The sequence below is a fragment of the Choloepus didactylus genome, chromosome 6, assembly GCF_015220235.1.
Source record: "Choloepus didactylus isolate mChoDid1 chromosome 6, mChoDid1.pri, whole genome shotgun sequence".
NCBI lineage: Eukaryota > Metazoa > Chordata > Mammalia > Pilosa > Megalonychidae > Choloepus > Choloepus didactylus.
Genome location: NC_051312.1, coordinates 82872191 through 82944279, shown reverse-complemented (window position 1 = coordinate 82944279; position 72089 = coordinate 82872191). Strand labels below are relative to the sequence as shown.

The 72089-nt window shown below is 37.3% G+C and overlaps 1 protein-coding gene and 3 pseudogenes across 1 annotated transcript; 1 reads left to right on the top strand and 3 right to left on the bottom strand.

Moving 5' to 3' along the window:
• The first annotated feature begins 15549 nt into the window (after positions 1–15549).
• Positions 15550–16455, top strand: LOC119535683 (putative olfactory receptor 52P1). Its single transcript, XM_037837991.1, has one exon. It carries the CDS (start codon positions 15550–15552, stop codon positions 16453–16455), a length of 906 nt encoding a protein of 301 aa, XP_037693919.1.
• A 1897-nt stretch (positions 16456–18352) lies between these two features.
• Positions 18353–28638, bottom strand: LOC119537156 (annotated as a pseudogene).
• Positions 28639–44655: 16017 nt separating this feature from the next.
• LOC119537155 lies at positions 44656–47320 on the bottom strand (annotated as a pseudogene).
• An 18333-nt stretch (positions 47321–65653) lies between these two features.
• Positions 65654–66563, bottom strand: LOC119537154 (annotated as a pseudogene).
• Positions 66564–72089: the final 5526 nt, after the last annotated feature.

The following is a 72089-nucleotide window of genomic DNA, read 5'->3' as shown; positions in this document are numbered from 1 at the left end:
AAATCATACTATAAAGACATAGTAATAAATGTATAAAATATGACTAGAAGAACAGATAATTAGAACAGGACAACCAACCAGAGAATGCAGAGATTCTGATTTGCATATGGCAGCTTATATAATTAGGATCATATCACAAACCAATAGAAAAAAGTAGACACTCTTTAGATGTTCTGTGAAAAGAGATTTATTTATAAAGAAAAATGAAACCAGACCCTACTAACAATACATTTGGAAGATGATGTGAGAGGATGAATTTGTGACATAGGTATGAGAAATGAATTTAAAAAATCCAAAATCATAAACAATAGGTAAATTTTGGATGACTTTACATTAAAATGGAGGATTTTTTCCAACTAAGGATATCATAGACAAAGTTAATAGATGGGTAACTAAATAGGAGAAGATATTAGCAATGTTTACCACGGACAAATTTTAGGTTAGAATATCCAAGAAACACTTGCAAATGATTAAGGGAAAAACTCAGGCTACACAATAAAATAAACTAACAAGTTAAATCAACTACTTTACATGAGAGAAAATTACAACTGTCTCTCCAGCATATGAAAGAATATCCAAATACATTAGTCATGGAAGAAATGCAGTATCTGAAACATGAATAACTGAAAGGATAATTTAATTGCTATATTAGACCAGAAAATATTAGAAGCTAAACATTTCCAGAGATAAAATATGATTACTTGTGAACTGTGGTGACAGAATAGATGGATGTTGCTATTCCAGATGGCATCTAGCTACTCACTGACTTGGAAGAAACTGCAATTTCACAGAAGCCCGTGGGTGCATATGAGCACATGTGAATATGGGGAGAAGCAGCATGAGGTGACTGGACATATGGGAATTGTATCACATTAAGAAGGTATAAGGGCAAAGGAGTGATAGCATGGAGATCTTGACATAGCCTTCACTTTCAGATATTGGTGGACTTGTTCTTTTCATGAGCCCTAAATTAGAATCTCATGATAAAGAGATGGCTATGAAGCTACATAGACACAAGAAAATTGGGTAACATACAGATATTAGAATTAAAATTCTAATTCATACTGGAATTAGAGTTTGCAATGTCCTTCTCTTAATTTTAAGATTGTCTACACTAAACTTTGCACTTCTTGAAGTTCTTACAGTAATCTCTTAGTGGCTATACATTTGATTCACACCTCAGTAACACTTTGGATTGTTAACTAGGACTGTATGTAACTAGCAATTGTATTTTCAAAAACAGATAAACCATACCCACATACAAGCTCTGGGGAGTTTACAGTGTTAATATGTCTGCCCTAGTGTTAATATGTTTGTGCATAGTCCTTGTTTGTTCATGGCCCAGTCTTGTTTTCCTTCCTTCTAGATGTCTTCATTATGTATAATCAGGATACCTCTAAAATTCCAAAATCTGAAGAGACTCTAGAGCATTGGAGTATCCCATTACATGACCTGATTTGGCTTTTAACAGGATCATTCTGGCTGCTGTGTTGCAAATAGACTGAAGGAGGCCAAGGGTAGAAACAGAGACTATGAGGAGGCTATTATAACTTAGGTAAGAGATATTGGTGGCTTGGACCATGGAAGTGGAAGTAGTGAGAAGTGGTTAGATGCTGGATATATTTTGAATGTACAGCCAAAGAGATTTGGGGTGAAAGGGAAAGAGGAAAGTTGAGCAACTTCAAGCTTTTTGACCTACACAACTGGGATAATAGAGTCACGATGCACTGAGCTAGGGGGCCTGTAAGAACAGGTATCAGCAGGGAGTGAGGGTCTGGGGATGGAGTACAAAATAGCAGGAGTTTAGTGTTGAACTTTTAAGTTGAAGTACTTAGGATATCCAGGTTGAGCTATTGTGTAGGACATACAAATCTGGAGAGCATACAAGTCTGGAACTCAGAGGAGAGATAAGGACTAGAAATGTACATTTGGAAAAGTCAGTGTATGGATGGTTTTTAAAGTTCAGAGTACTTAGCCTGAATTTCATGGCTCTCTGTTCCAGTTTGCTAATGCTGCTATTATACAAAACACCAGAAATGGGTTGGCTTTTATAAAGGTCATTTATTTGGTTGCAAATTTACAGTCCTAAGGCCATAAAAGTGTCCAAACTAAGGCATCAACAAGAGGATAATTTCACTGAAGAATGGACGATGGTGTCTGGAACTCCTCTGTTAGCTTGGAAGGAACATGGCTGGTGTCTGCTGATCCTTTAATCCTGGGTTGCATTGCTTTCAGCTTGTGATTCCAGTGGCTGTCTCTCTAAGTGTCTGGGAGTCCTCTCAGCTTCTCTGGGGGTAAACTCTGGGCTTCATCTCTTAGCTTAGCATCTCCAATCATCCTTCTGTCCATATCTCCAAGTGTCTCTTAGCACCTCTGTCAGTTCCAGCTCCTGTTCCTCTTAAAGGAATCAAGTGATCTAATCAAGACTCACCCAGAATGGGCAGGGCTACACCTCCATGGAAATATCTAATCAAAACATTTCACCTACAGTTAGGTGAGTCACACTCCATGGAAACAACCTAATCCAAATATTCCACAAGATTGGATTAATACATGGGTTTTGGGAGGACATAATACATGTCCAGCACTCTCTCCATGGCATGGTTTCTACTTTAATTTTTAACTTTACTTTTTGCCAGTCAGTTGCTCAAGTTTGTCTGTGTGCTATCTCCTGAACAAGACCTGTGCTGTATCATCTCCTAGTCAGTGGTCATGTGGTTTTCTCTACATAGAATGCCATCTTTCTCCTCACATTGATCTTTGACTTTTAAAAGCCTGGGATCCTATTTATAAAACTAAAGGTATACTGACTAAATGTAATGTTTGAAAATAAAAAGGTACAGATCAGTAAGATAGCATTTTACAAATTTTTCATTTGCTTTAAATTGAGAGTAGTGGCATACTGTATTACTTTTAAGTAAAGTATAGCAAATATTTTAAACAAAGTATAGTTAATGTTTTATTTGAAAACTTGTAGAGCTCAACTGTTTGTTGTGTAACCAATTTCTTTCAAAATGGAGAGTGTTCCGGTTTGCTAATGCTGCTGTTACGCAAAATACTAGAAATTGATTGGCTTTTAGAAATGGGACATATTAAATTACAAATCTACACTTCTGAGGCCATAAAAGTGTCCAAACTAAGGCATCAATAAGATGATACCTCAATTGAAGAATGGCTGATGGTGTCCTGGTGTCTGGAACACCTCTGTCAGCTGGGAAGGCACGTGGCTGGTGTCTGCTGTTCCTTTGCTCCCAGGTTGCATTTCAAAATGGCTTTCTCCAACATGTCTCTGAGTCTCTCTTAGCTTCTTAAGCTCCTGTGTATCTAAGTGTCAGGGACTTCTCTTAGGTTCTCCAGAGCAAACCCTGGGCTAGCATCTCCAAACATCTCCAGTGTCTCCAAATGTTACCATCAGTGTCAGCTCTTAGCTTCTCTCCAAAATATCCCTCTCAGCTGCTCTGAGATCCTTGTTTGTGAGTTCTTTTATAGGACTCCATGGATTAAATTAAGACCCACGCTGTATGTGTGGGGTCCATATCTCCAAGGAAATAATTTAATAAAAATACATTTTGCCCACAGTTGATTGAATCATGTCTCCATGGAAACACTCAATCAAAAGATTCCAACCTAATCAACACTAATACATCTGCCCCCACTAGACTGCATTAAAGAATACGGCTTGGGGAGGGGGGGTGCATAATGTATCCAAACCAGCACAGAGGGTATGAAACAGAATTAGCCCCGGTTCTGTGGTTGAGTAGCAAGTATACCTGTCAGTGACCAAATGTTTTACAGAGCTACATACCACCTGATGAACTGCAGTTCACAGGAGTTACAGAGGAAGATATTGCAGATTATTATCTTGCTTGGATTAACCTTCTCTTTGGGTAAGACTTGGAAGCCAAATCCATGTAATATCAAGGCTCTGGGAGAACAGTTTAACTGACTCAGGAGGACTTCACTGAAGATTCATTGGCAAGATTTGCTTTTCAGTTTAAGGGAGAGATACTTTTCATTCTTTGACTTCATTTGGAAACAGCTGTGGAAACAGTTTTTTCTGTTTTTTTTTTTTTTTTTCCCTCCCTCTAGATTTTGGTTTCCCTGAGATGTTGGCTGAAAAACCCTGACTTACATCTTTGTTTGGCAAATCATACTTTTTCTGAAAGGTTAAGATTATATGTTATATCAGCAATTGTGATCTTATTCAAGATGTTTGTTTTCTATCATTTAATTCTCCTTTTAAATAAATCTTTTCATTTTTAAAATGCGTAATACAAAAATCTGTATGATCTTAGACTGTTGCAGTTGGAGGTGGCCTTGAGGATAACTGAGATGAGTGAATTTCAAATTAGTTTCAAACCAACACAGTAAGAAGCATATATCACATCACTACCCAATAAACACATGTACCTCACAAATACATAGGTATATATAATAGAAACAGAAATTTTATTACATGATACTTAACTTACTACATTTGAGGCTTTCTGTATGAGATCTTCTGTTCTGTTTTTTTCCATTTCTTCTTTCTTTGTCTTTTCTCTCCTCCTCTTTTATTATCATCATCTTCATCTATGGTCTTCTCTTTCTTCTCTCTTTACACTCTCTAGCTTTCTTTTCTTTTCCATACTCCCTTATCCTCCTCATTTGCTCTCATTACTCTCTCATCTCTCTCTCACTCTTTTCTCTCTCTGCCTTTTTAACTTCATCTTCTCTACTCTCTCTACCTTTACATTTTTCTTCCCTCCCTCTCTTCCTGCTGTTTTTTTTTCTTTTTATCCCATCTCTCTCTTTTTCCTTCTTCTCTATACTATTACATTTTTTAAAATACTAGTGCTGTTCCACTAATTTGTCCCACCACAAATTTGAAAAGCTCTGACCAGATCAAGCTCCTCATTTTGCACTTAAGGAAACTGAGGCTGATAGAGACGAAAGAACTTGGTGAAGATCACATATTAAGTCCTAAAAACATCTAGTCATTGACAGATTTGGATTTAGGAGGTAGGCCCTGAAAGATTTTCAAAGAAACCAAAATAATCCAGGATATTGTTTTTAAACAACAAAATGAGAACATCCTATTAAATTTCTGAACCTAATCTCCTTGTTTTGAAGAGTACAAATTGTAACTAGTTGAAATTATGAGTAATAATGACCGGGTAGGGAGGATCTAAGATGGCAGCATAGAGAGGAGTGAAAGCTATGTAGTCCCCCTGGAACAACTGAAAAAACCAGAAACAACTAGTAAATAATCCAGAATAACTGCAGGGGGACAAACATGACCGTCCACTCATCATACACCAACCTGAATTGGGAGGAATGCCTGAGATCACAGCATAAAATCTGTAACTAAAAACTGTGGATCCAAATCAGGATACACCTCCCCCATAGCCCGAGCTACACAGCCTCATGATGCCAGAGAGAAGCTTTCTCCTAGCAAGTGAATATAGCTCAGCTGAGCTCCAACTGGGGTCTTAATTAGCGAGTGTGAACTGCTCACCACAAGGTACAAATCCCCAACAATTAGACAGAGGCTTTGGGTGATGACTGACCTTGGAGAGCCAGAGGGTCACCTCAGACTAGCTCTGTTCCTTTTTTGACTCAGTGGAGAAAGCCTCAGCCATTTTCAGTTCCCAGTTCTGTGACCCAGACAAGGGTATAGCACAGGCAGAGAGAGACCATTGAAATGCTAATGACCTCCCCCAGGGCATCTATCTTCTCTAAGAGGAAAGGGGTGGGGCCCAGCTTTACTACCTGCCTTTCATTCAGAACTTACACCAGTCAAGAATTATAGGCTAATAGGCACCACCTGCTGGGCAGAAAGGCACAGTGACTGGAGGCATCAGAGGGTGTGCCAGTGTTCTAAGACACACCCTCAGGGAAACCGGATACTGAATATTTCTTCCTTCTTGGAACTTAGCCCATTCTGGTCTGGGGAGGCCTGATTGGGGTAACCAAGGAAACCATGCCTAGACAACAGAAAACTACAACCTACACCAAGAAAAATTAGGTTATGGCCCAGGCAGGGGAACAAACTTGCACTTCAACTGTGATGTAGGAATTGAAACAACAAATAATAAGTGAATTCAAAAAGTTTAGGGAAGATATGGCAAAAGAGATGAACCATATAATGAAAACACAGGGTGACCATAAGGTAGAAATTGAAAGTTCTTTGGAAATGAACTTTCAACACAAGAGATGTAAGATACACTGGAAACATACAACAGTGGATCTCAAGAGGCAGAAGAAAACACTCAGGAACTGGAGAACAAGGCACCTGAAAGCCTAAACACAAAAGAACAGATAGAGAAAAGAATGAAAAAATATGAGCAACATCTCTGGGAACTTAAAGAAAAAATGAAAAGCAAATATTTATGTGTCATTGGTGTCCCAGAAGGGGAAGAGAAGACAAAAGGGGCAGAAGCAATAATAGAAGAAATATTCAATGAAAATTTCCCATCTCTTATGAAATACATAAAATTACAGATCCAAGAAGCTGCAGCACACCCCAAACAGAATAGATCTGAATAGGCCTACGCAAGACACTTAATAATCAGATTATCAAACATCAAAGATAAAGAGAGAGTCCTGAAAGCAGCAAGAGAGAAACAATCTATCACATACAAAGGAAGCCTGGAAAGACTATGTGAGGATTTCTCAGTAGAAACCATGGGGACAAGAAGGAAGTGGGGTGATATATTTAAGATACTGAAAGGGAAAAACCACCAACCAAGAATCCTATATCCAGCAAAACTATCCTTCAGATATGAGGGAAAACTTAAAATATTCTCTGACAGACAATGACAGAGTTTGTGAACAAGAAACCTGCTCTGCAGGAAACACTAAAGGAAGCACTGCAGACAGTAAGGAAAAGACAGGAGTGAGAGGTTTGGAAAACAATTTTGGGAGATAGTAGCACAGCAATGTAAGTACACTGAACAAAGATGACTGTGAGTATGGTTGAAAGAGGAAGGCTGGGATCATGTGGGACACCAGAACAAAAGATAAACGATAAAGACTGGGACCATGTAACTCAGGGAAACCTAGGATGTTCAATGATTGTAATGAAGGGTACAAATGTGTTTTTACATGAGTTATAACAAATGAATGTCAACATTGCAAGGTGTTAAAAATAGAGTGGAATGGGGAAAATATAATCAATGCAAAGTAGAGGCTAGAATTAACAGAAACATTGTATTATGCTTCCTTTAATGTAACAAAAGCAATATAGCAAAGCTAAATGCATATGGGCGGTGGGAAATAGGGGAAGGGTACGGGACTCCAGGCATGGTGATGTTGTCTCTTTATTCTACTTTAGGTTAATGCTATCTTTCCTTTTGTCACCTTCTAGCTATCAAGTTTTTGTTCGTTTGTTTGTTTGTTTTCCTCTCTGTTGCCTTTTTCTTTTGCCTCTCTGCCTTCTTTGACTCTTCCTCTGTCTTTGTGGAAGAAATGTCCTTAGATAGAGAGTGGCAATGGTGCTCAATACATAAATACCTGACTATATGGGGAAGCAACAATTGTTTACTTAGGACAGATTGTATAGTGTTTGAATAAAACCATCTTAAAAGACATGGGTTAATGAAGAAAGCTTGAGGACACTATATTGAGTGAAATAAGACAGACACAAAAAGGCAAATATTGCAGGTTCTCACTGATACGAACTAATTATAATATGTAAACTCATAGACATTAAATATAAGTTATCAGGATATAGAATGAGACTAAAGAATGGGGAGCAGTTGCTTATTATGAGCAGAATGTTCAACTAGGGTGAACTTAAGTATTTGGACATGGACAGGGGTGATGGTAGCATGTAATGAGAATAACTAACTGTGCTGAAAGGTGTGTGAAAGTGGTGGAAAGAGTAAGCTCAGAGTCACGCATGTCACCAGAAGGAAAGTTGGAGGTTAAAAGATGGGAATGTATAAAACAGTGAATCTTGTGGTGGACAATGTCCATGATTTTAACTACACAAATATTAGAAATCTCTCTCAAGAACTAGAACAAATGTATGTCACTATAACTAGAGGTTAATAATAGAGGGGAATATAGGGAAAAAATATATACCTATTATGAACTATATACTACAGTTAGTAGTATTTTAACATTCTTTCATCAACAGTAACAAATGTACTATACCAAAACTATGAATCAATAATGGAGTGGGTGGGGCATGGTTAGGAGTATGGGAGAATGTGAGTTTCCTTTTTTTTTTTTTTGTCTTTTTTCTTTTCTGGAATAGTGAAAATGTTCTGAAAATTGAAAATAAAAATTGTGTTGTTGGATGCACAGCTGGATGGTGGTGCCGTGGGCAATTGATTGTACACTTTGGATCTTTGGATAGTTGTATGATATCTGAACAATCTCAATTAAAACAAAACAAAACAAAACAAAACAAAACCTATGTACCCCATATATTACCTCCATACCTCAACAGAACAAGCCACAAGATGAGAAAATGAGATACCAGTAATGGATTGATTCCAGCTTCTTTCCCTTTCATCCTGTGGGGGGGGTGGTGGCAAAGTTTGTTGTGTAGATGTACCGTATCAAATAAAATGATTTGCTCAAAATGTAAATTTACTAGGGGCTATACATGTGTCTCATATGGAATAATAAATCACTCACTGTCAACAAGAAGTATCTGTACAGCAAAGTAAAAAAAAAAAAAAAAAAAAAAAAAAATGGCCAGTTAAAAATTTGGAAATTCCCACAGCTTTCCATTTAAATAAATTTTCTGTCCATGGAAAGTTATGCTTTTTTCCAAGCAGGGAGCAGTTCTTACAATTATGCATAACAACTAAAGGACTTGAAGACTCTATTGTATATAATTGCACAGTATTCTTGCATTACATTTAGGACATGGAGGAAACAGGAGAAGCCATTAATTTATTTTCATAGTGCTAGGAAAGGGCCTGAGGGTGAAGAGTATATGCAGTCAAAGTTTGATAAAATATCCCTAAGTTTAGCCCCTTGCCAAGGGTTAGTATGTTTGATCAATGAATACCAGAGAAACACGCTAAGGGCAAGGGCAAGTGAAAGCAATGAAAAGTTTGAAATTCATTGTTTTCAGTAAGTATTTCTGAGCGCCAAGTGCCATGGTATGCCAAGAGACAGAGAGAAATAAGAATGAGAAAAATTAACATCATCAGTGTTATGTGGAAGAGAGCAGACTTGTCTATCAGTATCAGCAGGAAATAAACAGCTTTCATGTTGGGGGGAAATTGGTGATGTCAATAAAGGAGCCCAACATTTTATTTTCCCTTCATCTTCTTTTTGTTTCTTTGTGCCTTTTTTCTGAACTGACTTTGGATATCTTTTTTTTTTTTGTAATTTAGTTTCCATTGATTTTCTTCTTTAGTTTCTAGGAAGGTGCATCAAATTTTTAATAATGGATTTTTTGTGTGATAATGAAATAAATTTTATAATATTTGGATTTAGGGGAATAACTTCTAGATCCTACTAGCTACTGAAATTGTTTTTTTGTGTAAGACTTTTATAATATATGCGTTATAAATAACAGATCTATTGTCAAATTACAATGAGTGCCATCCTCACAAGACCTGGGAATAAAGAGAAAAGAAAAGGAAGGTGTACCAAAGGTGTGCTGCACTGACTCATACTGGCTCACAAGACCAATTGTGTGCATCTTTTCCAACTCCATTGACCAGTGACTTCATGGTAGTAGGTTGAAATTAACCTTGATGTAAATACTCCATGGAAATTAACAAATGCTCTAAATCACTGCTTTTATTTTATTTTATTTATTTATTTATGTATTGATTTATTTGAAAGCTGGTTTACATTATATTACTGGGTGTGATAAAAGCTAAAAATATTAAAAAGCAAAACAAACCTTTGAATGATTGATTCTTAAGATAAAGGTATTGGATGCTGGTTAATCAGTATCATTGGTTTTGGATTAAGAGTTAAAACTTTCTTGTAGTTTTGATGAGAATTTGGAGTTAACTGAAGAATTAAAAAGGCAGCACATCTCCTAAGATTCTGTTAATAATTTAGAAATATTTAAAGTAATTCACAGCCACTAATAATTAGCCTCCTGGGTTCACTGTGCTACTTTTGTAGACTTCAGGAAAGAAAGAAAATTTAGAAGTCTGAAAAGAATCTAGATAACAAAATGAAACACCTTACAATTAATATTTATCCTTACTCTGAATTTCATTCCAATAGTTATATTTTCTGTGTTCTTTGATAAGTTTGTGAAATATTTTACATTAATATAACTTTTTTTACCTTTATGTTAAAAGTAACTACATTAGCTTCTATCCCTGTTAAATAATTTACTACACTTAGCATAACGTCATTTACTTGTATTTAAGAGATGTCATTATGGTAGACACTGAGATGTCTATCAACAAATGAATGAACTAAAACAGTATTGTATAGAATATTATTAGCCAAAATCAATCAATCAATAAAAGAGAATGCAATACAGATATATGATACAATATGGATGATAAGCAAAGGATTCCAATGATTAAAGACATATTATAGTTTTCTGTTTATTTGTATTGTATAGAAAAAAAATTTATGGAGATAATAAATGTATTAGTAGTTATTTAGGACTGCAGGGGAGGTAGAGAGTGATCCCTGAGGGGAACAGAGTTTCCTTGGAGGGAGATGAAAATGTTCTAAACTTAGATTATGGTGATGGTTGCACAACTCTGTAAATAAAGCAAAACCACTGATTTGTACACTTCTGGTAGGTGCCATTCATGTTATGTGAACTGTACTTCAACAAAGCTATTTAAAAATTGGATGTGTAAAATGAGATTTTGTCAGATATATAAATGCTGTTATCATTCTTCTATAGGAGAACTGCAAATAAGCACTAAATGAAGATCTTCAGGCTGAAGAAAAATTATCAAATGCAAATTGAACTCTACTTAAAGGAAATGTAAAATAATATATTTCTATTTCTTCAACTTAATTAAAATATATTGAATTTTAAATGAAATAATATAAATTTAATACAGGATTTATAAAATATTGGAATGGAAATGCCTGTCATTAATAATGCAAATTCAGGTAGGTAGTATATGAAAACATACCATTCTGGTGTTCTTACATAATACTGGAAGGGTTATATTAATAATTCCTACAATTATAATGCTCATTCAGGTAAACTGAGAGTTGGAATATACTTTTTTTTTTTTACTAATTTTAGAAAATGTTCTAAACATAAAATGAAAAGATACAATTCAAATGCAATGGAGGAGATAAAGATAGTTCATTAATAAATGATGGAAAATGCAACAAAGATAAATATAACACTAATAACAAGATTGTAGACTCAACTTTTAATCAACTTTTAATCAAATTTAAGGATTTCTATAGAAGTAAAGAAACCATAGACATAAGTAAAAGATGGATGATTGATTGTAGAAAATATTTACAGTATCTATGACTGGCAAGGTTGAGGTAAGAATATCCAAGAAACATCTCCAAATCAGCAAGAAAATGCAGACTCACCAATAGAAAGCTGACAACCTATTTAAAGAAAAAAAATACAAAGGCTCTCCAGCATATCAATAGATGTTTAAAATCTTTAGTAATGAGGGAAGTACAAAAAACAAAACAAAACAGTAAATAAATAAAACAATGGTATGCCACTTAAACCCCATATTAGATCAGAAAAAGAAAATAAACCTAAAAACTGGCAGGGATTTAAAGACATAAAGAAATATGATAATTTTTGCCCAGTTGGAGGAAAAATGGACAGAGTCAGCCATAATGGAGAGCAGTCAGGTAATCACTGACTCTGAAGAACTAAATTCACATGAGTGGGTGGGTGTCTATCAGCACATATTAACAGAGGGAGAAGCATAAATGATTTGCTGTATGGGAATCGCATCATGGTAAGAACATACAAAGGAAAAGTGATAACTGAATGGAGATCATGAAACATCTTAAGCCAACTTTACACTTTCAGAAGAACTTATTCTTTTTCTGAAACCTAAGTGAGAATACAATTCCAGAATAGTCATTCTGGAATTCCGATTTGCAATGTCTTTCTCTTAATTTTCATATAGTTTTCCACAGGAAATGTATTAGCTCATCTCAGTTTTTTCACAGCAGTCTCCATTGAGCTACACATTTACTTGACATATTAGGAATCTCATTTGACTGGGAACCATGGGGCAGTCTCTAGAGAATGTGTTCACCAAAGGAGAATCAGATAGCACTGTCCACATACAGGCCCTGGGGAGTTTACAGTGTAAAAATGCCTTTCTCATTGGTCAGAGCTACTGCTTTTTTTGCTTAGTTCTCATCAAGTCCTGTTCTCTCGTCAATATTATGCCACTTATGTGTATAATTATCGGGCTCTTGGACCTTCCAAATCTCAGGAGCCTCCCAAGCATTGGAGTAATTCATTATAATGCAAACTTAACTACCAATTTTACCACAGAATCCCCACTGTTTTAATGGCAACACTGGCAAATATTTTAACCATTCCCTCATATATAGATTGGCTTGGATGCCACAGTGGCAAACAATCATTTGAGGATATGCAGAGAGCACCATTTATATTTCATCATCTACAATGTATCATGGAATGTATAATATTCAAGACACGGCAGGTGGAAGTAAAGTGGGAAAAGAATATGTGTAAATATATAACTGACATTAATCATTCATGAGACCTTTCATAAGAAATATAATAGGTATTTTGGATCCAATGCTCAATCTTTATGGAAGGATTAGAGAGGTTTCTGTTACAACATGGTTATATAACTCATGCTAGAAATGATTTTGAAAGAGTATATTCTAAGAAGACAGTTGAAGTAAATGAAAGAATGAAAGATAGACAATTACTGTGACTAAACTGACCATCTTTGGAATATCACATGGTTGGGTAGCAAGAACAAAATCTGTAAAATTCTTAACAGATTGTATAGTATGTACAGAGGCATCCAATTTTCACTCAGAATTTATAGCATTTCAGTACCTGCCTTATATTGCTCACATGCTGATTAAAGACTGATATGAAAATAGACAATATATAAGGTAAGAGCTCTAATAGAAATATAGATTTAAAGGCTGCTTGAATGATGTATTAGGATTTAAAAGGCTGAGGTGGCAAGGGTAAAAATTTTGAAATTTATTAAATGGCTAGTGGTGGCAGTTGCCAGCAAATAAGATACAATTAGGTAGAAGAACATTTTTGGGAGAACATATTTTGTTATGTTTGAGAAATCTTGGTTTGTTATTTTATATTTGTGTGTGTGTATGTACACACACACACATATATATATACACATACATACATACATATATATATCGCATTCATTAAAAAATCAGTGTAGAAAACACCATGGTATTCCAACAGAATCATCTCATCTGAAATGGCAGATTCCAGGGAGGTTGCTACACTGACTGACCCAGATTCAGGTAAACTATCAAAGCCCACATTGGCAGAAAGAATATGGTGTTTATATGGTTCAGAAACATAAGGAATGATGGTGCAAACAGGAACTTTGAGAGGTCTGGGGGTGTTCTGGCTGCCCTGGTTAGACAGTCTGCTAAAGTTAATGTAAAGAATTATCTCATTGGGGAAAAAAAACAAAGCAAAACAGATTTCTCCATTTCGCTCAAAACAACCCAGGAGAAGAGACAGCAGACTTTCTGGGAGAATGGGGTGGCAGCACAAGCAGACCGTGCTTTTGGGATTGTTCCCTGCAATTTCCCCTGCATTCTAAACAGTAGTGCCCTGACAAGAAGTATCCCTTGTTTAAGAGGAAGTCACTTTACTTCTTTGTTGGTATGAATTAGAAATGTTTCAACCATATAAATAAATATATTGAAAATTAAAAGGACAATTTTTAAATCTAGTAACATTTCCTAGCTAGAGTTTATGTATGTATTTCTAGGCATGTTATTTTGCTTCTTACACTTCCAGCACTTTGCCTGTCATTAGCTCTGTCCTTTCCAATTGACCCTCTTGAATGTTTGATTCTCCCAGAGGCAGGTACAATAATGTAACTGGGCTAACCAAGTCTCCAATGAAAAAGGATTATTCAAGGATTTTTGTAAAAAGCAAAAGTTTAATAAACACACTTGAAATTCTTTCATACTTTGAACATTCAACATTTGAAGATTTGCTCCTAAGTTCCTATCTCTGGGTTATGGGCCACATGTTTTACACAGCAATTTCTAAAACCCCAAAGTTTAAGCTGTGAGTTATTCTGAAATGTTTTATAATAATTCCTTGACACGTCTCAATTCCTTACAAGGAAACACCTTTATGTAAGGTGTGTAAGGTGTGAGCATTACATAGGCTCACATAGGCTGAGAGTAACTTATGTTTAATAGGAGAATGTACATACCATAACCAGCAGGTGTTTTCCCCACAGAGATATTTTGGAAATCCAGACAAGGCATTCTCATTAGGAACATTTATCATTTTTTTTTTCTTTTAGCTTTTACATTAGTAGACTTCAGAAGCATGAATCTAGATGCTGGGAGCTATTAGATACTTAAAAGCACATTATCAACACTGGGGTACATATTCTAGAATTATGGTAGTAGGTAGATATTGGATCCTAGAAGGAAGGATAGAGGGCTTTTATCAAAATTAGACATGAGGTAAGAGCAAAAGTTATAGGAAGGTATTCATTATGCTGGGAACAAGAGGGCTGGACAGGAAGAGTTGCTTTGCTCCTCTCTGTTTAGGCAGGATGGACACCACAGCCAGAGACAGGGATGTACAGTGGGTACTCAAGACTGCAGAAAATAGACCAGACTTACAACATCTCATTAAATAATGTGCTTATTTGCAGCAATTTTAAATCATATCACTGCATGAAATAATAAATTCTTCAAATTTTTTAGCAGTTATTATCATTGTTTCCTATATGGTTGTATAATTCTACCTATCTTCAGATTTCCTAAGGAGTTAGTCTAAAATATGAGTATATTTTCCCTTGATTGATGATGAGGCATTTATTGTCTTAAATGTTCACGTTTTATCTTGTATTTTGGCTATTAGATCTTTTTCTGAATTCCTGTTTATTTATTTATGCCATTTATGGATAAGCATATTATTCAAATAATTGCATTTTGAATTATCTTTGCCTTATTGTGTGAGTGTGTGTATTTATGTGTGTGTCTCTGTATTTGATCTCAATTTTCTTGAGAACAGAGACCTCTTTTTTTTCTGATTGTTTATATCATAGAAAGCAACACTGGCTTAACCACAAAATTAGACTACTTTATTGCTAATTTCTCCTTCAGAAGGAAATAAAAGTGACAGAGTATAACAGAATAAAAATTAAGAAAGGAGAAAATCTGAAATGTATTACTCTTCTTATTTCCAGATGAAGATGCTGGGGCTCAGAATGTGAAGTGGCTTATCCAACAAATCATGGACATCTAGGTGAAGAGCCAGCTCTTAAAACAGACGATTATAGAGTGTGTCCTGAACCAACACATGCTGGATCATGAAATAATCATTCTTTCATCCTGCTTTCTGCCCATAGATTTGCCTGGCAACTTTACATCTGATCACACAACCTCTCCAGTTATAACATGGCAGACAACGTGACCCATCACTACATCTCATCTTTCTTCCTGGTTGGTGTTCCTGGTTTGCAAGATTTTCACTGCTGGATTGGCATTCCTGTCTGTCTCCTCTTTGCCTTCACCCTGCTGGGGAACAATGTAATCATTATTACTGTCAAACTAGAGCCAAGCCTCCACCAGCCTATGTACTTCTTCCTTTGCATGCTAGCAATGAATGACGTGGCTCTTGTGTCTTCTACAGCTCCCCAAATGCTTGGGATCTTCTGGTTGGATGCTCACAGGTTTGGCTTTAATATCTGCCTAGCACAAATGTATTTCATCCACACATTTTGCATTATTGAGTCAGCCCTTCTAGTTGCCATGGCCTTTGATCGCTATGTGGCTATTTGTATCCCACTGCGTTATACAACCATTCTAACAACACCCGCTGTCATCAAAATGGGTCTTGCTGGTATGGCTCGAGCTATCTTTATGGTTTTACCTGGCCCTCTTCTTATTAAGAGACTACCGTATTATACCAAATATGTCATCCATCATGCCTATTGTGAGCACATGGCTTTGGTGAAGCTGGCCAGTGCAAACACCTTTATTAACAGAGCATATGGCATCTCTGTGGCCCTCTCTGTGATGGTTTTGGACCTAGGGCTTATAGCCACATCCTATATCAAAATTCTCCAGGCAGTCTTCCGGCTCCCTTCTCAGAATGCTCGCTCTAAAGCACTGGGCACCTGTGCTGCCCATGTCTGCACTATACTTGTTTCCTACACACCTGCACTATTTAGTTTCCTAACTCACTGCATTGGCAGGAAGGTACCCCCAAGTGTCCACATAATCTTTGCAAGTTTGTACCTTCTGGTGCCCCCCAGCAGTCAATCCCCTGGTGTATGGTGTCAAGACCAAACAGATCCGTGACCGGGTTGTAGGGCTTTTCTTCCCAAATAGGATGATTTCTCAAAAGTAAAACTTGTAAATATCAGCCTGTATTGCTTGAATCCAGCTCATGAAGCTATGGTACCTTAATGAATAGGTGTAACCTTTTCCCCAAAATGTTATTTTTCAATTTAGCCATGCCTTGTTGCATGGATAGGTGATATTCTGCATTCAACTTTTTTCTCCATCTCCTTTAAAATTTTTGTATTTCCAGTTTTTCTTTTTAGAGATAAAAGAATGCCTCACCATTGGAAACTTTCAATAAATATTTATTGGCGAATATGGGATAAAAATACATGAATTTTAGCTTTGGTTTTTACATTTCAACACCTTGGTAGCTGTTACTCTGTCCTTGTAACAAGAAAAACAGCTCAAAAACTGGGGGGTGGGGCTCCTCTTGGACCCACCAGAGAATTGAGATGGTATGACAAGTTGCCACCCCAAAATCTGTGGAGACAGATGAATACAGCTGAAATCATCTTACCTGAATCAGGTAGTCAAAAACTTCCCTGGCCCTGCAAGATTTGTTAAAAGAAATTCTTCAAGGAGAAAGAAAATGATGCAGATAAGAATGTTGGTCGATAGAAAGAAAAAGAGAGCATCAGAAAAAGAATAAATAAAGGAAAAATAGATTTTCTTTTGATTTATTTAATAAATAACTGTTTAAAGTAATCAAGGTAACAATGTATTGGGTGATTTTCACATATGGTTAAAAGAAATGAATGGTAACAACGCTATAAGGGATGCGAAGAAGGGGTCACTCTGTGTGTTGGTTTGAATCTGTCATGCACCCCAGAAAAGACCATGTTCTTTTAATCTATTCTTGTGGGAGCAGACCTATTGTGGGTGAGACCTTTTGGTTAGGCTATTTCAATTGAGATGTGAGCCAGCCCATTCAAGGTGGGTCTTAATCCTTTACTGAAATCCTTTGTGAAGAGGATAAAAGACAGTAAAAGCCCAGAGAGCGGAGAGAGAAATGCCCAGGAGAAATAAGCAAGGACCTACAGGAACTGAAAGAGAAAGCTACTGAAACCAGAACCCAGGAGAGAGGGAGCAGCAGACATCGCCATGTGCCTTCTCATGGGACTGAAGAACCTCAGGTGCTAGCAGCCTGTCCTCAGAGAAGGTATCTCCCTCTTGATGCCTTAATTTGGACATTCTCATGGCCTTAGAATTGAAAATTTGTAACCTAATAAATTCCCATTGAAAAAGCCCACCCATTTCTGGTATATTGCATTCTGGCAGCTTTAGCAAACTGAAACATTCTGTTATAATGTTCACTATCTGAGAAGTTGTACAGTGTTATTTGAAAGTGGGTACAGATTAGTTTTAAATGTATATTGAAAATTATATGGCAACCACAGAAAATTATACAATTAAGCATAATTGACTTGTTAATAGATGTGATTAAATGGAATCATATCAAATGCTCATTTAAAACCAGGGAAGGCAGAAAAAGATGGGGAGGAAAAAAAAGGAAAAAAGAACAAATGTGACAAATAGAAAACAGCTACAGGTATAGTAGATATTAATCTAACTATATCTATAATCACTGAAAATGTGATTGGTTTAAATAAACCAATTAAAAAGACTTTCAGAGTGTGTAAAACAAACAAAAAAGACAGGATATGCATACATATTATCTACAAGAAAATTGCTTTTAACATAAAGACACAGGTTAAAAGGAAAGGAATAGAGAAATATGTACAATACTAACAATAATCAAAAGGAAGCTGGAGTTGCTATATTACAGAGCAAGAATATTTATTGGGAATAAAGAAAGTGATTACACAATAATAAAGTGGTCAGTTCCCCAAAAGACAAAATGGCCCTTAAATATATGCACCTAACAAGAGAGCCATGGAATTTGAGGGAAATGCTAATAGAACTACAAGAAGAAAAAAGACAAATCCACTGTTATAACTGGGGACATCTGCACACCTCTATCAGTAATTGACAGATCAATCAGGCAAAAATATCGGTAAGGATATACTTGACCTGAGAGCAACATCAATCAATTTAATCTAATTGATATTTATAAAACACAATCCAACAAAAACACAATGATACTTTTCTCAATGTCACATTAAATATTCACCAAGATGGATCACATTCTTCCCCATAAAACACACCTTAACACATTCTAAATGAACATACAAAGTATGTTCATAGAGTAAACTGGAATTAAACTAGAATAAAGACATTACACAAAAGGAAACTGTAGGCAGATGTATCTCAGAACACTAGATGTCAAATCTACAACAAAATATCAACAAATCATATCCAGTGATGATAAAACAATTATACATTACAGTCAAGTGGTACTGATAGAGGGAAACTTCCACAACTTGATAAAGACCATATACCAAAAACAAACAAACTACACTTTATATCATACTTAATGGTGAGAAATTGATGCTTTCCTCCTAAGATTGGAAAATGCAGGAATGCTCCCTCTCACCACTCTTATTCAACATCATATTGTATGTCCCACCTAGAGGAGTAACACAAGAAAAGGATATAAAAGATATACCAATTTGGAGGGAAGAAATAAAACTGGCATTATTCACAGATAGAGAATTTTCAGTTGCTGAAAATATTCTGTATGAAATTGTAATAGTAGATACATGACATTATGCATTTATAAAAACTCATAGAACTTTATTTCATAAAGGGTGAACCCTAGTGTATGCAAAATTTAAAAAATCTTTTAGATTAGAAGATTCCAGGAAGAAATGAATACTGTGCCAAAGAATGTAATAATTTGTAATAACTGTATTATAACTGGATGAAACAACCACAGTGAAGGGAATGGTAGGGAAAGGTGCTGAACTATGTTCTTTGAAAATGAGTGGAGTGCAAGATTAAAGACAAAAGGAACTGCAGAAATCACTGTATTTTTTTTAATTGGGCATAGCAGGATGACCACAAACAAGAAAAGATATTAAAAGAAAAAATTGACTGCTCTTTCCTAAACCAGCAATGACCTATTAGAAAAGGTAATCATGAAAAACACCATTCACAATAGTAACAAAAACTTTAAAACACATAGGAATTAACCCAGTAATTCCTTTCTGGAGAAAACCATAGAACTTTTCAAAAAATGGGAAGAAAATGTGTCCTGGAGAATGAAATTGTACTTTAATTGATAAGGTTGTTTCCCAGCAATACATATACTGCTACATAAGTATACTATAATTTAACAATTAAGAAAATGGGTAATGTATGTCTGAAGCTGTGTTTATCATTTTTGTACTGGAGATTTACATATGAGCAATGAGAAGAGGCAATAAATGCCCATGTAGTAATGGATTAGAGTTAGAGGCATTAGTAGGAACTCAAGATTAGCCTAATTTAAACAGTTAAATAAATATTTATACATTCTTTACATACACAGATTAGTATGTACACATAAGTTTTCTTGTTCTCTCAGCTACAAGAACCTAAAATAAACAGTATCTAGTAGCAATAATCACACTTAAGGCCCAGATCTTGGTTTCTAACATTATTCACCCAAGCAAGTCTTCCTTGACAAATGGCTAATTCTATGACTGGGGCAGAAAGATACAAGAAAAACCTGAAACACCTTAATTCCATGAAGTAAGACATGTTCACACACAAGCATACACAGAAATAATGAGGTAAGTCAAAGAGAGATGGGAGTAACTGAAAGTGCTCCTAATGGCTAAACTGGAAAACTCTGAATGATGAAATAAAGTACTATTGGATTATAACTCACAGTATAAGGTAAATATACACATGTCCATACTGATATAAATGAATTGTTGAGTAAATTATTAAATATGGGATAGTATACAAATCTCCCATGTAGAGTAAGTAAAAATAATTTATTTACATACTCTACCTCATAGAGTGGTAGCATAAATCCCAACTCCTTAAGTGGTGTCTGTACATAGTGATTTCTTTCCAAAGAGTACAATATGGAATCAGGGATAAAAAAAATAACTTTACAATGAGAAACTTGACAAACACTCTCTTAGATAGATGATCAAAGTCAACATCATCTGCAATAAATGAAGTTATAGTATGCATACGTGATATTATGTGAACAAAACAGTACTTGAACTCTGTGATCTTCTGTCCCAAATCCCATAACACTAATCTAATCATGAAAAAGAAAAATCAGATGAATGTCAATGAAGGACATCCTACAAAATATCTTACCTGTGCTCCTTAAAAATGCCAAGGTCATCAAAAGCAAGGAAAGTCTCAGAAACCATCAAAAACAAGAGGAGCCTAAGGATATATGGAAACTAAATGTAATGTGGTATGCTTGTTATTGTAAAACAGAAAAAGTACGTGAGATAAAACCTAAGAAAATCTGAATAAAATATGGATTTTAGTTAATTATGATGTATCAATATCAGCTCAATAACTGTAACCAATATGACATATGTGGTATGTTGAATTATGTACCCCAGAATAATATACACTTAATCTTAATCCATTCCTATAGATGTGACTCCTTTGTAAATAGGACTTATTGAAGGCGTTATTTTTAGTTAAGGTACCACCCACTGAATCAGGATGGATCTTAATCCTATTACTGGAGACGTTATAGAAAACACCACAGGGAGAAATCCACATGGAGGAGCATGAGTGTATGGAATGTAAAAGATAGGAGTGGATATCACCAGGAGAGGAAATCACCATATAACTGGAAAGCCGAGGAACCCAAGGAGGCCAGCTGCCCAAAATGCTCACAAACCCAGGAGGAAACAAATCTTTTAGCTTCTAATTCCGTGAGGCTATAAATTCCTATAAATTCCTATGTTGTACTATTTGTCATAGCAGATGGGAAATTAAGATACCATACTAACGTTGGATGTTAATAATAGTGGAAACTGGAGATGGGATATATGGAAGCTCTTTTTACTATTATCACAGATTTCTGTAAATATACATAAGTTCTAAAAGATAAAATGTATGAAATACATTCCTAGGCATAATTAAATTTCTTGGTGCTCAGATTGTCATAAGACAGAAGAAAAGGTAAGATTTAAATGGTGATGATAACTACACTGGCGATGATGATAATAACCACAATCATAATTTGAACTGAAGAAAAGAGTTGGTTCATAATCATTGTAATTATTAACCTTTAGAATGAGTTTTTTCTACAATTAATGATTCCATGACCTTAATATTTTAATCACAGTCTATACACTTCTATTAAGTTGTGCTTTTAAGGAAGTGCATTCACTGAAAGTTAAATGATCTATGGGCAAATATTAATAATTTATGCCATATATGTTATCTATTGAGTGAATGTGGTTAGCATTCTATATTTCAAATAATCCTATACTTCAAAAATAGAAAATGTTTAATTAGGAATTAGAGCCTTACTGTCATGAATACACACTTATAACTTTATGTTTCAGTGTATAATGGAATTGAAAAACACAGAGACCTACAACAAACAGATTATTTTCTTGGTGAATTTTTGTTATGTGAAATGAAATAAGTTGAATGAGAAATTAAAAACTTTCCTTTGAGTGGAAAATTTTGGACACTTGATCTCAAATCTGATTGGTCTTCACCCCATAAATGAAAGGATTGAGCAAAGATGGGACAAGCAGGTAATAGATGGACAGAAGAATATGGATGTACAGTGGGATCTGGAACCCAACCCTGTGTGTAAAGAAGGAGAAGAAAGCCAGCAGATAAAATTCAAGGAAGACACAAATGTGGGTGATGTAGGTGTTAAACACCTTGAGCCTCACTTCCTTTAGAGGCAGGATGAAGACAGCTATAAATATTCAAATGTGGGAGAGTGTGATGAGGATACTGTTGAATCCAAGTATACTGAAAGCCACAAACAGACCATACATCTTGTTGATCCAAACATCTTCTGCTGCCAACTTCACGATGGCCATGTGCTCACAGTATGAATGGGAGAACACAGTGGTCCTGTATAATTTGAGCCTACACTTGATGAGGATGAGACATGGAGCTGCAAGAAGGGCTGCTCTGAGTGTCATTCCAACCCCAATCTGAGTAAGAAATTGGTGGGAGAAAATGGTTGCATGCCTCAGATGATCATAGATTGCCACATACTAGTCCATGGCTATCTCCAGCAGAATACCTGATTCGATACACTGATAAGTGTGGATGAAGTACGTCTGCAAGAGACAGGCTTTGTGGGAAACTGAGTCTTCCATGTTGCCTGAGGCATATCTAGGGTGTTGGCTTGGAACGCTAAGCTGCAGGCCTGCATGGAACACCATGCAGGCACACCCTGTAAAGATATGTGTTTTGTGACTATGACGACAATGTTTACCATTGTCCTAAACCTAGATTGTTCCTTCTGTTATGCAACAGGATGTAAACATAGGTAGCTTGTGGGCTCTCCTGAGCCTGAGGACATTTAGCACATACTCCCTGATCTTCTGAAATAAATAACTGGAGCAAAGGTGCATTATGGTCCACTTAGCATGAGACGCAGTGGGCCCCCTGCTCCCTTAATTCTTAACTTTGTGTCTGTGTCTCATTCCTGCGTCATCCTGTTAGCAAAAAGTGGCACCCAATGTGGGGCTCGAAGTACTGGACCTGGTTCCTGACAGAAAAATCACTTGAATGACTGAGGTACAGCGGTGCTGGAACTCGGGTGGAGGTAACGGCCATCTTTTGTATGCGTTCCTTGTAGAACGAAAGCAAGCATTATAAGCAGGGTAATGGGTAATGTTGAAGGACACAATAAATATGTTTCCTATATTTCCCTCTTATGGCAGCTGCTGCAGGCCAGTGGTGTCAAGGTGGGGGACTGACAAATCTTAGAATTGCTGCAGGCTATTGAAAAATACTGCTCTTGTTTCCCTACCCTTGGCTCCCTTGAATTGCATGACTGGGAGTGGGTAGGTAAGGAATTGAAACAAAAACATATGCAAGAAGTTAATTTGCCTATTACTATTTGGTCTACATGGTCTTTAATTAAGTCTATTCTTGAGCCTTTAAAAACTGATGATGAGGAGGAAGAATATGAGTCTGATAACAATACTGGTCCCAATCCTCTTTCTGATGATCATAAGGGTAAAAAAGATCCAGTAAAATCTGCTAAAGTTTTTTATTGTTCTCAATGCCCAAAACCTCCTTCTGCACCTTGCTGGAAGGAATGGCCCCCACCTCCTCTGCTGCCTCTTTCTGCACATAGCTGTAAACCTGCCCACCTCTCAGGCATACAGCAGGGTCTGGCAGAAGCCAGGTGGCATGGAGATCTGCAGGCCATGTGCTGTCCCTCCACCAACTCCAAGCCCTCTGTCTTGGAGCTTTCCCCAGCTACAGCAGGGAGTGCAGCAGTAGACCTCACTGCCAATGCTGAGGTATGTCTTCTCCCCAATAATCCTGTTAAGGTCCCCACTGGCTATTATGGCCCCTTACCTAAAGGGACGGTGGGTCTTTTGCTTGGACACAGTTCTCTCAATCTTAAGTGTGCTCGTGTACACACTGGAGTCATTGACTCTAACTATACTGGGGAAATTCAGGTGGTCATGTCTTCTATTCCATGGACTGTCCATAAAGGTGAAAGAATTGCTCAACTCTTATTTTTACCTTATGTACCTGTTGGTTCCTCCTCTAAAAATTGGGAAAATGGAAGTTTCATTAGCACAGGCAAGGCTGGAATTTTTCTCACAGAGGCTCTTCAGGAGCCACACCCTATGTGTACTCTTACAATTCATGGGCATAGCTTTACTGGGCTTATAGATATGGCGCAGATGTCTCTATTATTAGCTAACAACATTGGCCCCGACATTGGCCATTGCAAGAGGCATGAATTACTGTTGTGGGCCTAGGCTCCCCTCAGGGACTTATGCAAAGTGTTCATATTTTGCCTTGCCTTGACCCTGAGGGACAGAAGGCCACTCTACAGCCTTATGTGGCTGCTCTGCCTCTTAATCTTTGGGGCAGAGACCTACTTGAACAATCGGGTGCTAGTACATATCTCTCCTCCTAGTGGAGTGTACAGTGTTCAAAGCCACAAAATAATGGCAAATATGGGGTATGCCCCCAGCTGTGGACTTGGTGTACATTTGCAAGGTACCCCTTCACTCATACAAGTCTCACCAAAATGTGATCAATTTGGTTTAGGATATAAACCTTTTTAGTGGCGGCCACTGTTCATTCATCTCCCCAACCTGTCCCATTAGTATGGACTACAACAAAACCAGTATGTGTAGAGCAGTGGCCACTTATAAAAGAAAAATTAGAGGCTTTACATGAATTGGTTCAAGAACAATTGTCCTTGCACATATCGAAGAGTCTTTTAGTCCCTGGAATTCTCCTGTGTTCCCAATAAAGAAAAAATCAGGAAAATGGAGAATGTTAACTGACCTAAGAGGTGTTAATGCTGTCATTCAGCCCATAGGACCTTTACAACCTGGGCTCCCCAATCCTAGCATGATTCCTGAAAACTGGGCTTTAGTGGTCACTGATATTAAAGACTGTATCTTTTCCATCCCTTTAGCTAATCAAGATAAGGAAAAATTCACTTTTACCATCTTGTCCCTTAACAATAAAACCCTTTCTAAACGATATCAGTGGCAGGTTTTACCACAAGGTATGCTAAATAGTCCTACAATATGTCAATATTATGTCAACCTTGCCTTACAGCCTATTTAAATTTCCCTAAAGCTTATATAATCCATTATATGGATGATATTTTGTGCTCTGCACCTCAGGAGACTGAAGTAGAAGCTTTGTTCTATGCTGTTCAAAAAGCTTTACAGGATGTAGGATTGTATATTGCTACTGACAAAGTGCAACACACTTTGCCTGTGCAGTATTTGGGTTCTAGTATCAATAGACTTACAATTCAACCCCAAAAGGTACAACTCCACAGAGATGTTGTCACTACTTTAAATGATTTACAAAAATTACTAGGAGATATTAATTGGCTTCACCCCAAAGTAGGTATAGCTAACTATTAGCTCTCCAACCTATTTTCTCTCCTTTGTGGGGATTCTAAATTAAACAGCCCTAGCTCTTTAACTTTAGCTGCAGAGAAGGAATTACAATTAGTGGAAGCTAAAGTTCAACAAGCTCAGATATCCCATGTTGATCCTACACAACCTTTATCTCTACTTATCTTTTCCACTCCCAAATCCCCCACAGGCTTGCTTTTGCAAAATGATAAGCTTGTAGAATGGATCTTCTTGCCCAATTCTTCTGTAAAATCCATTTCCCCTTATCTAAATCTCTTAGCTACTTTAGTTGCTCAAGCCAGAAAAAAGGAAAAACAACTCAATGGTTTTGACCTTCCTTTAATTGTGCTCCCAGTAACTGCTAAAGAACTCTCAGTTATTTTGCAACAACATCTAGCTTGGCAAATTGCTCTAGCTGACTATGTTGTCCAGCTGGTTAATCATTATCCAAAAAAATGATCTTTTCCAGTTCATTCAACGTACACAATGGATACTGCCTAAATATACTTCTTGTGAGCCTTTAATCAATGCTCCCATTGTTTTTACTGATGGGTCATTTAAAGGTCGAGCTGCCTATACTGGCCCTAACTCCAAAGTTTTAGATCTTCCTCATTTCTCTGTCCAGCAAGCTGAACTGGCTGCTGTAATAGCCATCTTAACAGATTTTCTTGAGGCTGTTAATATTTTAGCTGATTCTGCCTATGTTGTTCATGTAGCTAGTAAAATTGAAACAGCATCCATTAAGCAACAGTTGCCTCCTTGTTTATTTAACCTTTTTCTTGAGCTACAATCAGCTATTCATGTTTGTGTATCTCCTTTTTATATTACCCATATTCATTCTCATACCAACCTCCCAGGCCCTTTAGCAGCTGGCAATGCTGCTGTGGATAAATTATTACTGCCTGTTATTTCAGAAGCTTCTCATTTTCACTCGCTTATTCATCTTAATGTGCAAGGACTCATGACCCGATTTCCCCTTACTAGAACACAAGCTAAAAATATTGTTTCTTCTTGTCCTAATTGTCAACTCCTTACTGCTCCACCTTTGCAGGATCCTGGTGTTAACCCTCATGGTCTAGCCCCCAATGATTTATGGCAAATGGATGTTACTCATATCCCTGCCTTTGGCTGCTTAGCCACTGTTCATGTCAGCATTGACACATACTCTGGCTTTCTTTGGGCCACAGCACAAACCGGTGAAATATTTTGACATGTTCATACTCACCTTTTTGCCTGTTTTGCCTCTATGGGTTTGCCCTGTGCTTTAAAAACTGATAATGGCCCAGCCTATACATCTGCAAAATTTGCTACTTTTACTGTAACTTGAGGCATTCATCATACCACTGGTATATCTTATAATCCCCGAGGGCAAGCTATTGTTGAGCATGCCCATCATACTTTAAAAACTATGTTAACAAAACAAAAAGGGGGAGGTGATGGAACTCCCCATGAATGATTATCAAAAGCTTTATTTACTTTAAATTTTCTAAATTTTTATGAAAAACTGGGTGGCACTCCCACAGAATAACATTTTCCAGCTGAAAAGACAACACTGAAGCATTATTTCCATACCGCACCTCCTATATGGTGGAAGGACATGCTAACTAGTGAATGGACAATGGGTACTTCATTAATATGGGGAAGAGGTTATGCTTGTGTTTCCCCTGTCTATTTCACAAAAATAGATACTTTTGGAATACAAGCCTGTGTCAGAGACCTCTATGTGTTCTGGGTAGGAAATTTAATTATTAACACTACTACCAAAGAAATTACTTGTCCAGCCAATTGGAGTTGCTGATTATATACTTGTTTAAATAACACCATAAATTCTAGCAACATCACTGTTGTAGTTCTCAGATGACAAAAGGGTCTATGGCTCCCTGTTTCACAGCTTCAACCTTGGGAGTCATTACCTAATATGCATGTGTTACTACAAATTTTAGAAAAGGTATATAAAAGAACAAAAAAATTTCTTGGATTATTAATAGCTTTTATTATAGGTATAATAGCCATTGCTATAACTGCTGCTGTTGCAGGAACAGCCTTACATCTATCTATTCATACCACTGAATTTGTCCAAAAATGGCACAAGAATGCTAGCAAGTCTTGGGGCGAGCAATTACAAACTGACAAGGAAGTTATTGCTCACCTTGTAGACCTAGAAAATGCTGTTTTCCTTCTAGGAGAAGAAGTTGAGAATCTATGGTATCAATTTAAGTTAAAATGTGACTGAAATACGTCCACATTTTGTGTGACCCCTCGTGAATATAATCACACACTTTTTAATTGGAGTAAAGTTAAAAAACATTTACTTGGACACTATAATAATCTTACATTGGATATTCTAAAACTGCAGGTTCTCTTACTGGAACTGAAACTATGCAAGGCATCACTAAAGGCCTTGAATGATTAAATCCCCTTATATGGGTTATTTTAATAATTTTGCTTTGTCTTTGTTTAGTCCTCAGATGCATGAGAAAAACCCTCTCAGAACTAAAGCAGAAAGAAGCTGCTTGGTCCATCCTGTCTGCATTGAAGAAACAAAAAGGGGGACATGTGGGAAACTGAGTCTTCCATGTTGCCTGAGGCATATCTAGGGTGGTGGCTTGGAACGCTAAGCCGCAGGCCTGCATGGAACACCGTGCAGGCACACCCTGTAAAGATATGTGTCTTGTGACTATGACGACAATGTTTACCATTGTTCTAAACCTAGATTGTTCCTTCTGATATGCAACAGGATGTAAACATAGGTATCTGGTGGGTTCTCCCAAGCCTGAGGGCATTTAGCATATACTCCCTGATCTTCTGAAATAAATAACTGGAGTAAAGGTGCATTATGGTCCACTTAGCATGAGATGCAGTGGGCCCCCTGCTCCCTTAATTCTTAACTTTGTGTCTGTGTCTCATTCCTGCACTGCCCTGTCAGCAACAAGGCTTCAAAATAGATCCCTGCTAAATGGAACCAGAAAATACCTAGCATTTTTGGTAGGATGCATGTGCTGAGAGCAATGTCTGTTGCTCCAAGCATTGCCAGTAGGAGATACACCGGCTCATGGAGGCTGTGCTCAGATTTGATGATGACCAGGAGGAGGGAATTCCCAAACAGAGCAAAGATGTACATGGCACAGAAAGGAATCCCAATCCAGAACTGCACAGACTCCAAGCCAGGGATCCCAATCAGGGTCAGCAATGAAGGCATGAAGATGGTGCCATTGAGCTTAAACATGGTGGCTCTGAGCTGTTGATGAAGGCTGACAGAATGTGTTAGGTGTCTGTCTTCTGTTTCCTGACTTCGCCTACATTTATGAAATCAGAGGTTGAAAGTGACTTCCAAAAGGATGCTGTCATACATGATTATTTACTGTTGGGGCAATTAAATAAGTTCTGGAATACAGATACATGCTTCCAGAATGGTTCCTCTCCCTACACTCCCCCTCCCCCTTACTCTCTTTTTCCCTAGCCCATGTGCACGCACACACACACACACACACATGCTCACCCTTCTCATAGGCATACACAAACTCACTACTGAGAGAAGACACACTGACTTCTAGTTACGGTCAGGGCATGTGGTTTGTATATAATCAGCTGATAACCATCCCGTTAAACATCAGTTTGGTTTTCTAAGTTTATATGTTTTGGGGACTTAAGTAATGTACCACAAATATCTAATTTCTTTTCTTCTTACACATGAATCATTGATTCATTCACTCAGGTAGGCAGGTCAATGGAAAAAAAAAGGAGTACTCCCTATTTCAGGAAGCATTCAAACCAATGGGAAAATAAGAAGTTATAAAATAGGGTAACCTCCAGCAGGCAATGATTTACTTGTGACTGTGCCACATTATAAGGCAATGCTAAAAATGTACATATGTGGCATACAGAGGATATTGTAGGGGGTATTTTAAACAGTATTTTATCTTATAGCTATATTCTAGTGAAATTTTCTCCAGAAATCTGGATAAAATTAAATATTTTAGAAATAAATAATATTACAAATAAAATTGATCAGGCTGAAGGTTGAACAGCAAATTTAGACATGAATAAAACTTGATACATTAATCATATCATCTTATAAAAACTTAGACCTGAAAATTTTGATCTGGACAACAGTTTACTTAATAGAATAAGGGATAAAAAGTAAAATTGCTATGCAATCAATTTCCTCTGGGAAAATTTGTATTAACAAAATCTGGTCAATAAATAATATCTTTATTTTAAAATATATACAGGAGCAGTTAGTCTTAATCTTATTTTAGTGAAATAAATCATAAAATATAAGAAGAAACAAAAATACTTCAAACGTATGATATAACATGGAAAAGGCAACTATACTTGTTCAATAGGATTCTGTTTACAATATGATTTTTTGAGAAAAATTAGCCAGTTTTCAAATATTCTTATTAAGACAGATGCTATTCATACATACAGTCTAGTTATTCTTTGTTTAAGAGGGATGGGTAAAATGTTTTGAATTGAAAATTCTCATTTAGCCCAGCCTGGAAGACAATAAAGAATGAAGTTTTCCTGGACAAGGTAATGTATATTTGTGTTCAATAAAAATTAAGAAATTTCAAATTATTTGAGGTTGTCCCTATAAAGAAAGTATGATATTTTCACACAGTGTTAATCCATATCTTTCCTATTTTATCTTTCCTACTTTCTTTTCCTATACAAGCTACCCTTAAAGTATTACAAACTCAGGTTCTTGTTTCGTATCATTCATTCTGATATGGATGTGTTAGTATTTATACCAATTTTTACATTTTCTTGCAATTCTTATTTTTGTGATATAATGCCTTGGAAGTTTACTTTTCTCTTTCATATTGAAATCTGGCACACTATCAATAGAGAATTCGGTTAAGTCCATCATCCTTTTATTGCATATATTCTGTTTATAAATACTGTGTCAGAGGCTGGATAAATAAACATTAAAGTGGCAGAATTTACCTACAGCAGAAACTAAGGCTGTATTCTTCTGACTCCTTTATTTTACAGCTCCATTTTAACCCCAGAACATTAGGCCCTATGATTTTGCCACACCATGAATTTAGATATATACCATTAAATAATAGTTATTATGTTGCTCTATACGTACATGTCAAACACTAGCTTTTATTTTTCTCATTTATAGTGACTGATATTCATAAAAATAGGACAATTTCTCTATCTTTGGGTCTTCACTTTGCTCAAGCTAAATCTACTCCAAGAAGCTCAATGCCATATGTAGCTATATGAAGCACTTAATACAAATTGCCACCTATTTCTTTTAATTTCAGCATAAACAAAATACTAAGTCTGAACATATAATTCTTTGAAAAGATAAGAAATGTACATGTTTGCAAAATTGGATAATTTCCTCCTATATTATGTCTATGTTGAAGGATCATTTAATTGAAAATTCTAATTATTTGATGCCCTAAGCATTTGCTTAGTGTGCTTAGTGGAAAACCCAAGACTGAGAAAGTATGTAAACATGGGTAAGCAAACTTCCCATGAGTTCCTCTCTCATATTCTCTGAATCTTCATGGACCAGAAAGACATGTTGATTCTCTGTACTGATCTAATCATTCTATTCCTCTTCTCTTGCTTTTTCTCTTACTTGCTCTTTCCTCCCTAATCTTGCCTACTCCATTACCATCCCATCACAATAACCCACACACATACACACGCACAGACAGACACAAAATCATTACATGAAAAATTGTCCAGACAGGCCCATTTCAATTATCAGTAATATTTATAGTTTCTGTGCTCTCTGCTGTGAGAAAACCTTTTGGTCTGCAGGTAAAATACCCAGGTATCATTCAATTTCTCAGCCTTATGATATTTGTAATTTAATCTTCAACATTGAGGGACCAGGCATCCACTGATATCAGTTTTTAATTCCATCATCTTTAAACTGCTTTCAATACTTTATAGGATGGCTATCATCATTTTTAAGCTGCTTTCAATACTTTATAGGATTGTTATAAGGAAAACATGACATAATGAATGCAGTTCTATCATTAAATTTATTCAAAAAAATCTTATTCTGTATTTACCAGTGTCAGTTCCATAATAATCATCAGAGACATGAAGATAAATTAAAGACCTTTTATCTAGATCCCTATTTGTAGCAGTCAAATGGATATTGTAGCACTGAGCTTTATTCCTATCATTAAATAATTCCATAAGTGGGATTTCTTACACTTATTGCCAAACCCAGAACATGATTCAAAATTCCTTATCTCAATATATGACAAGAAAAGTCACTGAAACTAGTAATAGAGAGTCAATTCAACTCATGGAGCATTTATTAAGGTGTATATATATATATATATATATATATATATTATATATATATATATATATATATACATACACACACACACACACACACACACACACATACATATACAAATACCAAAAAAAAGCACAAGGCATTAATTTATACAAATATTTAATTACAAACATCTAGCATAAATCACCAATACTATAGATGTATTTCAATGGTATTTATTTTGAAAATTATACAGACTATTATGGATCACAAAGAATAACAGTAAACCCAAAAGGTAACTATAGTAGAGTCATCCTGGAGCACATGCTGAGAAAAACTAAGCATAAAAAGGAATGAACATGATTTTACCAGGGAAAGAATCATAGGAAAGAGTTGTACATATGAGAAATAATACAATAAGAGTGAAGAGAAAGAGACATGTACAAACATGGCCAGCAGTAAATGATGTCCTATAAACAAAAACTAAAAACTTGTTTGAGAAAAAAATAGAATTAGAAGTACAGCCAGATGTCCAAGAACAACAGAAAATATGGCTCTTGGCACTTTGGAGAACATTGGCCACCACTGGAACTGCAGGGAATGGAAATGATAATAATGATGACCATACATGACTCTTTGTAGGGTAGATGGCCTTGGTTCCAGCTGTAAAATTACTGCAAAACCTGAATCATAAATAAAATGATGATGCCACTTTCTGCCATTATGTATGACTTGAAAAACCACAGAGTGTGAATACATCACACTTATATCAATTAAACTGCTGTAAACATATACCAACATTATTAGCAATGTTTTCTAGGTCTGTAAACTGATGCTGTAACATTTAGAGACACCTCCCAGATGGCCAAGTCCCACCTATACATCTGTAACAACTAGTTAATTCTGGCCCAAGCCTGCTTATAAGTAAACAACCTGAAACTTGAGGGTCACCACACTGTCCCATACAGTCAACCAACCTTGTTTTAGGCTATAGCTGCCTCACCCTCACATGCGTTCCATGGAAATCAGATCAAAACACTTACTCAGTTCCCCACTTACTGTCTCATGGTTGTCCCTGGTGATTTCCCCATGCAGCCCTGCATGGCATGCTCTGGTCTCCCCATGGAACTGTTCTAAACCTTTAAAACCCTTCTGGTCTCCACCTCTTGAGCTGTGTATGATCTTACCATACATTAGACAATTGATATTAGCAAGCCAGTTAGTGCAGTAGGCACAGTGGTCAAGTCTCAGACTGGAGACAAATGCCATTTAGACATCCTTCCTTGTTAATTGGATTAGCCAGGCCCAGGTGGTAGAAGAGGCCTGGGAATGTACGACTGACTGCCGGAATGTTTGCTCTTTCTCTGCTGTCTGCTACAAGTTTTGCCATCATTTCCCATCCTAAAGTGTGAAGCTCAAAATCGGAGTGCACCCTGAGTTTCCACCCTTGGACACCAGTTTGAGGCCTCACCTAGCCCTGGTACATCAGCATCTGAGGGTGATAACCTTGTCTAACAAGAGTGTGGAAGGCTTCCATGAAGAGAACACATCTGGGCTACCCCTTGTGCCAAGGGATGGGACTGATCAGCAAACCAGGCAGCATCAGCAGGTGGCTGGACACCTCTGACTCATAATCTACCCTAGACACTTGTCTGATCTGGTGGAGCAGATAACTGTCCACAGACAGCATGTGAACCTCAGGAGGCAAGTGGGATGGTATGGAGCAGCCTTTCCACTGGGTGGGAAATGACTATCTTTTGAAAGCAGTATGGTGAGGACCAGTGGCCCCTATGTTGTTGCTTGCATTGTGCCTATTGCACTTCCCACTTCGAGACCTGTGGCACAAAACTCCTAGAGAAGTTTCTAAGTTACTTGTTGAATGTAAAACTCTCAGTAAGTGTGATCAGACTCTCCTCAGTGCTGTGGCCTATTAACACGCAAAGGGTCTGCTACTTACACCAAAACTAAAATCACCTTGTTGCTAACCAACCTTCCTCCAAAGTTGATGGGAGACACCCTAAAAAGAGAAGCAGTAGCCTGAAAGCAGGGATAATGAAACTGCCTGATATCTATCTGATAAATACAAAAAAGGTAAAGATAGTTCAGGACCAGAAGAGACCAACATCAAAACTAGACATTTTACTCTTAAAGATTCAGTCCATTCTAAAAGATTTTACCCAAAAGGACAATCAGAAGGGGGCAGATTGGATTCTACAGGAATTTATGAAAGAAGAAGAATTATTTGGTCAGCATAAGAGATGCAGCAGTTAGTTGGTACAATGTGAAATTTTTAAAAAATACTATAATTTCCTGAGGGATCTACAAATTCTACATGCTCAATTTTTATATAAAGTTGATGCATACAATATTCAAATTTGCTACTGTTGCAAGAAAAAAGGAAGGACTAAAGATGAGGATACAAAAGAAATAGTAGAAGAGGTTTCCTAGTATGATATAAACAATGAGATATTGAGTCACTTTCCTTATTACATTGGATATTACTGTCTTGGGAAAAGCCTGATCCCACAGTGCTGGTCATAACTGACAAAGCAGACAACCTGTACAAGATGCATGATAAGGCTTGGACACCCCTATACAAAACTGGCAAGTTTCTTTGGGTATATCACATTGCTGAACACTCTGACCCTAACAGTCCCAAGGCTATTACCAACCCAGAAGTCACTCTTAGGACAAAGAATTAAAAGAATTATTTTTTCAAAGAGTTCCTACTTCCCAAACTATAAGGTGGCAATAAAGTCTACTAACAGGAGTACCCACAGAGTAAGAAGCCTTGAATAGCATACAGAAAGAGACACTCAGGATGGACTTGATTTGTTAGCATGATATGAAGGCAACACCCATCCTTACACCAAAATCCTTGCATATCAACAACCCCCAAGCAAGCATACAGATCACCAAGGACCCAAACTGCAGAGGCCGATATCCTAGACCTGGGACCCTTAGAGGAACCCACTGTTGACAAATTGAGAGACCTGGGGGTACCTAAAGAATTAATCACTGGACAGTCAAATTGGAAATTATGACAACTCAAAAAGGTTGTAGAAGACTTTGGAACAAAACCTACACAGGAGTCTCCTTCAGCCTCCTATTATGGCACTGACCTCCATAGTTTGGCCTCTCCACTACCACGCAGAGGGTTGACTGAGGTCCCTTACCCTGATCTCTGCCAATGACAACCCACATACCCCATTTCCTAGGAATGCAATACTTCCCCAGTGTTTGTCCCACGACTCTTGGACAATTGACTATAAATGACCATGTTGATTCACTGGGACCCATGCAATAATCAACACAGTCACTGTAATTCCAGACAAACCCTCCATATTTAAGATGGAGTTCTTTTTAATCTACAAGGTATTTTCAGACAAACTGTTACAAGATGTGGGTGACCAAGATTACCAAGATCACAACTACATGAACTTGGCTATGAATTCTGGTAGTCCCCTTTCCTTGAGATTTCCAATTATAGGAATGGATGTCATTGCCGGTCATGAGCTTAAATGGAACATGATCAGATCTTTGGTACTTCTGGTGGGATATGAGAAATGGGAGTTTCAAAAGCTGAAATTGCTGTAAAGATTAATACCTGTAATATCATCTAAGACAAAATCTGAGGTACTGTATCCCCATTAATAAATATTTTCATTCAAAAGATTTCTTCTTTCAACAATCTTTTATGGGCAGTTTTAAAGGCAGACAAAGAAGAACTGAAACTTTCAACTGATAATAGTAACATTAATACCATATTCTTACCAATCAATATTGCATTCCCTAACATTATTGAGATTATTGAAAATATCCAGATGACTCAGGAAGCTATTTTCCATGGTTAATATAGCTAATATATATTAATCGGTTACCATATCTAAATCATCTGAACAACAATTTGCTTTCAGCTTTGAGCCACTCAGTCTGCATTCACTATCACCCTAAGGGACACCATAGTAACTCAATGGTGACACATATTTCTTCATGAAGATTTAACCTCAGTCCCCTGCAAGGACTATATTTTGGCATTATGTTGATGACATTTTATTACAGAGTCTGCACAAGAAAAGGTGGGTCAAGACTTGTTCTCCCTCTCAAACAACCAGCCATATCAAGCCTGTATCACAAGATACGGGATCCTGCCAGGTCTTTCAAGTTCCTGGATATCATAAGAAACACAGATGGTAGAAGAATTCTGGAGGCCACTAACAACTTATACTACTACAGACTCCTTAAACCTTGAAAACAAGCTGAATATCTTCTGGGCCTCTTTACCTTTCAGAGACAACAGATTACCCATTTTTCTATCTCACTTTAACCACTTTATCACCTCTGGTGAATGACTAGAGTGCTAGATTGTTTTAACCAACAGGCCATCAAGAGGCCTTGACTCTGGTGCCCCTGGGTCTTTCAGGTTGAGGGTTGGAAACCATCGACTATTCCTCTTGGCATCTATGGACCAAATGAGACCATTAATGAGTTTCATGGGCTAATGCATTAAGAACTACCACAATCCATCTCGAGGTATTCTCCCCTAGAGAAACAAATACTTGCTGCCTACTGGGAGCCATAGAGAGTTGGCCTTAGGACACAAATTCTTATCATTTCATGGGTCAGACAATCCTCCATTAGGCAGCTGCACATGGACTGAAGTTTTATGGTTAAATATAAATGGTACCTTCTGGATAGGACTAAATCTGACTCTAAGAGCTTTTCCAAACCCCAGGAGGATATGGTTCCTCCCATGCTTACCCCCTTTCTCACAGCCATAACAGAGTTAGTGATGACCTGTCTGCCTGTTCACTTACTAATTTGAGGTGTTCCTTGGGAATAAGTGTGAGACACGGAAAGGGGGTGGGTCTACTCCACTGATGGGAGCACCACCATGAAATGTAATGGAGCAGCCTGTCAGTGGTGGCATTCCACACCTCATCATGGACATCTTTAGTTTCAGATGTTCCCCTGGCATAGGCCTGGTTGGATGAATTCTAGCAGTCCATTTGTTCCCTCAAAACCTGTAAAAATTCTTAACTTAGGTCTGTGGTTTTACCAATTCATGGGTATCAGCTAATGGCCTAATTCTTTGATCAAACAAATAAAAAGACAACTTTTATAACAAGTTAAGGCAATCTGGTACCTACATTTGACAGACATTGGCAGACTTTCCACTTCTTATTAGACTTCTCCACATTTCTGCACACACTTGGGACCAAGCTAGGGAGGCCTGAATTAATGCTGTTGCTGATCGCTTTTTGAGGATACAAATTAAAGACCTGACAGACCCTCCACTTCTTGACAATAATAATCACCCTTGCCTAGAAAATCCCCAATTCTGTCTTTACAACTTGCCCTCTGGACATCTGAAACTCCAGAACTCTGCTGTATAGAGGCCATTTGAGATTGGGCCAGGCAGAGGGTCCTGCCTCTAGGGAACTTATTGACTAAAAGAGCAGTTGATAATTGTCTCCTTTGTAATAAAACTAACCACTGAAGACTTGGTAGTCGAGCTTCAATTCCCCATGTACAGGAAACTTATTCTAGATGACAGGCTATTATAATGCCCCTTACCTCTCTCTTACAGTGCCATTCAATATGCTTTTATCATGTTAGACACATATAGCAGGCTAATGAGGGCTTCTCTGATTACAAATGCTAATTGGAACTTCACTATTGAGAATCATACTAACTCTATTTTTTTCCCCTTGGGTGCTTCTATTATAATTGACTCTAATTAAGGTTCCCACTGTACCTCACAAACTGGGCAAACCTGTATATTAGAATAAGACATATACAGGAATTTCAACATGCCCTACCAATCCCAAGCAGCAGGTTTGTTTGAGAGACACAATGCCCTTATCAAAGAATTACTTTTCCAATGACAAGTCAGGAAATGATTCCTAAAATGGATCTTTGGCTCCAGCTCTAACTTCGTCAAATTCTAGACCGTTGGGCCTTAAGATGTCTCCCAATAAATTCCTTAAGCCCTCACATCTCCCCTTGCTTGTGGTCAAGGACAAACTTAAGACTTTCATGCCCCTTATGATTAATTTCCATCTTAACCACCCTGTCACCTCTCCTTTCTACTTACAATGTTTATACCTTCCACCCAACCATAGAAGCTGGTGGCCTGATCAAGGGAGGATAATATCCTATGACTAGTTATCAGAGATTCTCCCAAGGGACCCTGAAATACTCCACAGTGGGATCCTTAAGGAGATCCTACCCCTGCTCTTCCTGCTCCTAAAATATTGATAGCTTTTGCCTGCTATAAATGTTGGCTGGTAATCCTAATTTCTCTTCTCATTCCTCACAGGAAACAAATTATTTCCACAGGGCCAAATCAGTAACGATGGGTCCCATAAAAAGAGGAGATAACAAATTATACTTAGTTTATGCCAGCCAAAACCAAAAATTACAAGTGAAAATGTTCCAATGTTTCTGGTAGAACTGTCCAAACTTACCCAGGTAGGCTAGGATGGACAAGGCTCACTCCCACATATGCCACGTGATTCCCATTGAATGTGGATGTGACACTGCTGGATCAAAATACATATTCATCAAATGCATTTGTTCACACTTATGCTAGCTGGTGGTTTGTTTCTCTTTAATCTGGGTGTTTGGACTTGTGTAAATCCATGGCCAAACTGACATTCTAAGAGTTTCTACAAAGTCCAAACAATCAAACTTATTCTGAAAATGATTGCATTATTTTAACTGAAATGCCAAAAAAATGTTACTAATTTCTGTCAGATCTACTAGCACAATATAGTTGTTCTAGCACTTAGATGGACTCTGACAATAAGTCCACACTGTATGAGAAATACCTTTTGTTACCTACAGAAAGTTTACATGCAGTCTTTGTCTTTCACATGCATTCAGTTGTGCTCCAGTAAAAAAACTATCATGCTAGGTTCTTAGCATAATCTTTGCTCAGTGTGCCATATATAATCACCAAAAGCAATCAGAAATATGTGCATCTAGTCCATTGATGCAGAGATGCAAGGATGTTCTTCCAAATTACCCAAACTCACTTTGAAAACACAGAGCCTAATAGTAGAATCCCAAACAACCTGAGTGGATAGGCACTTGGGAAGGATTTCCTAACCAGGACTGAGAACATCACCCCAGTCCACAAGTTCATCACTGGAGATGACACCATCTCAGACAGCATGGATTTAGACCACAAAATCCTTATAAGAAATGGCCACAAAGGTTGTGACACAAACGGGTCCCCTTCTAATCCCTTTGTTTATAGGATTTTGCAACACTACTATGTGTAGTGAGAGGAGCCACTGGAATTAACAGACTTGCCAGACAATCCCATATTGCAGCGGCCAAGCAAAACATGTTAGCCACACTCCACTCCTTTGCTGAAATGGCATGTATGATGCTAAATTTAGGTCACTGACCCATATGGTACTAGACAATAGACTGGTACTTGATTATATTTCAGCCATACAGGGAGGAGTATGTGCAGTCAATGGAACTTCATGCTACATGTACATTAATAATACTCTGAAAGTCTCCAAATACCACAATACCTAAGGAAAGAAGTTCCTATTTTTGCTACTATCATTATATCATTCAGGTAATGCCACCAGTTCCTAACACTTCTGAATTGCTTTATTGGTAATCCCAAGGTAAATGGACAAATTGGCTTATAGCAGGTTTTCAGGGACTACTATTTATATTAATGGTCTTAGGTGGAATTTTTAATTTTAATCAGGTGCTGAGCCCATCTTCTTCGGTAGCATCATTCCCTATATCTTTCAAGTATCCTTCACTAAATTGATTTGCTATACACAACTCTATTCTCTAATCACACCCAAGGGTTTCCTGGATACTCACACTAATGATGATGATGCTGATGCATCACAGGGCCCATTGTATTTACCATGTTTTCTGCTTCCGTAAATTGATGCTTTAATGTCTATAGATGCTCCCAGGTGTCCAAGCCCCATCTCAAATGACACTCCTAGATAACAATTACTCTAACCTGCTTATAAGTAAACAATCTCAAAATCACAGGGGCACCACTTTCAATTATAACCAATAAATGCCTCATTAGTGTATACCTGCCTCAATCTTATATGTTTCCTGCAGAAACCACAATAAAGTAATTTACTCAGTTCCCTTCTGGAACTCTCCGCTTAATGAGCACCCACGTGCTTTCCCACAAAGACCTGAGCAGTGTGATGTGTTCTCCTCCAGGAAACAGTGGGAATAACAAATCTTTAAAACTCCTCCAGGGGGTGGGGAAAGATGGCAGCATAGAGAGATGTGGAATTTAGTTAGTCCCTGGAGCAACTAATAAACAACCAGGAACAAAGTGTAATTAATCTAAAATAACTGCTGGGCTACAACCATGACTGTCCACACATCGTACACCAACCTGGATTGGGTGGAATAGCTGAGATTGCAGCATAACATCTGTAAGCAAAAACCACAGAACCATGCTGAGATACCCTTTCCCCAATGGCTGGCTAAGCTTCAAGACCTCACTGTGGGAGAAAGCAGCATTCCAGAGCAAGCAAATATAGCTCAGCCTAGCACCAACTGGGGTTTTAATTAACAGATGTGGAATGCTGAATACAAGCTACAAACATAGACAAACCCCAAAAAGCAGCAAAGTACCCTGAGTTCACTCCCAGTGGAGGGGACATGGGGCTGACAGAAAAAAAAAAAATAATTAAAAAAAAGAAGGAAAAATACTGAGGCTTTTAAAGATGACTTACCTTAGAGAACTCCTGTGCTCCGGTGTTCTCTCTGACTGACGGGTGAAACTGGGGGACCGAAGACTGGCTATGACAAGGGGCTTTCTTTCCCTTTTTCTCAGTCTCAACCTGAGTGGCTCAGTGTAGAGAGCCTCAGCCATTTTCAGTTCAGAGAACTCTGACCCAGATAGGGGTGGAGTTAACAGAGTGAGAGACATGAAGGAGTAATTCAAATGCAGAAGATAACTCCCTATGGGTTGTATCTTCCCTAAGAGGAATGAGGTGGGGCCCAGTTCAGACCCCAGGGCCTGGGGGAAAATAGTCAAAACAGAAACAGCCTAAGCGGAGAATTAAAGGGGCCACACCTCCTTACACCAGTCTGGAGTGACAGGCCGACAGGCACCACCTGCTGGGCAGGTTAGGAAAAGCACAGCAGCTAGAGACCTCACAGAAAAGTCTGTCATTCTTCTAAGACACACCCTCCAGGAAACTTGACGCTGAATATAGCCCCATTCTGAGACCCAAACCCATGCTGGTCTAGGAAAATCAGATTTGGGTAATGAAGGAAGCCAGATGCCTAGACAACAGAAAACTACAGATTACACTGGGAAGGGAAAAGATGTGTCCCATTCAGAGGAATAAACTTACACCTCAATTAAGATACAGTTGAGATACTGTTTCACTTCAATGAAACAATCAATTGAATATTTTGAAAGAAAATGGTAGATCAATTCAAAAACCAAGTCAACGAGTTCAGGGAAGATATGGGAAAAAAGATGAACAATTTAAAGGAAACACTGGGTGAACATGAGGTAGAAATCGAAAGTTTGAAAAACAACTGGCAGAATATATAGAAATCAAAGGTAAAACACAAGAGATGGAAAACACTATGGGGACATACAACAGCAGATTTCAAGAGACAGAAGAAAATACTCAGGAACTGGAGAACAAGACACCTAAAATCCTACACATGGAAGAACAGATGGGGAAAAGAATGGAAAGATATTACCAACCTCTCAGGGAACTGAATAACAACATGAAGTCCATAAATGTATGTGTCATGGGTGTCCAGAAGGAGAAGAGAAGGGAAAAAGGGGCAGAAGCCATAATAGAGGAAATAATCAATGAAAATTTCCCATCTCTTATGAAAGACATAAAATTACAGATCCAAGAAGCACAGCATACCCCAAATAGAATACATCTGAATAGACCTGTGCCAAGACTCTTAATAATCAGATTATCAAATGTCAAAGACAGAGAATCCTAAAAGCAGCAAGAGAAAAGCAATCCATCACAAACAAAGGAAGATTGATAAGACTATGTGCAGATTTCTCAGTATAAATCATGGAGGCAAGAAGGAAGTGGTGTGATATATTTAAGATACTGAAAGAGAAAACCCACCCACAAAGAATCCTATATATGGCAAAACTGTCCTTCAAATATGAGGAGAGTTTAAAATATTTCTGACAAACAATGAGAAAGTTTGTGAACAAGATGCCTGCTCTACAGGAAATACTGAAGGGAGCATTACAGACAGATAGGAAAAGACAGGAGTGAGAGGTTCAGATCATAATTTTGGGTGATGGCAGCACAACAGTGTAAGTACACTGAACAAAGATGACTGTGAGTATGGTTGAAAGAGCAGGGTTGGGAGCATATGAGACACCAGAAAGAGAGAGGAAAGATGGAGACTGGGACTGTCTAACTCAGTGAAACCTGAAATGTTCAACAATTATGATAAAACGTACAAATGTTTCTACATGAGGGAGAACAGGTGAGTGTCCACCTTGCAGAGTGTTAAAGATGGGGAGATGTTGGGGGAAAAAGTGTGGCCAATGAAACTAGAGACTGTAGTCAGCAGGGGCATTGTATTATGCTTCTTTTTATCTGGCAATGACAGTGTGCCAGGGCTGGATGCCTATGGGAGGGGGGTGTGAGGGAGGGGTGTGGGACGCTTGGCATTGGTGATGTTATTTGACTCTTTTATTATACTTTAGTTTAATTCTTTCTTTCCTTCAGTTGCCTTTTAGCTGTCATTTCTTTCTTTCTTTTTCTTTTTGTTTTGTCTATCTACCTTGTTTGACTCTTCCTCCTTCTTTGTGGAGGAAATGGGGATGTCCTTACATAGATAGTGGTGATGGTGGTGAATGCATAAATACATGATTATACCAGGAACCATCACTTGCTTACTTAGGACAGAATGTATGGTGAGTGAAAAAAAACTGTCTTAAAAAATGGGTTGATGAAGAAACCCTGAAGGCACCATATTGAGTGAAATAAGTTAGACACAAAAGGACAAATACTGTATGGTCTCACTGATATGAACTAATTATAATATGTAAACTCACAGACATGAAATATAAGTTCCCAGGACATGGAATGTGACAAAAGAATGGGGAGTGCTTTGCTTATTATAAGCAGAATATTCAATTAAGTTGAACTTAACTGTTTGGAAATGGACAGAGGTGATTGTAGCATGTTATTGTGAGAATAACTACAGTGCTGAATGGTGTGTGAATGTGGTGGAAAGGGGAAGCTGAGTCATGTACATCACCAGAAGGAAAGTTTGAGGTTAAAATATGGGAATGTATAAAAGAGTGAATCTTGTGGTGGACAATGTCTGTGATTAACTGTATAAATATTAGAAATCTCTCTCATGAACTAGAATAAATGTATGACACTATAAATAGAAGTTAATAATAGAGGGTTATATAGGGAAAAATATACCTATTGCAAACTATGTACTACAGTTAATAGTATTTCAACTTTCTTTCATCAACAGCAACAAATGTACTATACCAATGCTATGAGTCAATAATGGAGGGGGGTGATTAGGGTTATGGGAGGATCTGAGTTTTCTTTTTTGTTTTTATTTCTTTTCTGGAGTAATGAAAGTGTTCTAAAAATTGAAAAAAAAGTAATTATGGTGATGGATGCACAGATGTATGATGGTGCTGTGGGCAATTGATTGTGCACTTTGGATGATTGTATGGAATGTGAACAATCTCAACAAAATTGAATTAAAAAAAAAAAACTCTCCAGCTTCCGTCTCTTGATCCTCATATGACCTCACCATATCTCACAATGGTATGAGGCAATCACTAACCAAGACACAGTGCATATAATAAGAGACAGGCTCCAAATCCACACTGTAATTTGCCATCATCTTTCTAGATCATTAGCCCATAGTCACCAATTGTCTCATTGACCTGCTCCTTAGATTTAAACCTTCTATTTAATCTTCAAAAACACCCTCATTCTTAAATCCACAGAAACATATAAGGCATAACTTATTTTAAGATAAATGTCTAATAAACACTTTATATGCATGTTTCTTATATATATGCACCTGCATCCATGAATGAATATCTTTGGATGTTAGATCCAGGGAAAAGCAAAAGAATGAAACTATGAGCTTAAATATAAAAAATAGTCTCCCTTACAGAATAATTGAATCTCCTCAAGTTATACTGTAAAACTTGTTTCTTTAAATTTATTTTACTTCCATATTAGATAGAACCACAAACCAAGCAAACACGTTAACTTCTAATCATTCTGTATATGTCATAGTTTGTTGTCAATCCATTTTCCCCTATGTGTTTCAAATGTAGGATGACAACTCTATAATAAGTGTATGTGTATTAGGCTGTGTGAAATAGATGGTGGAAAAAAGAAATAAAAAATATATTTATGTGTAAGGTAAAAATCTTGATCCATATTGTGCTCAGCTAATAATTACATGGTAAAGGAATTACAGCTTCAATGGTGATGATAAGGATGTTGATGAATATGAATATAAATGATAGTAAAAATGATTTTGATTCATATATATCAGAATTATAACACATTACACTAAACTTCTTATGCAGTGACATCAATGCGATTTATAATTTTTAAGGAGAGGCTAGAATATAAACAATTAGTTGTACTCTTAAATTTCCTTCACTGAAAAGTGATTTGAATTATGAAAATAATCATAATTTCTGACTTTTCTGTATCAACTAACTTAATGTGATTAACTATGTTCAAATTAATTCTTTATCCATAAATATTTAAATTGTTTAGTAAGAAATCAAAGACTTATTGTTTTCAATGCAAACCTAAGGCTTCATATTTTAGTACAATGTAAACTTTAGAAACACAGATACTAAACAAAAACACGGCATTTCTCAAAGTGAATTTTTGTTATGTGAAACGAAATAAGTTGAATGAGAAATCAGGAAGGGTCCTTGGAGTGGAAAATCTTGGATAGTTGATTTCAAATCTGTTTGGTCTTCACCCCATAAATGAGAGGATTGAGCAAAGGCGGGACAAGCAGGTAAAGGTTGGACAGAAGAATATGGATGTATGGGGGGATCTGGAAACCAAACCTGTGTGTAAAGAAGGAGCAGAATGCCAGGAGATAAAACTCAAGGAAGACACAAACGTGGGCAATACAGGTGTTAAAGGCTTTGAGCCTCGATTCCTTTTGAGGCAGGATGAAGACAGCTATAAATATTTGGATGTAGGAGAGTGTGAGGAAGATGATTCTGAATCCAAGTGTACTGAAAGCCACAAACAGACCATACATCTTGTTGATCCAAACATCTTCTGCTGCCAACTTCACGATGGCCATGTGTTCACAGTATGAATGGGAGACCACAGTGGTTCTGTAATATTTGAGCTGGCATTTGATGAGGATAGGACCTGGCAGCTCTGAGTGTCACTCCAACCCCAATCTGAATAAGATATTGGTGGGAGAAAATGGTTGCATGTCTCAGAGGACCACAGATTGCCACATAGCAGTCCAGGGCCATGGCCAACAGAATACCTGATTCAATACTCTGAAATGTGTGGATGAACCACATCTGCAAGAGACAGGCTTCAAAATAGATCTCTGTTAAATGGAACCAGAAAATACCTAACATTTTTGGTAGGATGCATGTGCTGAGAGCAATGTCTGTTGCTCCAAGCATTGCCAGCAGGAGATGCATTGCACATGATGACCAGGAGTTGGGAATTCCCAAACAGAGCAAAGATGTACATGGCACAGAAAGGAATCCCAATCCAGAACTGCACAGACTCCAAGCCAGGGATCCCAATCAGGGTCAGCAATGAAGGCATGAAGACAGTGCCATTGAGCTTAAACGTGGTGGCTCTGAGCTGTTGATTAAGTCTGGCAGAGTATGTTACATTTCTCTCCTCTGTTTCCTGACTTCACCTACATTTATGAAATCAGAAGTTGTGACTTTTTCAAAGGGCGTTTTGTTAAACATACTCATTTATTGATGGGGCAATTAAATAAATACAAGATTCAACATAGGCACTCCCAGAATTTTTCAGTTTCACTCTCTTCCTCTCTGCCTCTACTCCCTTAAGACACAGGCAGGCACACACACATACACACAGTGTCATCCTGAGAGATATACAGCCCTCACTATGAAAGAAAAAGACAAACTCATACCTGTTAAATATGAGAGCATATGGATTGTGAATCATCAGCTAAAACCCATTTCAAAGAACATCATTTATTTTTCTAGTTTATAAAACTTTGGGATTTAACTTATGTGCTACTTACTTCTCCACTCTTGTGCTCTGACTATAAACACTCATTCAATCATTCAGGCAGTCAGGTAGAAAGGAAGAAATTTTAAAAGGAACACATTATTTCCTGAGCAATTTCAGGAGCTGGGAAATAAGAACATATCAAGTAAGGCCCTAAATCTCAAGGAGGCAGTGTTTTATTTTTGAACATTATCAGCACATTTCTAAAAAAATAATCATACAGTGCAGACACATGAGATTTTAGGAAGATATTGAGAGAAGGCCTTTGTCTCAGAGTTTGACCCTAAGGAAATTCTAATTAACTTATACATTAGCTATATATTCCCTGATATACATAGACATGGAAATAATCTTGAAATATTCTGTATCTCACACTATTCATATACAAGCTACTACTAATAATCTCGTCACATGACAAATCTCATTCTTCAACAAAGTATATTCTCTTTTAGTTCATTGATATGTTTTTTCCCAAATCCATTACATCCTCTTCCTGATTTACTTCCTTCTTTTCCTTTACATTCATTAGCTACTCTATTGCCCCTGAAACAGTATCCTTGCTTTTTGATTAACTATGTGCCCTCACCTGAAATACTCATCTTTTGAGAATACGTTCAGCTTTTGCTGATACTGGAGAAAACCACAATTCTGGGAAGGGTTACTGCTAAGGTTCATGGGGCTCTAAATCTCTAGGCAAATTTACAGCAATTTCTATTCATGAATTCCACCCTCTTCTTCCAACTCCCTAAAATTATCCCCCCTCATGGCCATAAAATATTAATTAGAATTTTAGAAACTCTCAACTCTTATTCACCCTGACTCCATATTCCCAGAAATAAGGGACTCTCTTCCCCTTTTCTAGGATAATTTCCTAGTTATGTTCTGGTTTCTTTCTTTGTTTATTTGCTTTTCCCCATAATCACTATTTAAGCATAAAGAGTATATAACAAAATATTTTCATATTTTAACACATCTTGTTTTACCCAAAAGTGTATTTCCTCCTGATACCACTGTTTACCTCTTCTTTTATTTACAGCTATAACTCTAACAAGAGTCTCTAAGATTCACTGTATTTATCCAATCGCTTTTTGGATTTTTCAAACTGCAGCAATAAGACTTTGTCTCCTGTTTTCTGGAAAAGAAAAAATCTAAATGCCCTTTTAGCAACAAAAGAAATAAACTTATCAAGGGCCCCTCTCAATTGATATCTCTATATTCCTCTTTAAACTACTTTATTTTCTCTTTAAACTACATCCATTGATTTTGCCACCACATTCTGTCCTATTTTTCCATCCATCTCAAAATAACCTCATTTTGTTGCTTTTTCTTACTCCTTTTCCTCTGTTGACACCATAAATTCCATTGACAACTTTGTTCATCTCTGCGTTTCTCTTTCTGCACATTCCTTATGTTCTTTAGCAATACTCACCAGTCTTAGAATTTTACTAACCACTAATTAAGGATAAATAAATACTGCCTCTCCAGAAAAATCTCCCCTGATTTCAGGACCCATATGACAAGATTAAATAGCTCCACCTTGATGGAAAACAGACACTGATTTGACTCTCTACTTCCAAGGCTACATGTGGATAACCTCATAGTTGAAAGACTATGGCGATTTGGGGAAGTCCCTGAAATTCATAGAGGAGTAGTGTAAAAGCTGGTTTGGTCCTGAGTTTCAAGTGTCTTTTTCCAGACATACAGTTAATATATCACAGCAGGTTCAGTACTACTATAAAGAAATCTCTTATGTATAATTGCATATGGAAAAACATAATAAAACAAACACCTTAATTACTCTAAATATTTTTGAACAATGTACTATTCCCTAAAATCCAATCATATATTCACTGACTACATTCTTGGGATATACCAGACACAAATTTAGAATGTCCTATTAATATTAATATTACTGCCATATTCATTTAACCCTCTTTTCAGACTCTCAGTTATAAGGAAAAGAAATTCAGAATTCTATGAACTATTTTATAATTTCCCAAGTTTTCTCTTATACTTTCCTCTGATTATAATCCTGTTTCTTTTAGATGTATTTCATGCTCCCATGTCTTTACCATCAATCAACTCTCAGCTCAAACATTGTGTCCTCTATGAAGTATTTCCTGGTAGCATTAGGCATAATTAAAAATTCCTCCTTTGTGTCCTAAATGTAACACATGACTGATTATTTAACATATCCTAGTAGCAACTATTTCATTTGTATTTTATTTTCCCATAAAGATAATGTGGATGTAAAAACATTTGCATTGTTGCCAGGTATATACCTGCATGGAGAAGGGAGCATAAGGATTAGGAAAAATGAAGAACTAGTCTAGGAAAAATGCTAATAATCTTAGTATCTTGATGTATAAATCCCTCTGTTTTTATTGCAGCATGGCTTTCATGCACTCACCTGTGTTAGAATACATACCTGCTTTGGTTAAAGATATGAAGAGATTCTCCACGGATAAGAGAGGAAAAAAGGGTGAAAAATGTTCACAGTACCAGGAGGTAATCAGTATCACTTGTTTATACTGCTTATATCCTCTGTCAAATCCTGACAACTGAATTATTATTCCCCTTTGAAGAATTTTCTCAAAATGCCTCTTCTTGCAATTCTGGAGAGACCAATTACACATACTCCCTTAGGTCCTTTCTTAAAGGCAGCTCAGTTCTCCAACCCTTTTATGTGCCTATACTGCTATGTCAGTGTAGCAATGCATGCAGTTATAAAGAAAGAGTTTCCAATGAGACAAATATAGGACAAATATAGCACATGCAGTTGGTCAAGATTATGATGCAATTCTCATGAGAAATGGAAGAGGGATGAATCATCTTCTCTATAGTCCAAACCATTTTATCTCTCTCTCACCACTTTTACAATTTTGATATGGGGATGGAATACATAAAAGTAAATCCAAGGCCCCTTGGTCTCCACTCTAAATCTCTTTTATTCCTGTTCCTACCATTCGGAGTTTCAGCAGAAGAAATGTCAGTCTTGGTTGGTCCTGTAAGTTTGAGTGAATGTCAAACAACCATCATTTACTACAGAATAAATATTTTGAATTTGACTGGCTTATAAGGTTGATTCATGAGGAATTGGTCAGCACTAATTCTAGGACTCTACTGAAATAAAAGCAGTAGTTAACTAGGTAAGAGCAATACTTTTTGAGGGAATAGATTACAGAAGAGGTAGTTTTTTGACATGGGAATGCAAAGGCAAAGAATAAAAACTAAAATATAAATAATCTAAAAACGAGACTTTAGTAATATATCCTTTAGATTTAGTATAAATTTGGAAGCATTGATAGACTTTTACTGGTTAAACCAGTGTATAAGCTGATAAGGAGAAAGAGGATAACTCCCCAGGCAAGTCATTTTTTGTCATGCACCATTGAGAAATAGTCCTGAATGGTTGCTTTTATAGGAGCATTTACTTTGGGGAAATAAATATCTTAATACAATTACAAAAACAATGGCAATAGAAATACAATTACATCTTAATCACATACCAATAAAAGGCATTTTTGCAAGTGTCTTTTACACCAGTAAAAATATTTTTACTTGTTGAACTGCTTTTGTGGTGGCATTTTTTGCGAAGTCTGACATATATTCTTACTCTGTCTTTCATGCCACATGACTGCCTTGGTTTTCCTCTTGCTCCATTGCTACTGCATGCCTTCTCTGTCATGATTTCTCTTACTTTTCCAATAATGGAAAGTGTTGCTGTCCCTCAAATACTATATAGCATATTCTCTTCTCCAGTTGCTCTTTTCCACAAGTAATTTCATTCAATATCCATTTTTTGCTCATATTTTCAATATACCAAAGATTGCTAAATATTTTCAGCTCTTATAACTTCTCTTTTGAGTTTCATTTTCACATATGTAAGATCTGATTTTATAGCTGGAAAGTAAAAGAATTTTTTCTATTAAAATATAAAATCTCAGAAAATTGTTTCCCATTTTATTGACTTCTCTGGGCCTTGTTTGCCTTACCTGTAAAGTGACACTGGTAGTAGGCAGGGCTGGCTGAAGGGAACTGAAAAATATAATTACTTTTATTCACATATTTAAAAACACTTTGGCCTACCCCAAACAGCATTCATCAGAATAGACCTACTCCAAGGCATATAATATCAGATTATAAATTGTCAAAGACAAAGGGAGAATTCCAAAAACAGCAAGAGAATACAATCCATCACAAAGGAAGCTCGTTAAGACTATGTGCAGATTTCTCAGTAGAAACCATGGAGGTGAGAACGCAGTGGCATGATATATTTAAGATACAGAAAGAGAAAAACTGCCAACCAAGAATATATATCCAACAAAACTGTCCTTCAAAAATGATGGAGAGTTTAAAATACTTTCAGAAAAACAGACACTGAGAGAGTTTGTGAACAAAAGACCTGCTCTATAAGAAATATTAAAGGGAGCACTAAAGGAAGACAGGAAAAGACAGGAGAGAGAGGTTTGGAGAAGACAGTAGAAATGAAGATCATCAGCAAGAGGAAAAGGGTGAAATAATAAAAATAAAAATTCCTCACCTCTTTATGATGTCATCTTGCCCCACCCTCCTCTAGCTTTGATTTTGTTAAACTTTAATGAATAAAGGGAATCATTCAATATACATATACAAACACATATATATACTTATATAAGCCTTATAGATTTATTCATTCATTTTATTTTGAAAGATAAATCATTCATTTGTCAATTTTTTTCAAGTAAGGTCAGTGAAAACTTAAAATTCTTTCTTGAAATATTTCCATATTTCCAGATACAATCTTTCTTTCATTAACCACACAAGAAAGGCACTGTCCAAAATTTTCTGCCTCTACGTCATTATAATGCAGTAGCAAATTTAAGTTACTATGAATCAGAATGCAGGATTTTTCTAGAATTATTGACTGTTTTTCCAATCATTTAGCATAACAATTTTGAGTAACAAATTGAACTGCAAATAAAAAAAACACCCTAATGTGAGGCTGTATTTGAGTTGTCTAAAACATTCACTTTAGTTTTTATAATGTAACCCATTTTATCAATGAATATTGAGATATATTCACATACAACACAAACCATAAAAACTTTACAATCAGTGGCTCACAGTATCATCACATAGTTGTGTATACATCCCAATGATCAATTTTAGAACATTTTCACTACTCCAGAACAGAAATAAGAATTAAAAAATAAAGAATAAAAATGAAACCACATCTTCCCATACCCTTAATCTCCCCCTATGGTTGACCTATATTATTCATGTATTAAATTTGTTATTGTTGATGAAAGGATATTAAAATAGTATTAACTATAGTGCATAGTTTGCAATAGTTATGTTTTTCCCCATAAACCCCTTTATGATTTTTTTTAATTTGTAGCAGTTCATGCAAGAACTAATTTATATTTGCAGTGTTAATCGGTGACATATATGACTTCAAACAACCACTTTCAATCATATTCACCTACAATACAACACTATTGCTTATAATCCCATTAATGAGCTACCATCACATCTATCCATTTCCAAACATTGCAGTTCAACCTCATTAACAATTCTTTAATATTAGGTAACTGCTTACCATTCTGTAGCTTCTGCCTATCTGTAGGTATCTTATATTCTACATTTTAAGACTGAGTTTACATGTTCCAGTTAGTTCATATTAGTGAAATCATACAATAATCTGTCCTTTTTTGTCTGGCTTATTGCACTCAACATTATCTCCTCAAAGTTCATCCATGTTGTTACATGCTTCAGGACCTCATTCCTTCTTACTGTTTTATAATATTCCACCATACATATATACCACATATTGTTTATTCACTCATCTGTTGACGGACTCTTGGATTGTTTCTATTTTTGGCAATTGTGACTAATGCCACTAGGAACATTGGTGTGCAAATGTCTGATCTATAATATCTTTCATTTCTGTAAGATCTATTCTATTTATTCTTTCAGAATCTTCTTTATGCTTTTTTAGTGAATTCTTGATATTCTTTATCTCTTTAGCCAACTCACTGAAGTTATTTAGGAGATTTGTGTGAGCATCTTTGATTAGCTGTTCCACATTGTGCATCTCCTCCAGCATTTGAATTTGGTCATTTGGCTTTGGCTGTATCTTTATGAGTCTTGTTACTTTTTGCTGGTTTCTTGGCATTTATCTTGATAAGGTCATTTTGCAAGTTGATTTCTCTTCCTCATCTAAGATTCTGTAGTTGCTTGTGATTCCACTGAATGTCTCCTTTGGCTCTTGGTTTGTCAATAATCCCCAGCCAAACCAGGGCCAGGACCTCACACAGCAGGTGCAACCTTTTCAGAAGACCATTAGAGCCTCGGCAGAAAAGCAGTATGCCAGGCTGCACTTTCACTGTCTTCCCAGCAGATGGCACTTTTGGGCCACCTCTTCCCCAAAACCCTGCCTGTCTCTGAATGTGACAGCCCACTGGGCTGGGATTCAAGCAGGCAAGAGTATGGTCAAGGCCACAGTTTCCCAAGTGTGCTGAAAGTCACTGACTCTGGGGGTGGGGGAATATGGGGTAGGCAATGTGCACCTTGGCTGAGACCCTGCTTGTGGGCACAATGTGACTGGTGATTCCCAGGCTATCATGTGGAAAGACCTCAGGCTGGGGGCACTGAGAGGTTCTAATTCCCCAGACAGCAGCCAGCCAAGGAGTACTCTGATTTTGCTGGCCAAAAAGACCTGGGTTTGTGTTAGGGCAATTCTTTGACAGCTGGGTTCTCCTTATTTTTCAGCCAAAACATGGCCAGGTCCCGATGTAGGGGGAATAGACTAGCATGGATGAGCCTGGGATACAGTCTGGAGAGGCTCTGAAAAGCCCTGCAATTCCCCTGCACTTTCCAGCCTGTCTAGCAAATGGTGCTGTTTGATGCCTTATTTGTCCTCAGAAGCTGTTCACCTGCTGGAGCCCTGCAACATCTGACAAGGTGGGGCTGAAACTGTGGGGCCCTTGAGCTCTCACTTCACTGGTCAACATCTGGCTCAATGTGGGGCTGTGTCCCCCACTTTACTTGCAGTAGAGGATTCAGTCAGATGCCCCTGTCTGCAACCATCCCCCAGGCAAGGATCTGGCTGCCCACTGCTGCTTTCCTCAAGGGTGGGGATTGGCATCAGGACCCATGGCTGGAAACACAGTCTCTGTCCATGTTTTCTCAGACTCTTCATCCCTCACTGACCTGGGCCTTCAAATGTCCTCCCCTGTCCTCAGGTCCCCAAACAGCTGCTAGTTCCTCGCAGCTTTTAAGGAATATTTTCCAGTTCCCACCCTAATCCTCCATTTGGAAATTTGTCCTTGCCACCCTTTTGTATTCTGTCCTCCCCCTCAGCTTAATTCCTGCTGTGGGTCTCTGTGGGCTTGGGTCTCTGTGACTGGATATAGGTGGGGACTTGTGTCAATGCAGTGAGAGACTTTATTGCTGGTTTCCCTGACGGGAGTTGGGAAGGGATCCTGGCTGCTGCCTCTGGACACTTCCTGAGCTATGTGGGACTGAGTGAGGGGGGCGGTGAAGACCGGCCATATGAGACAGAAGTTCCCTACCAGATACTTTCCTCTTTCTTTGATTCAGCATTTGTGGAATCCTTCTCCAGGCTATACCTTTCTCCAGAGTTCTCAACAAGTAAGAATTGTCCCATTTTTCACAGAATCTCTGAGGAGACATTTTCAATAGCTGTTTACCTTGCCATGTTGATGATGTCACCCACCAAACTATATTTTTTATTTCCATGAATGACATGATGGTGGGTGTGTCTTTCCTGCAGATATGTTGTATGGACAGCAGTTTTTGGACTTTAAATCCACATTTCCTGCTTGAATACTGTTTTTAAAAAAATCCAATTCCTTCCCTCAATAGTTCCTTTCCTTGCTCTCACTGGGAATGTACATTTGATTTGCAGACCTGATGTGCCACTGAGACCAGAAGACTGATATTCTCCAGCATCACATCTCTGAATAGCTTTGGCTGGGATGTGTCTAGCAGAGCCTACTCACCCTGGGTGAAGTCTATATCTACATCTTTCAAGTTCACTAACTCAGATGGTTGCTTTATCAATAGCTCAGCTGACAACTGTCTTCCTCTAGGTTTTCTTTCACAACCAGATAAGCACTGAGAAAGTAGAGAATGAACCACATGGGAACACCACAGAAAATGAAGGTTTTCTGCTCACTATTTAGTAAAATAACACACCTAGGAAAAGCTGCAACAAATATCCCCCTCCTCAGCTATGCCCAAACAGGAAGCTGTTTAATGCAACCCATTTTTAATATATGTCAACAGTTTACATATTGCTTAACTAAATGGCTCATTAAAAACTGAGTACTTCACAAATACCATATATAATGTGTATAAAATCTGACTCTTGGTGAGCGTAGAGTTCAACTTGAGTAAATGAGGGTGTAGGTATAGAACAGAGGAGCCAACACACCATATGTGTAGTTGTAGCTAGTGTAGTGGAAAGTGTAGCATGAAAGTCAAGAAATCTGCTTAATCTGTTAAATGGATGTTGGCTCAGAGAACATCCTGTCAGTTTTCTCCAATGAATAAGCAGTTTCATGTTGCCATGTCTTTCCTCAGGATGTTTTGTCTCACTGAAATGAAATTCTTCTTTTTGAAAGGTAACAATTACTTCCTCTTACATATAAGATTGTAACATATTACCACAAAATATCTTGGCTAACTTTCCCATTACCACCACAGTTAACTGCCATTAAATAAAAGTTAAAAATACACTTTATTAAATTATTTCCCAATAAAATCATCCAAGTTAAAGTTTCTCATCTGGTGAAAAACAAATGAAGATATCACAACCAATGATCCTAAAACCTCAAACTCTCACAAAGAGTATGATGGATGTACCATGCAGGAAATTTGGGAAAATAGAATGTTAGACCATGCTTTGAGTTGACAATTGTATTGAGGCAAGTTTTGTATAAGTGAAAAATAAAATAAAAATTAAACTTTGCAACAATATTTAGGTGAGATAGTATTTTTAAACAGATGAACAAAATTAAGGATTCTATTTAGAATCACTATAATCAAGAATTTCTAAATGGTGTCATATTAAAGTCCCCAGGGAGGGCTATGCAAGCTCAACAGAAGAACTGGATGCTGTCTTCAGGGCTGACTAGAATAAATCCTGTAGCACTTGATTTATCAATTGAAAATGAAGCAAGGTATGGAGAGCTAGTGTGGTTGAGATATTGCCTCAAATTCTCAGTCTATGCACCATCAAAAGAGCACTGTCAGTGAACTGGGGGCACAACGGGTTGTAATGAATGACATGACATAATGAATACAATGCTTCAACAAAATCTTATTATGTATTTACTAGTGTCAGTTCCATACTAGTCATCTGAGATACAGGTAAATTAGAGAAGATCTTTTATCTAGATCCATATTTGTAGTAGTCAAATGGATACCTGTAGCACTGAGTATTATTCCTATCATTAAATAATTCCAAAAGTGGGCTTTCTAGAACTAATTCCAACATGAAGAACATCCTTCAAAATTCCTTATCTCAATGTATAACAAAAGAAATCATTGATTCTAGTAAGGGAGAGTCCATGGAAGTCATGGAATATTTAAGTTACCATATATATTCCAAAAGGAACCAGACATTAAGTAATAAAAATATTAAATTGCAGACATCCAGTATAAATCACAATACTGTAGATGCATTTCAAATAGATAAATAAAATTAAGGATTCTATATAGAATTACTATAGGAATTTCCAAATAGTGTCATCTTACTTCCTACAAACTACAGTTTGCTTTCATCTTTGAGGCTATTCAACATACATTCACTGTCCCCTTAAGGGACACCTCAGTAACTCAATGGTGGTCCATAGTCTCTTTATCGATTTAATCTCAGGCCCCTACAAGGACTACATTTTGGCATTATGTTGATGATGTTTTATTACAGAGTCTACACAAGAAAAGGTAGGTCAAAATTTGTCCTCTCTCTCAAGGCACTGGCCATATCAAGCCTGGGGAATCTCTCTTCACAAGCTACAGGATCCTGCCAGATCTTTTGAGTTCTTAGGTATCATAAGAAAGGAAGATGATAGAACAATTCTGGAGGCCACTAAACAACTTTTACTATTACAGATGCCTTAAACCTTAAAAGCAAGCTGAATATTTTCTGGGACTCTTTACCTTTCAGAGACAACAGATTACCCATTTTTCTACCTTGCTTTAACCCCTTTATCACCTCTGGTGAATGATTAGAGTGCTAGATTGTTTTAACCAACAGGCCATCAAGAGGCCTTGACTCTGGTGACACTGGATCTTTCAGGTTGAGACATGGCAACCATGGACTACTCTTCTTGGTAACTGGACCAAATGAAACCATTAGTGATTTTCCATAGGGTAATGGATTAAGTAGCTACCAGGACCCACCTCAAGGTATTCTCCCCTAAAGAAACCAATACTTGCTGCCTACTTGGAACCCTAGAAAGTTGGCCTTAGGACACAAATTCCTCTATGTCATGGGTCTGACAGCCCTCCCTTAGACAGCCCCATGTGGACTGAAGTTTTACAGTTCAATGTAAATGGTACCTTCAGGATAGGACTAAAGCTGACACTAAGAGCCTTTCCAAACCCCAGGAGGATATGGTCCCTCCCATGCTTGGCCCCTTTTTCACAGCCATAACAGAGTTACAGATGACCTGTCTGCCTGCCCACATGCTAATTTGGGGTAACCCTTGAGATTAATTGTGTGACATGGAAGTGGGTGGGTCTACTCCACTGATGGGAGCACCACCATGAAATATAATGGAGCAGCCTGTCAGTGGTGGCATTCCACACCTCATCATGGACATCTTTAGTTTCAGATGTTCCCCAGGTATACCCTGTTGGCTGAATTCTAAGCAGTCCATTTGTTCCCCGAAGACACAAGTAAAAATGCTTAACTTAGGTCTGTGGTTTTACTGACTCATGGGCATCAGTTAATGGCCTAAGTGTTTGATCAAACCAGGGAAGGGACAACTTTTATAAGAAGTTAAGGCAATCTGGCATCCACATTTCACAGGCATTGGCAGACTTTCCACATCCTATTAGAGTTCCCCACATTTCTGTACACACTTGGGATCCAGCTAGGGAGCCCTGAACTAATGCTGTTGCTGACCATTTTTTTGAGGATACAAGTTAAAGACCTGTCAGACCCTAAATTTCTTGACAATAATAATCACCCTTGCCTAGAAAATCCCCAATTCTGTCTTTACAACTTACCCTTTGGGCATCTGAAACTCCAGTACACTAGAGTCTAGATTGGGCCAGGCAGTGGGTTCTGCCTGTAGGGTCCTTATTGATGAAAAGAGCAGTTGATAATTGCCTCCTCTGTAACAAACGAAACACTGAAGATTTGGTAGTCGGATCTCAGTTCCCCATGTCCAGTTACCTTATATTAGATGACAAGTTGATTACAATGCCCCTTACCTCCTTCCTATTGTGCCAATTGATATGCTCTTATCATGTTAGATACATACACCAGGCTAATGAGGGCTTCTTTGATCACACATGCTAATGGGGATGCCCCTATTTGGAAACAAACTAAGGCAAGTTAGGCCCCCTTGGGTGCTCCTGTTATAAATGACTCTTACCAAAGTTCCCACTTTACCTCACAAACTAGGTAAGCCTGTATATTAGAGTAAGACATATAATGGAATTTCTACCTACTCTACCACCTCCAGGCAGCAGGTTTCATTGAGAGACATGATGTCTTTTTCAAAGAATTACTTTTCCAATGACAAGTCAGCAAATGATCCCCAAAATGGATCTTGTGCCCCAGCTCTAAATTTGTCAAATCCTAGACCATTGGGCCTTAAGATGTCTCCCAATAAATTCCTTAAGCCTACACATCTCCCCTTGCTAACGGTCAGGGATAAACTTAAGGTTTTCATGTCCATTATGGTTCCATTTTCATCTTAACCACCCTGTCACCTATCCTTTCTACTTATATTTTTTGTGCCTTCTGCCCACCCATAGAGGCTGGTGGCCTGATCAAGGGAGGATAATATCCTATGACTTAGTTATCATAGATTCTCCAAAGAGACCCTGATAAACTCTACAGAGGGATTCTTAAAGAGATCCTGCCCCTGCTTTTTTTTTTTATCTTCATTTTATTGAGATATATTCACATACCACGCAGTCATACAAAACAAATAGTACTTTCGATTGTTCACAGTACCATTACATAGTTGTACATTCATCACCTAAATCAATCCCTGACACCTTCATTAGCACACACACAAAAATAACAAGAATAATAATTAGAGTGAAAACGAGCAATTGAAGTAAAAAAGAACACTGGGTACCTTTGTCTGTTTGTTTCCTTCCCCTATTTTTCTACTCATCCATCCATAAACTAGACAAAGGGGAGTGTGGTCCTTATGGCTTTCCCAATCCCATTGTCACCCCTCATAAGCTACATTTTTATACAACTGTCTTCGAGATTCATGGGTTCTGGGTTGTAGTTTGATAGTTTCAGGTATCCACCACCAGCTACCCCAATTCTTTAGAACCTAAAAAGGGTTGTCTAAAGTGTGCATAAGAGTGCCCACCAGAGTGACCTCTCGGCTCGTTTTGGAATCTCTCTGCCACTGAAGCTTATTTCATTTCCTTTCACATCCCCCTTTTGGTCAAGAAGATGTTCTCCGTCCCACAATGCCAGTTCTACATTCCTCCCCGGGAGTCATATTCCACGTTGCCAGGGAGATTCACTCCCCTGGGTGTCTGATCCCACGTAAGGGGGAGCCTGCCCCTGCTTTTTACGCTCCTAAAGCATTGACAGCTTTTGCCTGGTATAAATGTTGGCTGGTAACCCTAAATTCCCTTCTCATTACTTACACAAAATTGAAATTATTTCCACAGGGCCAACAGCAGGAACAATGGGGCCCAGTAAAAAGAGGAGATGACAAATTACACCTAGTGAATACCAGCCATAACCAAAAATTACAAGTGAAAATTTTCCAGTGTTGCCGGTAGAACTGTCCTACCATACCCAGGTTGGCTAGGATGGCCAAGGCCCACTCCCACATAGGCCACATGTTTCCCATTGACAATGGTCCAACTTCCTGGCTGTGATGCTGCTGGGTCAAAATACATATTCATCAAATGCAGTTGTTCACACTTATGCTAGCTTGTAGTCTGTTTCTCTTTAGTATGGGTATTTGGACTTGTGTCAAATAATGACTGAAACTGACCTTCCAAGAGTGCCTAAGGAGTTCAAACAATCAATCCAACTCTGAAAATGACTGCATTTTTTACTTCAAATGCCACAAACCATTACTAATTTCTGTCAGATCTGCTTGCCACAATATATAGTTGGTCCAGCACCTAGATGGACTCAAACAACAAGCCCATACAATATGATAAATACCTTTTGTTGCCTAAAAAGGGTTTACATGCTGCAACTGTGTTTCACATGCATTCAAAGATGTTCCAGTTAAAAACCTATGATGCAGACAACCTAAGATGGTGGCTAGGTGAGACAGGGCAAAAAACACCTCCATGAAAAATACTAGATAAAAACCAGAAAGTTACCCAGAACACCAGTTCCAGTAATGCACCAGCCAGACAACGTCTGCTAAATCCACAGGGACTGTGCATTTGGTGAAACCGGGAGTCTGTTTTCTGAAATGAGTGAGTGAACCAGCTAAAAGTCTGGTGGCTGTGTTGTGGCATGGGGAAATGGTGGTTTGGAATTTGGATATGGACTAGTTCTTTAAAAAAAAAAAAAAAAAAAAACCCATGAGCACCTGCGGATATGATGGGGAGAACTGTGCAGTGAAGCACAACAGAAGTGGGCTAGGGCAACACCTCAGTGTCTGGCATGGAGGATAGCCCTTCCCACACTCCCTGCTGATTGTCTTGGGGCCAGGGGAGCAGAGGGGAGCCAAAAGGAAAAAGAAACCATGCCCCTTGCAGCCATCTCCCCAGTGGGCTGGGGACACTCCTGCCCGGGGCTGGACCCACAGCCCAGAGCTGTGCCAAGGGTCCCAGTGTGACAGGGAGTGATTCCTGAAGCACCACGCACATGCTACAATATCGGTTGTGGATGGTGGCCTTTAGTGCACCCACAGCTAATTGTCCCAGAGCTGGGAAAGAGGAGCTGTGCAAAAAGGGGGAAATTAACACATCCCATTTAGCCATTTTTAAAGCAGGCTGGGATCGCCCCTGCATGGCCCAGTGGCCCAGGGCCTCACTGGCAGGCCGGTGTGCACTTGTGACATGGCACAACCTTCCCTCAGCAGAGGTCCTGGAAGAGCATGCCTCAGAAGGGGGACCCACTCAGAATTCCCAGGGAACCTATGCCAATACCAAGGACTTGTGGGTCAGCAGCAGAGACAATCTGTGGCAAAACTGAAATGAAGGCTTAGACTCTTGTAACAGCCTTAAATCTCTAGGAACACCTGGGAGGTTTGATTATTAAAGCTGCCCTGCCCCCCTAACCACCCAGACACACGCTCCACATTCAGGCAGACAGCACCAACAACACACCCAAATTTAGTGCACCAATTGAACCCCACAAGAATCAGATCTGCACACACCACAAAGACAAAGTTGGGGAAAACTGACTTGAGGGGAACAGGTGACTTGCAGATGCCATCTGCAGATTAGTTAGAGAAAGTGTACGCCACCAACCTCTAGTTCTGACAAATTAGAGATCAAGTAAAGCAAATGCTAAGAGGACAAAAACAACAGAAAATCTTAAAGCATATGATAAAACCAAATGATATGAAGAACCCAAACCCAAACACCCAGATCAAAAGATCAGAAGAGACACAGTACTTGGCGCAATTAATCAAGGAACTAAAGACAGACAATGAGAACATGGCACAGGATATAAATGATATTAAGAAGATCCTGGAAGAGCATAAAGAAGAAATTTCAAGAGTAAATAAAAAAAAATAGAAGATCTTATGGAATAAAAGAAACTGTTAGCCAAATTAAAAAAACTCTGGATACTCATAATACAAGATTACAGGAAGTTGAACAACAATTCAGCCTCCTTGAGGACCACAGAAGGGAAAATGAAAGAATAAAAGAAAGAATGGGGAAAAAACTCAAAAAAATCAAAATGGATCTCAGGGATACGATAGATAAAATAAAACATCCAAATTTAAGACTCATTGGTGTCCCAGAAGGGGAAGAGAAGGGTAAAGATCTAGAAAAAGTATTCAAAGAAATTGTTGGGGAAAACTTCCAAAACCTTCTACACAATATAAATACACAAAGCATAAATGCCCAGCAAACTCCAAATAGAATAAATCCAAATAAACCCACTCCTAGATATATTTTGATCAGACTGACAAATACTGAAGAGAAGGAGCAAGTTCTGAAAGCAGCAAGAGAAAAGCAATTCAACACATACAAAGGAAACAACATAAGACTAAGTAGTGACTACTCAGCAGCCACCATGGAGGCGAGAAGGCAGTGGCATGACATACTTAAAATTCTGAGAGAGAAAAATTTCCAACCAGGAAAACTTTATCCAGCAAACTCTCTTTCAAATTTGAGGGAGAGCTTAAATTTTTCACAGACAAACAAATGCTGAGAGATTTTGCTAATAAAAGACCTGCTTTACTTCAGATACTAAAGAGAGCCCTACAGACAGAGAAACAAAGAAAGGAGAGAGAGAGAATTTTAACACACATATATAGAACATTACATCCCAGGTCACCAGGACACACATTCTTCTCTAGTGATCATGGATCTTTCTCCATAATGGACCATATGCTGAGACAGAAAACAAGCCTCAATAAATTTAAAAAAAAAAGGAAAAAAAATGAATTTGTTCAAAGCACATTCTCTGACCACAATGGAATACAAATAGAAGTCAATAACCATCAGGGACTTAGAGAATTCACAAACACCTGGAGGATAAAAATGAGGGGGAGATGAAAACATTCCTGGATAATCAAAAGCTGAGGGACTTCATCACTAGTAGATCAGTCCTATAAGAAATGCTAAAGGGAGTTGAGCAGGCTGGAAGGAAGGGACATTAAACAATTGACTGAAACTACATGAAGAAATAAAGATTTCCAGTAAAGATCACATAGTAATTATAAATACCAATACTACTGTATTTTTAATTGTAACTCCACTATTTACTTCCTACGGGATCTAAAATACATAAACGGTAATGATAAATCAGTGGTTTTAGACTCAATGTAAAATATGTAATTTTTGACAAGAACTACATAAAGCTGGGGGAATGGTGGAGTATAGGAACATAGTTTATGTGTCCTATTGAAGTTAAGTTTGTATCAAAGAAAAACAAGATGTATAGATTTAACAGGTTAAATTTAAGCCCCATGGTAAACACAAAGAAAGTATCAGAGAATATGACCATAGAGATGAATAGTAGAGTAGGGGTTATGAGAAGTGGGGGAAGTGGCAATGGGGAGTTAAGAAATGAGTATAAGGTTTCTGTTTGGGATGAAGGGAAATTCCTAATAATGGATGGTGGGAAGGTGATAGTATTGCAACATTCTAAATGTGATTAATCCCACTAACGGAATGCTAGGGAGGGTGTGGAAGGGGAACATTTAGGCTGTATATATGTTTCCACAATTGGAAAAAAAAAAAAAAAAGACAGTCTAAATAGATGACAATTAAATGCCAAGGATCATCCTGGATTGGATCTGAGGATGGAGGAGAGGAGGCTCATAGGGACACAGATGGGACATAAGAAAAAAAAAAAGGAACTATAGAATGTAAGCTTTGTATCAACATTAAATTTATTGAACTTCTTAGCTGTGCTTAATGGGATTGCATAAAAGAATGTTCTTATTCATGGGAAATGTATATGTGAATTATATTGTTTGTTCAAAGATGTGTGCAGCTCACTCTCATGTTCAGAGGACAGATGATGGTTGATAGATAGGGAGGGAGGGAGGAAGGGAGAGAGGGATGGAAAGAAAGAATTGGTGGTGAGACAGGATGTTAAAGTTGGTGGATCGGGGTATCAGGAGAGGGGGGTCGAGGTATGCTGGAGTTCTGTGTATGGGGCTTGTATTGTTTTTGCAACTGTTCCTGTAAGTTTGAATTTGTTTCAAAATAAAATTTAAAAAATTAAAAATTAAAAAAAACCTGTGATGCTAGGTTCTTGGTGTACTCTTTGCTCACTGTGCCCCAATAATACCCAAAAGCAATCAGAAATGTGTACATCTAGCTCCTCTATGCAGAGATGCAAAGATTGTCTTCCTTATTACCCAAACTCACTTCAAAACACTGAGCCTAATATTAGAATCCCAAACAACCTGAGAGGATAGGCACTGGGGTAGGATTTCCTAACCAGGACTGAGGACACCACTACAGTCCACAAGTTCATCACTGGAGATGACATCACCTCAGACAGCATTGTTCTAGACCAGGAGATCCTTGTAAGAGATGACCACAAAGGTTGTGACTCAAAAGGGCCCCCTTCTAATCCTGTTGCTTACAGGAAGTTACAACACTACTAGGTGTGGTGAGAGCAGCCACTGGAATTAACTGTGGTCAGACAAACCCAAATTGCTAGGGCCAACAAACAATGTCAGCCACACTCTACTCCTTTGCTGAAATGGCATGTATAATGCTAAATTTAGGTCATTGACCCACATGGTCCTAGAGAATAGACTGGCTCTTGATTACATTTCAGCCACACAGGGAAGAATATGCTCAATCAATGGAACTTCATGCTACATGTACATTAACAACACTCTGAAAGTCTCCAAATACTACCTAATAATACCTAAGGAAAAAAAATTCCTATTTTTGCTTGTCTCATTATATTATTCAGCTAATGCCACCAGTCCTTAATGCTTCTGAATTGTTTTATTGGTAATCCCAAGGTAAATAGACAAACTGGCTTATAGCACGTTTTCAGGGACTACTATTTATATTAATGGTCTTAGGTAGAAATTTTTAATTGTAATCAGGTGCTGAGCCCATCTTCTTCAGTAGCATCATTCCCTGTATCTTTCAAGTATCCTCCAGTAAATTGATTTCCTATTCACAGATGTCTTCTCTAATTACACCAAAGGGCTTGCTGGATAGTCACACTAATCATGATGCTGCTGAGGCATCACAGGTCCCAATGTATTTACCATGTTTTCTGCTGCTGTAAATTGATGCTTTAACATCTATAGATGCTCCCAGGTGTCCAAGCCCCATCTCAGCATCTGATACACCTAGATAATAATTACTCTAACCAGCTTACTAGTAAACAACCTCAAAATCACAGGGGCACCATTTTCAATCATAAACAATAAACCCCTCATTAGTGTATACCTGCCTCAATCTTATATGTTTCCTGCAGAAACCACAATAAAGTAAATTACTGAGTTCCCTTCTGGATCTCTCTGCTTAATGATCGACCCACATACTTTCCCACGAAGACCTGTGCAGTGTGATGTGTTCTCCCCCAGGGAACAGAGAGAATAATAAATCTTTAAAACTCTTCCAGTTTCTGTCTCTCTTGAAATGCATGTGACCTCACCATATCTCACAATGGTATGAGGAAAACACTAACCAAGAGGTTGCATATGTAATAAAAGACAGTCTCCAAATCCACACTACCACTTGCCATCAGTTCTCTAGATCATTAGCCCACAAACAGCAATTGTCCTACACAGTTGTCTTCATAGACCTGCTCCGTAGATTTAAACCTCCTGTTTAATCTCCTAAAACACCATCATTCTGAAATCCACAGAAACATGTAAGGCATAATTTATTTTAAGATAAATGTCTAATAAACAATATATATGCATGTTTCTAATATATGTACATGTGCCCATGGGTGAATATTTTTGGATGTTAGATCCAGGAAAACACAAAAATAACTATGAAACCATGAGCATAAATATAAAACAAATAGTCTCCCTTGCAGAACTAATTGAATCTCTTCGAGTTATATTGTAAAACTAGTTTATTTAAATTTATTTTAATTTCATATCAGATAGAAGCACAAACCGAGCAAATACGTTAACTTCTAATGAATCCATAAATACCATCATTTGTTGTCATTCCATTTATCCCCTGTGTGTTTGAAATGCATGATAACAACTCTATAATAAGTGAGTCTATATTAGACTGTGTTAAACAGATGGTGGAAAAGGTAATTAGAAATACATTAATGTGTAAGATAAAAATCTTAATCCACATAGTGTACAAATAATAATTAAACAGGAAAGGCTTTAGAGTGTGAATGGTGGTGATAATGATGTCAACGAAAGTGAATATAATTGATAGTAAAAATTATTTTGGTTCATATATATCAGAATTATAACACACTACACTAAATTTCTTATGCAGTGACAACAATGCCACTTATAATTTTTACAGAGAGGCTAGAATATAAAAATTTGGTTGTGCTCTTAACAAACTTCCTTCACTGAAAAGTGATTTGAATTACAAAAAAATCCTCATAAATTTTGACTTTTTCTGCATCTACTAACTAAATGTGATTAACTGTCAATGTTCAAAATAATTCTGCATCCATAAAAATTTAAATTCTTTTGTAAAACATCAAACCCTTGTAGGTTTCAATGCAAACTTAGAGCTTCATATTTAATACAATGTGAACTTTAGAAACATAGATTCTAAAGAAAAACAAGGTGTTTCTCAAAGTGAATTTTTGTTACGTGAAATGAAATAAGTTGAATGAGAAATTGGGAAGGGTCCTTTGAGTGGAAAATCTCAGATAGTTGATTTCAAATCTGTTTGGTCTTCACTCCATAAACAAGAGGATTGAGCAAAGTTGGGACAAGCAGGTAAAGGTTGGACAGAAGAATATGGATGTATGGTGGGATATGGAAACCAAACCTGTGAGTAAAGAAGGAGAAGAATGCCAGGAGATAAAACTCAAGGAAGACACAAATGTGGGCAATGCAGGTGTTAAAGGCTTTGACTCTCATTTCCTTTTGAAGCAGGATGAAGACAGCTATAAATATTTCAGAAGTAGGAGAGCGTGAGGAAGATGATGTCAAATCCAAGTGTACTGAAAGCCACAAACAGACCATACATCTTGCTGATCCAAACACATTCTGCTGCCAACTTCACAATGGCCATGTGCTCATAGTATGAATGGGAGACCACAGTTGTTCTGTAATATTTGAGTTGACATTTGATGAGGATAAGAGATGGTGCAACAAAAAAGGCAGTTCTGAGTGTCACCCAAACGCCAATCTGAGTAAGAAATTGTTGGGTGAAAATGGTTGCATGTCTCAGGGGATCACAGACTGCCACATAGCATCCCAGGGCCATGGCCAACAGAATGCCTGATTCAATACTCTGAAATGTGTGGATGAAGTACCTCTGCAAGAGACAGGCTTCAAAAGAGATCTCTGCTAAATGGAACCAGAAAATACCTAGCATTTTTGGTAGGATGCATGTGCTGAGAGCAATGTCTGTTGCTCCAAGCATTGCCAGCAGGACATACATTGGCTCATGGAGGCTGTGCTCAGATTTGATGATGACCAGGAGTGGGGAATTCCCAAACAGAGCAAAGATGTACATGGCACAGAAAGGAATCCCAATCTAGAACTGCACAGACTCCAAGCCAGGGATCCCAATCAGGGTCAGCAATGAAGGCTTGAAGATGGTGCCATTGAGCTTAAACATGTTGGCTTTGAGCTGTTGTTTAAGTCTGGCAGAATATGTTATGTTTCTCTCTTCTGTTTCCTGAGTTCACCTACATTTATGAAATTGGAATTTGTGACTTTTTCAAAGGGCGTTTTGTTAAACAAACTCATTTATTGATGGGGCAATTAAATAAATACAAGATTCAACATAGGAACTTCCAGAATGTTTCAGTTTCACTCTCTTCCTCTCTGTCTATACTCCCTTAAGACACCAGCAGGCACACACACATACACACAGTGTCAGCCTGAGAGATATACAGCCCCCACTATGAAGAAAAAGACTAACTCACATGTATTGAGTATGAGAGCATATGGATTGTGAATCATCAGTTAAAACCCATTTCAATGAATGTCATTTTTTTTTTTCTAGTTTATAAAATTTGGAGACTTAAATTATATAGTACTTTTATCTCCCTCTTGTGCTTTGACCTCAAAACACTTATTCATTTAGGCAGTCAGGTAGAAGGAAAGAAATTTTAAGAGGAACACATTATTTCCTGAGCTATTTCAGATGCTTGGAAATAAGAACACATAAAGTAAGGCCCTGAATCTCAAGGAGGCAATGTTTTATTTTTGAACATTATAAGCACATTTCTAAAAAATAAACATATGGTGCAGACACATAAGCTTTTAGGAAGATATTGAGAGAAGGCCTTTATCTCAGAGTTTGACCCTAAGGAAATTCTAATTAACTTATACATTAGCTATATATTCCCTGATATACATAGACAAGGAAATAATCTTGAAATATTCTGTATCTCACACAATTCATATACAAGTTACTACTAATAATGTTGTCATATGACAAATCTCATTCTTTAACAAAGCATATTTTTTTAGTTTCATTGATATATTTTTTCCAAAGCTATTACAACCTCTTCCTGATTTACTTCTTTTCCTTTATGTTCGTTAGCTAATCTGTTGCCCCTGACATAATACACTTGCTTCATTGATTATCTATGTGCCCTCACTTGAAACACTCATCTTTTGAGAATACATTCAGCTTTTGCAACATAGATGTTCAATGATCCTGGAGAAAACCACAATTCTGGGAATGGTTGCCGCTAAGGTTCATGGGGCTCTGAATCTCCAGGCAAATTTCCAGCAATTTCTATTCATAAACTTCACCCTATTCTTCCAAATCCCCAAAATTATCCCCCCTCATGGCCATAAAACATTAATTATAATTTTAGAAACTCTCAAATCTTATTCACCCCAACCCCGTATTCCCAGAAATAAGGGACTCTCTTCCCCTTTTCTAGGATAATTTCCTAGTTATGTTCTGGTTTCTTTGTTTATTTGCTTTCCCCCATAATCACTATTTAAGCATAAAGAGTATACAACAAAATATTTTTCATATTTTAACACATTTTGTTTTACCAAAAACTGTATTTCCTCCTGATAACATTATCTACCTCTCCTTTTATTTATAACTATAACCCTGACAAGAATCTCTAAGATTCACTGTATTTATCTAATCAACTTTGGGATTTTTCAAACTGCAGCAATAAGACTTTGCCTCCTGTTTTCTGGGAAAAAAATCTAAATGCCCTTTTAGCAACCAAAGAAATAAACTTATCAAGGGCATCTCTCAATTGATATCTTTAAATTCCTCTTTAAACTACTTTATCTTTATACTATTTATCTTTAAACTATTTTCTCTTTAAAATACATCCATTGATTTTGCCATCACATTTTGTCTTATTTTTCCATCCATCTCAAAATGACCTCACTATATTGCTTTTTCTTACTCTTTTTCCTCTGTTGACACCATAAATTCAACTGGCAACTTTGTCCATCTCTGCATTTCTCTTTCTGCAGATTCCTTATGTTCTTTAGCAATACTCACCAGTCTTAGAATTTTACTAACCACTAATTAAGGATAAATAAATACTGTCTCTCCATAAAAATCTCCCCTGATTTCAGGACCCATATGACAACATTAAATAGCTCCACCTTCATGGAAAACAAAAACCAATTTGACTCTCCACTTCCGTGGTGGATAACCTCATAGTTGAAAGACTATGGCAATTTGGGGAAGTCCCTGAAATTCATAAAGAAGTAGTATAAAAGCTGATTTGGTCCTGAGTTTGAAGTGTCTTTTTCCAGACATACAGTTAATATATCACAGCAGATTCAGTACTACTATCAAGAGGTCTCTTATTATGTTTAATTGCATATGGAAAAACATAACAAAAGAAAACAAGAACACCTTAATTGCTCTAAATATTTTTGAATAATGTACTATTCCCTAAAATCCAGTCATATATTCACTGACTACATTCTTAGGAGATACCAGACACAAATTTAGGATATCCTATTAATATTAATATTACTGCTATATTCATTTAACCCTCTTTTCAAACTTATCAGTTATAAGGAAAAGAAATGTAGAATTCTGTAAATGATTTTATAATTTCCCAACTTGTCTTTTATGCTTTTCTCTGATTATAATCTTGTTTCTTTTTGATGTATTTCATGCTCCCATAGCTTTACCATCATTCACCTCTCAGCTCAAATATTGCCTCCTCTATGAATTATTTCCTGGTAGCATTAGGCATAATTAAAAATTCCTCCTTTGTGTCCTAAATGTAAGACATGACTGGCTATTTAATGTATAGTAGTAGTAATTAGTTAATTAATTTTAATTTTATTTTCCCACAAAGATAATGTGGATGCAAAAACCTTTGCACTGTTCCATATGGAGAAGGGAGCTAAGGATTAGGAAAAATGAAAAAGTAATCTAGGAAAAATGTTAATAATCTTAGTATCTTGATGTGTAAACTTCCTCTGTTTTTTATTGCAGCATTACTTTCATACACTCACCTGTGTTAGGATACATATCTGTTTTTGTTAAAGATATGAAGAGATTCTCCATGGAAAGAGGAAAAATGGTGAGAAATACTCACAGTACCAGTAGGTAATCAGTATCACTTTTTTATACTCCTTATACCCTCTGTCAAATCCTCAAAACTGAATTATTACTGATCTTTTAAGAATCTGCTCAAAATGACTCTTTTTGCAAAATTGGAGTAGCCAATTACAGACACTCCCCTTAGACCATTTCTAAACATTTATCTATCCTGATTCTAAAGGCAGGTTAATTCTCCAACCATTTTATGTGCATACACTGCCATGTTGGTGTAACAATGCATGCAGTTATAAAGAAAGAATTTCAATGAGACATATAGGACAAATATAGTACCTGCAGATCATCAAGACTATGATGCAATTCTCATGAGAAATGGAAGAGAGATGAATCATCTTCTCTATAGGCTATACCATTTAATCTCTTTCTCAGCACTTTTACAATTTTGGGATGGGGATGGAATATATAAAAGTAAATCCAAGGCCCTTTGGTCTCCACCCTAAATCTCCTATATTTCAGATCCTATCATTCAGAGTTTCAGCAAAAGAAATATCAGCCTTGGGCTGCCCTGTAAGTTTGAGTTAAGAGATGCCATCATTTACTATAGAACGTATATTTTGTATTTGAATGGCTTATAAGGTTGATTCATGCAGGGTAGATTACAGAATAGATAGTTTTTTGACATGGAAATGCAAAGGCAAAGAATGAAAACCAAAGTATAAATAATCCCAAAGCTTGTCCCTTTGATTTAGTACAAATTTTGAAGCATTGATTAACATTTACTGATCACATCACTGTATAAGTTGATAAGGAGAAAGAGGACAACTCTCCAAGCAGTCATTTTTTGTCCTGGAACATTAAGAAATAGTTCTGAATGGTTAACTTTTGCAGGAGCATTCACCTTTGGGAAATAAATATCTTAATACAATGGCAAAAATAACAGCAATAGGAAATACAATTACATTTTAATCATATACCAAGAAAAGACATTTTTGCAAGTGTCTTTTATACCAGTAAAAGGCATTTTCACAATTGTTGATTATACTTGTCATGGCAATTTCTGGGAAGTCTGACACTTATGTTCTTGCTCTGTCTTTCATGCCACATGACTGTCTTGGTTCTCCTCTTGCCTCCATTGCTACCACATGCCGTGTCCTTCATGATTTCTCTTACTTTTCCAATAATGTAAAGTGTTGCTGTCCGTCAAATACTGTATAGCACATCTTTTCTCCTGTTGTTCTTTTCCACAGGTAACCTCATCCAATATCCATTTTTCCTAAAATTTTCAATATGTCAGTGATTGATAAATAATTTCAGCTCTTCTAACTTCTCTTCTGAGTTTCATCCTCACATATGTAAGTTCCTATTCTATAGCTGGAAAATAAAGGCAGCCATTTCTAGAAAATATCTAAAATATTAGAAAATTATTTCCCATTTTCATGACTTATTTGGGCCTTGTTTGCCTTATCTGTAAAATGACATTGGTAGGAGGCAGGGCTGGCTGAAGTGAACTGAAAAATATAATTATTTTTATTTATGTATTTAAAAACACCTTGGCTGTTGCTTCAGTCCTCACAGTGATTGGTATAAGTTGAGAACAACCACCCCTCCTTTCCCCAAATAGTGTGGACTATTGCCTGCATTTTGTTCTATGAATGCGGTAAGGAGATGGATGCAGAGAGAGGAAACAGCTTTGGAATTAATTAAAAATGCAAGAAGAGACCCCTAAGACTGGGATTGTTACTTCAACAGTATGTAAATAATCTATTTCATTTCATAAGGAGAAATAGTGGTTTTTTTTAAGTTTTGTTTTTTTAATCAAACTAATTTATGCCAAGGCTCCTTCTATTCTGTGTGACATTGGACACATCATTTAAATCTGTGATTTATCAAAACAACAAAACTTATTTTTGTGAAAATAATGACATACTGTGTTTGAAAAATGCAGGTTCGTAGCATTAATTACATGGTAGCAAAAATGTGAAGGAGGTTCAAAATCCTCACTTATCTAGGCACTTCTTACCTTTCATCCTCTGGAGTTCTGAATTTGCATTTCTAAGGAGGTGTCTTACAAACCCAACAACTTATTAGTTATTATTAGTGTTTAATGAATAAAGGGAATCATTCAATAGACAAAAATATAGACATATGTATATATACAGATACACATATATAGCTTTGGTACTGCTGGTGGGATGTGCAAAATGGTAGCTTGATGAGCTGAAATTGCTCATAAAGACTAACACCCTGCAATATCATCAAAGACAAAATCTGAGGTACTGCATTCCCATTGAGAAATATTTTTTAATGGAGGGTGTTTTCATTCAAACAATTTCTTCTTTCAGCAAACTTTTATGGCCCATTTTAAAGGCAGACAAAGAAGAATGGAAACTTTCAGTGGATTTTTGTAACCTCAGTGCCAAACTCTTATGAGTAAATATCTCTTTGCCAGACAAGATTGAGATTATTGAATATATCCAGATGACTCTTGGTAGTACTTTCTGTGGTTAACATACCTAATTAATTTCATTCAGTTACCATTTCTAAATCATCCTAACTACAATTCGCTTTCACCTTCGAGGCCACTCAATATACATTCACTGTCCCCTTAAGGGACACCTCAGTAACTCAATGGTC

Coding starts and splice junctions, on each gene's coding strand:
- LOC119535683 (XM_037837991.1), top strand. CDS start 15,550: ATGGCAGACAACGTGACCCATCACTACATCTCATCTTTCTTCCTGGTT.